The following is a 60948-nucleotide window of genomic DNA, read 5'->3' as shown; positions in this document are numbered from 1 at the left end:
ATAGAGAGAAGGGATGGGGTCAGAGAGCACACAGGGCTGTAAAGGATAGAGAGAAGGGATGGGGTCACAGAGCACACTGGGCTGTAAAGGATAGAGAGAAGGGATGGGGTCAGAGAGCACACAGGGCTGTAAAGGATAGAGAAGGGATGGGGTCAGAGATACACAGGGCTGAAAAGGATAGAGAGATAAGAGAGTATGGGAAAGTCAAAAAATTGTGTTGAATATAGCTATTTTCATAAATCAGAATTACAAACATAAATTTATGTTTAAATACTTTTATTTAATTATAACACACTATTGAATAAGAAATACATTCATCATTAAATAATTGAGAGCAAGTAATATACAGTTCCAGAAATTCAGCCTTTCCAAAGCTCTCTGAATGGTGAGGCTGGCCCTTTAACTCCCAGCACTGTAATGTAGTGTCGACGTGATCCAGTTTGTGATTGAGGGAATCGGCTCAGTCACTGGAACAATGCATGTTCAGAGCAGGTGACTGAGGTTAATTCACCCAACAGGAGGCACAATATATCTGAGCATATTTCAAACGGGAGCGTGCAATGTGGTGACACCTACCCTGGGCTTTGCAGAGTGCATATTGCTTCGTTCCTCTTGTAATCAGCCCTGTGTATCTCTGACCCCATCCCTTCTCTCTATCCTTTACAGCCCCGTGTGCTCTCTGACCCCACCACTTCTGATTGGGCAGATGCAGTATAACGTGGATAAATGCGAGGTTATCCACTTTGGTGGCAAAAACAGGAAGGCAGATTATTATCTGAACGGCATTAGATTGGGAAAAGGGGAAGTGCAATGAGACCTGGGTGTCCTTGTGCACCAGTCGCTGAAGGTAAGCATGCCTCCTGCCCACCAAACCCACCTCCATGTTCACGAGCCTTTGGTTCCACTACAGATACTGTATTGCAAATGATTCCACACCAATCTAATTTAAAACGCCGTGTCTTTGTTCACCCCTGCCTAAGGTTGCTAACTCTGGTTGGATGTTTTCCTGGACGTTTAATCACAGGACCGCATGCTTCCAACCGCCCCACCTGGCCAAACAGCCTTTCGCCCCTGCCCCCCCATCTCCAATATTTATTTAACTAATAAACGAAAGTGATCAAAAGAGAATGAGCAGAACACAATTTTGTTTTACTGCCTCTATTAATTTTCTCCTGGGTTCCTCGCAGCAGTGTCCAGAAGATTAAACTTCCTGGAGGGTTGGCAACCTGGCCCCGGCCCTATCCCTCTCCAAATCCCCTTAAAGAATGTGGTGGTGTGACCTGGCAAGAACTGAAAGAATGAGAGACACACACAGAACGATTTTCAGTAGCTTATTTATTACTCCTAGCTCCTCACACCCCAACCCCCTCTATCCATCGATCACCGTCCCAGTACCAACGATTAAGAGCAGACGGTGTATAGCATCGGAACACAGGAACAGCAGTAGGTCATTCAGCCCCTTGGGCCTGTTCCGCCCAGTATCACCCAGTCAGTCTGTACCTGGAACTGACAACCCTCTGTAAATCTCAACAACCTTGTGGGAATTTTAGACTAACAGACACACAGCACTAAGCCTGAATTTCAGACCGTTTCCATTTCACAAATTGCCAACATTGAAAGCTTTGTGATTGATCCCAGTGACCAGGTTTTCATCCTCGCTCTGCATTGAGTTACTGGGGTGACAGTAGCGGGGGTACGATTGGTCTCGGTGATCCTGGGTTAGGGAGAAATCAGCCCTGGTTCCCAGCCTTTGTCCCTGTCCAGGGAGCCCCCTCCCCCTGAATGTCTCTGACGGTGAACTAGCCTGTCAACATTCACTGCCAAAGGTCATACATAAACATGGCTACTTGGGTAAAGTATGATGCGGTGAACCCGAGTTCAAATCCCTCCATGGAAGTTTGAGAACTTGAATTCAGTTGTTTTTAAATCTGGAAATAAAAAGCTGGTATCAGTAAAAGTGAGCATGAAGCTGTCGGATTGTCGCAAAAAACCCAACTGGCTGACGAATGTCCTTTGGGGAAGGAAAGCTGCCATCCTTACCCGGTCTGGCCCGTGTGTGACTCCAGTCCCACACCAACGTGGTTGACTCTTAACTGCCCTCAGTTGTATCAAACCGGTAGCAGCGGTTCACCACCACCTTCACAGGGCAACTATGGGCACTAAATGCCAGCCTTGCCAGTGACACCCACATCCCAAGAATGAATTTATTAAAAACTACACCAGCAAGGAAATCAATGTCTTCAAGAGGGGAAATAAGGGCAGAAAACTAGCGAAGAAAAACCCTGTTACCCATCCTTCCCATGTTGAACTGTAAGCTACAATGTCAACATCTTATTAACACAGAATGACCTGCTATGACCCAACAGCAAGAATGAATCATCTATATGTTGGCATCTCAGTGTAAGAAGCTTTTGTACTCAGTCTAAACCAGTGTTGGGACACTTTGCTAGTTCCTGAACTATTAGACTGGGGTCACTTCCCAGATTGAGAGAATCCTGGAACCAAAATATTAGGCGAGTGCTCGGAGATATCTCAGGATTCAATGGATGCACCACCCTGCTATTGGACAATCGTGATACTGTCATCCGCCACCGCCAGCGCTGCGTAGATGGGAAGGGCGAGCTTTGTTCTGTAGCAGTGCATTATGGCACAGGTGTCAGGATCATAGAAGAGGATTTCACCGCCTTCATAGTCCACCAGCACACCGATTGACGCTGGGCGCCTCAGCAGATTCAAGGTCTTCAGCTGGCCGTCATGGACGACCGTGTATTCTTCATTGTACCGAGAGAACACCCAGGAGGACGGGTTATATCCGAGCCGGGAATCGTGGCCGGAACCTTTGCGCGCAAGGCAGCCATAAGCCAGTCCCACTTTGTAGGCGCAGCTTCTCTCCACGTCCACTCTCCAGGTGTGAAGGCCGCTCTGGAAAGACTCCAGCCCCAGGGCGTTGGGCCAGTGGTCAAAGCGCTCAGGACAGTCCGGGTACGAGCGGGCTTTCTTGCTGACAAAGGTCAGTCTCTTTTTATTTTCGGAGAGTGTCAGCGATGAGTGCAATGTTTTTTCATCTATGTGCAAGTCTTCGGCACCTGAAACAGGAGATTCTAGTTTTATTTCAACGAACAACGTTCGTCCATTAAAGATTTTTGGGTGGCTTAACTTTTTAGTCTTTTTTTTAAAGCTACATTGTGCTTAAGGTCGTGGGTTCAAATCCCACTCCAGAGACTTGAGCGCATAATCCAGGCTGACACTACACTGCAGTACTGAGGGAGTGCTGCACTGTCGGAGGTGCCATCTTTCGGATGAGACGTTAAACCAAGGCCCAGTCTCAGTTGGATGTAAAAGATCCCATGACACTATTTCGAAGAAGAGCAGGAGAGTTCTCCCCAGTGTCCTGGACAATATTTATCCCTCAACCAACATCACTAAAACAGATTATCTGCTCATTATCACACCGCTGTTTGTGGGATCTTGCTGTGCGCAAATTGGCTGCAGTGTTTCCTACATTACAACAGTGACGCCACTTTTAAAAGTACTTCGTTGGCTGTGAAGCACTTTGGGACGTCCTGACGCCATGAAAGGCGCTATAGTCTTTCTTTCAGAGGTGAAGGTAATAGTGCTGGGGAATGGAACGTTTTACACTTGAGGCCGTGGTGTCAGCATCAGAAGATGCAGAGTGAAGCTTTCTCTCTCCTCGGCCACAAGGATACACCTCCACCACAGAACAGTGCCCCCCTACTGCACCGGTGTCACATTCCGTTCCCACAGCAACCATCGTTAGGCCCATCTCAGTGACGCTGCCAATTAGCACCGGTTTTATGCTGAAGGCCCGTACTCACTGGATTGACTCGTCCCACACACACTTCCCACTGAACCCTTACAGTCAGTAAACAGAGGACACTTCCACCCCATCAGGCTGAGCCTGGGTCTGAACCCCTGCCCCAAAGGTCAAGGACCACTAGCCTAACCCATTGTGCCACCGAGTTCACCAGCTGGGACTTCATTTGCAGAAGAATCACATCAAAAATCACAGACTAAAAAATGACGTGAGTGGAAGTGACTGCCTGAACTCACAGTCCTCAGGGTTAGAAGGTGAGGATGGATGGAAGCTCCTTGCTTATTGCCCCAGGTTGATGACTGTGTCCCGACTGACAAGACAGTTGGTTTAGGTAAAGCCTCCCAGTAACTTTGCCCGATCATTTCAAACAAAACGCATTTTTAAATTGATGGCAACAACGGCAGTTTATTGGCAGCTGTGCTTTCAGCTACCGGGGCCCTAAGCTCTGGAATTCCCTCCCTAAACCTCTCCGCCTCCCTCTCATCCTTTAAGCCGCTCCTTAAAACCTACCTCTTTGACCAGGCTTTTGGTCACCTGTCCTAATATCTCTTTCTGTAGCTCGGTGTCTGATTTCGTTTGATAATGCTCCTGTGAAGCACCTTGGGACATTGTATTACGTTAAAGGTGCTATATAAATGCAAGTTGTTGTTTACATCCCTATCAAGGGATATGGGTCAAAGGCAGGTACATGGAGTTGAGATACAGATCGGCCATGATCTAATTGAATGGTGGAACAGGCTCGAGGGGCTGAATGGCTTGCTCCTGTTCCTATGTTCCGTAAAGTTTACTAAATTTCAGTATATTCCTCATAGCTGCAAGAAGTCTGAGTGGATCATTTATCCAATCAAATGATTTGAACTCAAACCCCAAACGCACTATTTTAGTGAGAATGCTGTATTGCTTACTGCTGATGCGAATGAATCAATCAGGTGTTCAGAGATGCACTCACTGGCCATAAGAACATAAGAAATAGGAGCAGGAGTGGGCCATACGGCCCCTTGAGCCTGCTCCGCCATTTAATGAGATCATGGCTGACCATCGACCTCAACTCCACTTTCCCGCCCGATCTCCATATCCCTTGATTCCCCGAGAGTCCAAAAATCTATCAATCTCAGCCTTGAATATACTCAAAGACTCAGCATTCACAGCCCTCTGGGGCAGAGAATTCCAAAGATTCACAACCCTCTGAGTGAAGAAATTTCTCCGCATCTCAGTCTTAAATGGCCGACCCCTTATCCTGAGACTATGCCCTCTAGTTCTAGACACTCCAGCCAGGGGAAACAACCTCTCATACTGCTGGGTTAAGATAGTCCAGGGCATTGGAAAGGAGTTATCAAGAGTTACGCAGCACATTTAGTGTGCATGTAACATAAGGGACTGGATTTTAAACTTGCCCCCTGTGGGTGCAGCTCATGTTGTAGATCAGCTGCCCAATATAGAAAGCACTTGATTTTTATTGACATCAGAAGAAAGAAAAATCGGGCTGTTGCTGTACTGGCAGCTGATCCGTTAGGTGAGCTTCACGCCCGGGCGGCAAGTTGAAAACCTGCCCCGGACTATCACCCGCCAGGGGCAAAGTGTGAACTCAGCACCACACAAACAGCCAACTGTAGGCAGGGTCGCACAGAGCCAGCTGAGTGTTGAATCAGTGTCACAATCCACTCCTAGAACACTGGCTCCCGACCTCTTCAGAGCCTGTCACCGGGCTGAGGCAGGTGTTTTATTTTCATCAAAAGTACTGCACCATTTTCTCGAGGAAGCTCCATTATACAACAGCCCAGCACAGCACCACAGCCCAGCCCAGCAAAGCCCAGCACCACAGCCCAGCACAGCCCCACAGCACAGCACCACAGCCCAGCACAGCACCACAGCCCAGCCCAGCGCCACAGCCCAGCCCAGCCCAGCGCCACAGCCCAGCACAGCCCCACAGCACAGCACCACAGCCCAGCACAGCCCCACAGCACAGCACCACAGCCCAGCCCAGCACAGCACCACAGCCCAGCGCCACAGCCCAGCACAGCCCACGCTGCTTGTCCAACATCCAGTATTGGATGAGCAGAAATTTCCTCCAACTACATATTAAGACGACCGAAGCCATTGAAAATACCAAGGGCGAGGAGTCGCTCAGTGCGGAGGTTGAGGGAGGAAAGGAATGAGGATATCGGTGGGAGAACCCCAGGATGGAGCTTGGAAGGGCAGTGGGCAATGAGGATATTTAGGGAGAGGGGAGAGGGGTGAAACAAGGTGAGTTGCTCAAAGGAGGAGAAAGCACCAGAGGAGTAGTGGGGGTGCCGAGATAAGGTGCGACTCGGTGATAAAGGCCACGCTGCCACAGCATCCATGATGTTCCATCCATCATAAACCTGGCCAGCGATATCGACTGGGCAGGACAGGTGGTGGGAAGTACAGCCAGCTGGGGAGTCTTCAGTAAAGGGCAAGGGGTCACCACCAGTGAGCCAAATTTCAGTCAATGCCAAGATGTCAATGGAATGATCCACAGTAAGGTCATGGATGGCAAGGGCCTCAGAAAAGATTGCAAGAGACCTTTTATCTTTACATCTTTATTGCCTCTTCTGGGAGATTACATGGCTGTGTTGGGGCAGGGGTGTAGGAAGTGTCTAGTCATGAATGTGAGTGTGGGGCAAGCTTGACGGGCCAGCTGATCTTTACCTGATCTTTCCGTACGTAATACTCCACTGAGAGTTTCGTTCCCTTAACAATTTTCACCCCGTCCCTTCAACAACAACTTGCATTTATATAGCGCCTTTAACATAGTAAAACATTCCAAGGCATTTCACAGGAACGTTATCAGACAAAACTTGACACTGAGCCACATAAAGAGATATCAGGACAGGTGATCAAAAGCTTAGTCAAAGAGGTAGGTTTTAAGGAGCATCTTAAAGGAGGAGAGAGAGGTAGCAAGGCGGAGAGATTTAGGGAGGGAATTCCAGAGCTTAGGGCCTTGGCAACTGAAGTAATGGCCTCCAATGGTGGGGTGGTTATAATGGGAGATGTGCAAGAGACCAGAATTGGTGGAGTGCAGAGATCTCGGCGGGTTGTCGGGCCGGAGGAGGTTACAGAGTAGTCTGTGTAAGACCCTCATTTGCCCCCAGGTTAAGAAACAAGATTCTTGCTGGGGTACTACACCCTCCAGAACTGCGCCCAAGTGCTCGTTATTGTTGAAAGTACACAACAGTGAATTTGGCAGATTATTGAACTGCAGGGAACACCACATCATGCATGGTCCTTTTCTCCCACTCGATGCCCAAGCATGTGAACTCCAGCAGGGGTCAGAAATAGCAATAAACAGCGGGCTGTGAAGGCCAATTGTAACCCATCTGTCACTGGGATCAGCTAAATCAGCACAGGCTGGGATCAAACCTTGGACGCCTCACTGGCTAATCCCACTGATCCATGAGGAGAGTGACGTAATAAAACTCACTACACGCTTGGTTTGAGTATAAAGCAAGGCTTTAATCAACTTGTTTCAGAACATGGAAGTCTAGTTGTACTTCACTAGTTCCTTGTCTTACAAAATGTCCCTGACAAGCTGGGGCCAACGTCCGAGTATTTATACTCCTTGGATGGCGCCACCAGCTGGCCGTCCAGCGTTATTTCATAAGTAGTTTCTTGATGATGAGATTTATAACAGAGAGCACACTGAGGGTTCAAACCAGCCCTTAACATTACATAGGATTTACAGCACAGAAACAGGCCATTCGGCCCAACCAGTCCATGCCGGTGTTTATACTCCACTCGAGCCTCCTCCCGTCTTTCCTCATCTAACTCTATCAGCATAACCCTCTATTCCCTTCTCCCTCCTATGCTCATCTAGCTTCCCCTTAAATGCATCTACACTATTCGCTTCAACCACTCCCTCGGTAAAGAAGTTTCTTCTGAATTCCCTATTTCATTTCTTGGTGACTATCTTATATTATACTTTTGCTCTTTCCCAACAGCACCTATTTTTTTCAAACGGATCGCCTTGCTTCTATTTAAGATACAATACACTAAGTAATTATTGTGGGCGAGTTATTACTGACCTGTGATGCAGATCATGGCCGCAGATGCCCACAGACTACCGAGGAGGTGACTGTCAGCACAGGCAAGGTTGAAGTTCAGCTTGTTCGAGTCCTCGGGCTCAAGAATTCCCTCTGCTTCCTCCGCCCTGGAACAAACAATCACGTTCAGAAGGAAAAAAAAAACAGAAATACACACACATTGTGTCCAATTCTGGGCACCACACTTTAGGAAGGATATCAAGGCCTTGGAGAGGGTGCAGAGGAGATTTATCAGAACAATCTGGAATGAGGGACTTCAGTTATGTGGAGAGACTACAGAAGCTGGGATTGTTCTCCTTAGAGCAGACAAGGTTAAGGGTAAATTTAATAGAGGCATTGAAAATCATGAGGGGTTTTGATAAGACTAAATAAGGAGAAACTGTTTCCACTGACAGGAGGGTCGGTAACCAGAGGACACAGATTTAAGATAATTGGCAAAAGAATCAGAGGGGAGATGAGGAGAATTTTTTTACGCAGCGAGTTATGATGATCTGGAATGCACTGCCTGAAAGGGCGGTGGAAGCAGATTCAATAATAACTTTCAAAAGGGAATTGGATAAATACTGGAAAAGGGAAAATTTGCAGGGCTATGGGGAAAGAGCGGGGAAGTGAGACTAATTGGAGAGCTCTTACAACGTGTCAGCACAGGCATAATGGGCCGAATGGTCTCCATTGTGCTGTACGACTATGATTCTATAACAGTAGACAACAACATAACGGTTTCATCTTATAACCAATGTTTCCGTTAAGCTGCACAGCGGTCTGGAGGTCCCGCGCAGGCCGCTCATCGGCTTTTAAACGGAAAAACCAGATATGCGCAGAAATCTGAATGGGCCGTGCAGCCTGTTAGAGGGGACACGCACCCAAAAAAAAATTACCGCAAGCATTGCTTCTAACCACTCATTGTTCCAATTAAACTCACCTATACGAGTGCAGTCAACGACAGATAGACACATTTATTTTCCTCCCCTGTAATAATGGGAGTTTGGGGGGGAATACTTATAAACTGCGAAAACTTCGCTCACCATCCAAGTTCCATTAACAACAACCTGTATTTATAAAGCGCCTTTAACGTAGTAAAACATCTCAAGGTGCTTCACAGGAGTGTTATAAGACAAAAAAAAAGTCACCGAGCCACATAAGGAGAAATTAGGGCAGATGACCAAAAGATTGGTCAAAGAGGTAGGTTTTAAGGAGCGTCTTAAAGGAGGTAAGAGAGAGGCGGAGCGGTTTAGGGAGGGGATTCCAGAGCTTAGGGCCCAGGCAGCTGAAGGCACGGCCGCCAATGGTGGAGCGATTAAAATCGGGGATGTTCAAGAGGGCAGAATTAGAGTAGCGCAGATATCTCGAGGGGGGGGGGGGGGCGGAGGTTGTGGAGCTGAAGGAGATTACAGAGATAGGGAGGGGCAAGGCCATGGAGGGATTTGAAAACAAGGATGAGAATTCTGAAATCGAGGCGCTGCTTAACCAGGAGCCAGTGTAGGTCAGCGAGCACAGGGGTGATGGGTGAACGGAACTTGGTGCGAGTTAGGACACGGGCAGCCGAGTTTTGGATGACCTCAAGTTTATGTAGGGTGGAATGTGGGAGGGAGGCCGGCCAGGAGTGCGTTGGAATAGTCAAGTCTAGAGGTAACAAAGGCATCAGTACCGTGAAGCTATCGTGCATGAGTTTGTGCCCACGATAATCTTCACCATTAACATAGGACTGAAATCTGCTGAAACCCAGATACAAAGATCCATTGGTGGAGGAGAGGTAGGGCAGGGGTCGCCCAACCCCCCACTGTCCAGGAGTCTCCACGAATTGAAGATTAATCTCCAGGACACAGCTGCGAGCAAAACCCAGGAGAAAAATCACAGGGGCGTTAAAAAACAATGGGCGTTTTCTTCATTTTCTTGGAACACTGTTGTTTCTTAGTTGTAGTAACAGGGGATGGGGGTAAAAAGGCTGTTTGACCGGGTGAGACGATTGGGAGTTGGGAGGTCATGTGATGAAACCTCCAGAACTATGTTCAATCCTGGGGGGGGCGGGGGGGGGGGGGGATCACGGTTTAACCTGGGGGCAAATGGGGGTCTTACACCACTCGTAGAGGGACTGCAACAGATCATACTATGGGTGGCCTAGTGTTACAAAGCTACAGGCAGTGGTCTTGGGGTGGGAGGGGAGGGCAAAAGGTTTAAACACAGGTCCACAGGCTTGTTGAAAACTGTAGCAAGTGGAATGATTTATATTTTGGGGAGGTATCTCCGAGATGCAGGTCACAGACCCTCTCATTCATAATGGCCCGTATTTTCCGATCCCCACGGGTGTGTACAAGCTGTGTACCCATCCGTAGGGGCCTCGCAAGTGCCGGTTTCAAGCATGCGAAGTGCATGCGCTGAAAACCGGCACTTCCGATCAGTCGAGAAACTTCCTGACAGATCGGACGCCTGCCCTGGAGAAGGGCCTCCGCGGCTGGAGAGTTCCGCTTTCTGCAGAACCTCCGCCTGCTGAAAACACTTAAAAATCTTACGCCTGGTAAAAGCGTAAGGCCTGCTTTTACCAGCATAAGAGTTTAAAAAAGTAAAAAAAACATTTTTTCACTCATTTATAATTTTAAAATACTTTAAAAAAGGTAAGTTTATTTTTAGCCCGGTAAAAAAATTTAATTATTTTTTCAAAAAATTAAACTTTTGTTTAAAATATTAAATTTAATAATGTAATTTTAACTAACTTTAAAAACGTGATTTAAAAAAAAAATTATTTAATGTTTGTGTGTTTTTTGAATGATCCCCATTCATACTTTTGATGGGTCTATCCGGAGAGACCTGTCAAATATATGTAGGAGGATTCCCTTCTCCCATTGGTTCCCCATGGCCCACATGATCCCAGGGACGCTTGCGAACCGCCTGCGCCCCTGGGATACCCGGGCCTCTGCGCACGCGCACACCAGGAGAGGCCCAGGAGCGGAAGTGTCGGGACCTACGGAGCCAGCAGGTAAGTTCCTAGATTTTTTCCAGATTGGAAGCATCCGCCCACAGGAAGCATCCGATCGGAAAATCCGGGCCATTATTTACATATAATTTTGGAAATGAAATGATTTCATCGTGGCAGGACCTTCAGCGGGTCAATGGGTTCAGTGGTACAGATACTATTCAAGTCAATTTAGTAGCTCCGTCGCTCTCCTTGCAGGAGCGGGCTGAGGATGGAGCAGTTGGGGCTCTATGCCCAAAGGGTCAGGAATTCCCAAACAAGATTCAAATCAAATCAAATCAACTTTTATTGTCATTGTTAGTGCACAAGTGCAGTACAACGAAATGTAGGCTTGCGGCTCCCGAAAGTGTACAATTTGGATTAGGACACTTAAACATTTCAACATACATTTGTACATATATATTAGCATAAATATGACCATAATAAAGTGCATCGGCAGATGTGCAGGCTTTAGTGTTTATTTGTGGAGTTCAGTAGGATGACAGCCCTGGGAAAGAAGCTGTTCCTAAATCTGGTCGTACGGGTGCGAATGCATCTGTAGCGTCTTCCAGATGGTAGGAGGGCGAACAGACTGTGGCTGGGGTGGGTAGGGTCTTTGATGATGGACCGTGCCCTCCGTAGGCAGCGTTTCTGATATATATGTTCTATGGTCGGTAGCCGGGTGCCGGTAATGCGTTGGGCAGTTTTGACTACCCGCTGCAGGGCTTTCCGGTCATGGGAGCTACAGCTGCCGTACCATACCGTGATACAGTTTGTCAGGATGCTCTCTATAGTGCAGCGGTAGAAGTTAGAGAGGATCAGGGGTGACAGATTACATCCCTTCAGCCTCCTCAAGAAATATAGGCGCTGCTGGGCCTTCTTCACCAGAGAGGAGGTGTTGAGGGACCAGGAGAGGTCTTCCGTGATGTGGACTCCGAGGAACTTAAAGCTGGCCACCCTTTCCACCTCCGCCCCATTGATGTGGATGGGGGTGTGACTTCCGCCTTTGGACTTCCTGAAGTCCACGATTATTTCCTTTGTTTTCTTGGTGTTAAGGGCCAGGTTGTTGTCGGCGCACCACTTCACGAGATGCTGGACCTCCTCCCTGTAGGCTGACTCATCGTTGTTGGTGATCTGGCCTACTACCGTGGTGTCATCTGCAAACTTGATGATGGTGTTGGAACCATTAACAGCCACACAGTCGTGGGTGAAGAGGGAGTAGAGGAGGGGGCTCAGCACACATCCTTGTGGGGCCCCCGTGTTCAGGGTCAGGGGGGGGCGGAGGTGTGGTTACCTAATTTGACAGACTGGGGTCTGTTTGTTAGGAAGTCCAGGGTCCAGTTGCAGAGGGAAGTGTTCAGGCCAAGAGTTTGGAGTTTGGTGGCCAGCTTGTTGGGGACGATAGTGTTGAATGCTGAGCTGTAGTCTATAAACAACATTCTGATGTAGGTCTCCTTACCATCTAGGTGATTCAGTGCCGAGTGTAGAGCAGTTGTGATTGCATCCTCCGTTGATCTGTTTGCCCGATAGGCAAACTGGTGTTGGTCAAGGGAGGCAGGAACACTGGCTTTGATGTGGGCTAAGACCAGTCTCTCAAAACACTTCATTATGATGGGTGTGAGTGCGACAGGTCGATAGTCGTTCAGACACGTCACAGCTGCTTGTTTAGGCACAGGAGTGATGGTGGCGGTCTTGAAGCATGTAGGGACTACTGCCTGGGCCAATGACAGGTTGAAGATGGCGGTGAAGACATCAGCCAGCTGATCAGCACATTCCTTGAGTACCCGTCCAGGGATGCTATCCGGTCCAGTAGCCTTTCGTGTGTTCACTCTGCGTAGAGCGCCCCTTACGTCGGAGGTCGACAGAGTGAGCACCTGGTCTTCCGGGGGTGGCAAGGCTTTGGTAGCCGGCTCCTTGTTGTCCCTGTCGAAGCGAGCGTAGAAGTTGTTAAGCTCCTCCGGAAGGGAGGCGTCGCTGACCAGGGGACTGGTGTTTTTGCCCTTGTAGTCAGTGATGGACTGGATGCCTTGCCACATGCGCCGGGGGTCCGAGTTGTTGCGGAAGTGATCCTCTATCCGCAGTGTCTGTTTCCATTTGGCAGTCCTGGTACCCTTTTTTAGGTTGGTCCTAGCTGCTCTGTAAACCGCCGCGTCGCCAGATTTAAATGCTGCGTCAACAGGTGATGAGGCAAGCCCGGTCTTCACCTTCATTCTGCCAGCGCAATTCACACCCCATCTAGAGCCATCCTTTGTTCCTTAACCTGTCCCATTACCACCTCCTCTCGCCTTGAATATCTCTTAATGTCTCTCAATGTCTCTTAATCTCTCCGGCTTTCTATCCTATCACTGACCTTCCCTTTTGTTCTTTCATCCCCTCCCCCTTTTCCCAGCCCCTAAACCTGCTTTCCATTTCCTGCTTTTTTCCAGTTCTGACGAAAGGTCATCGGAAAGTCTTTCTTTCCCTTCCATTCTCCAAGGAAAGGTCTTTACCATGCTGACCTTTCCTTGGAGAATGGAAGGGAAAGAAAGACTTGCGCCTTTCACGACCTCAGGACATCCCAAATCGCTTTACAGCCAATTAAGTACTTTTTCTTTAAGTGTAGTCACTGTTGTAATGTAAGAAACAGGAGAATAAGATCCCTGGTGGTAAATACAATGCAATAATCTCTTCAGAGGGGTAGGTGACATTGTAAACTGCAGGAGAAAAGCTTGACTGGATAAGGACGTGTTTAGTGACACCGCCCACCCGGTGTAATTAACAAGGTTCGTACTGGCCCCGCCAGGAAGTAATCACCCAACACTTTGTCTGGAATGTGTAATTTGAACCAGTCAGGCTGGAGACTCACAGCACTTCACTGAAGTTCTCTACATGGCTAAGTTCAATGTGTAATTTGATCCAGTCATTGTCAAGCAGGAATAAAAACAAAAAACGCTGGAAATACTCAGCAGGTCAGGCAGCAGATAGAATTGTTCTGACGAAAGATCATCGACCTGAAACGTTAATTCTGTTTCTCTCTCCACAGTTGCTGCCTGACCTGCTGAGTCTTTCCAGCATTTTCTGGTTTTCTTTCCGATTTCCCACATCCGCAGTATTTTGCTATTGTCAGGCTGGATGCAGGGTTCAGACAAGGCACAGCGCTCACACTCATCAGTTCAGACAAGGCACAGCGCTCACACTCGAGAGATCAGACAAGGCACAGCGCTCACACTTGTGAGTTCAGACAAGGCACAGCGCTCACACTCGAGAGATCAGACAAGGCACAGCGCTCACACTCGTGAGTTCAGACAAGGCACAGCACTCACACTCGAGAGATCAGACAAGGCACAGCGCTCACACTCGTGAGTTCAGACAAGGCACAGCGCTCACACTCGAGAGATCAGACAAGGCACAGCGCTCACACTCGAGAGATCAGACAAGGCACAGCGCTCACACTCGCGAGTTCAGACAAGGCACAGCGCTCACACTCGTGAGTTCAGACAAGGCACAGCGCTCACACTCGTCAGTTCAGACAAGGCACAGCGCTCACACTCGTCAGTTCAGACAAGGCACAGCGCTCACACTCGTGAGTTCAGACAAGGCACAGCGCTCACACTCGTGAGTTCAGGCAAGGCACAGCGCTCACACTCGTGAGTTCAGACAAGGCACAGCGCTCACACTCGTGAGTTCAGACAAGGCACAGCGCTCACACTCGTCAGTTCAGACAAGGCACAGCGCTCACACTCGAGAGATCAGACAAGGCACAGCGCTCACACTCGTGAGTTCAGACAAGGCACAGCGCTCACACTCGAGAGATCAGACAAGGCACAGCGCTCACACTCGTGAGTTCAGGCAAGGCACAGCGCTCACACTCGAGAGATCAGACAAGGCACAGCGCTCACACTCGAGAGATCAGACAAGGCACAGCGCTCACACTCGAGAGATCAGACAAGGCACAGCGCTCACACTCGTGAGTTCAGACAAGGCACAGTGCTCACACTCGTGAGTTCAGACAAGGCACAGCACTCACACTCGAGAGATCAGACAAGGCACAGCGCTCACACTCGTGAGTTCAGACAAGGCACAGCGCTCACACTCGAGAGATCAGACAAGGCACAGCGCTCACACTCGAGAGATCAGACAAGGCACAGCGCTCACACTCGCGAGTTCAGACAAGGCACAGCGCTCACACTCGTGAGTTCAGACAAGGCACAGCGCTCACACTCGTCAGTTCAGACAAGGCACAGCGCTCACACTCGTCAGTTCAGACAAGGCACAGCGCTCACACTCGTGAGTTCAGACAAGGCACAGCGCTCACACTCGTGAGTTCAGGCAAGGCACAGCGCTCACACTCGTGAGTTCAGACAAGGCACAGCGCTCACACTCGTGAGTTCAGACAAGGCACAGCGCTCACACTCGTGAGTTCAGGCAAGGCACAGCGCTCACACTCGTGAGTTCGGACAAGGCACAGCGCTCACACTCGTGAGTTCCGACAAGGCACAGCGCTCACACTCGTGAGTTCGGACAAGGCACAGCGCTCACACTCGTGAGTTCGGACAAGGCACAGCGCTCACACTCGTGAGTACAGACAAGGCACAGCGCTCACACTCGTGAGTTCAGACAAGGCACAGCGCTCACACTCGTGAGTTCGGACAAGGCACAGCGCTCACACTCGTGAGTTCAGACAAGGCACAGCGCTCACACTCGTGAGTTCGGACAAGGCACAGCGCTCACACTCGTGAGTTCGGACAAGGCACAGCGCTCACACTCAGGTCCAGATGACATTGTAAACTGCAGGAGTAAAGCTCCAATGGGTTATGCCAAGCTCTGTGTTAGTAGCCAGTGCACGCTTTGTATTATTGACTGGACGTACCTTTCAAATATTTCCTTCTGGCGTTTCTGCAGAGAAAGAAAATGAGTTTGGTTAAATAGTAAATGGAAGCAATTCATAAATGGGACTGGACAGTAATTGAAAACTGTCGCTCACCACAAGTGCGCTGTCATTCATTTTGGTCAGCGTGTCCACCAGGTAGTTTTTAATGTCTGTTAGCTTCTGCTGGGACTCCGTCCAGTAGGTTTTCTGGGTCAGGATGCTCTGTTGGATCCGCTCTTCCTCGTCGTGGACCACCTCCAACAGACGCTGCTCCTCATTCTCGCACATTTCGCGTATGAAGTTCAGGCGTTGGATGATCAGTTCCCTGGCACCACTGGCATTAGCCTGTTTGCAGGAATGTGGAGAGAAGCCGTCAGTAAGGATGAGCTGCAATCAATGGCATTATTCGGAGCAGCGAAAACCTCAATCACTGAAGTCATCCCAATCAGCAAAAGCAGCATCATTACAACAACTTGTTTTTATATAGCGCCTTTAACATAGTAAAACGTTCCAAGGTGCTTCACAGGAGCATTTTCAAACAAAATTTGACACCAAGTCACATAAGGAGCTATTAAGACAGGTGACCTAAAGCTTGGTCAAAGACACAGGGGAAGAAATTCAGTGGGCTGCGCCACCCGTTAGCGCCTTAAGAGGGCGCTAAGTGGGTCGCAAGCCACTGGCCATGCCTCCCGCTAAATTCAGCGGGACGCTAGTGGTGGCACTAGCCGTTAGCGCTGCGCCGCGACCGCGATATTTGGAAGCGCCCCCTGATTTACCTCCGGACGCTATGTGCGACTGGTTCAGGGAGGCCTAGCTGCGGCGGTGAAGGCGCAAATTGAAGGAGAGGTGCGGGTGGCCATTTTTGTTGCTGGCCGCCTGCCAGCACCTCTCTGCGCTGCCGTCCCCGGCCTCCTGGACCTCCCACCCCCACCGCGGAGCGCCGGCTGCGTTCCAAGAGCCCGGCACTTCTCCTCGGTGCCGGGCTCTTTTGCCGGCACTCGCGATCCTCGGGGGCCCAGCTGGGCCCCAGATCGCGCTGAACAAGGCCCCTCCCCTTTAAGTAGGGGAGGAAGGCCTGCAGTACCGCAGCGCGACTTGCCGCAGCGTGTGGCGCTGTGGCACGTTGCGCCACGATCTTCAGTCGCAGCGCCCCAAGAGGGATGCGGGGCACCTCCAGTAGCGCCGCGCTTCCCTTTGGGGGCGCTACCACTGAATTTCCGGCGGGCGGCCGCGAATGCTTCCGGGGCGCTACTTTTAGCACCCTGGCAAGGCTGGCGCCCCAAACAGGGCGATACTGAATTTCTAGGCCACAGATTTTAAGGAGCATCTTAAAGGAGGAAAGAGGAGGGGAGATTTAGGGAAGGAATTCCAGAGCTTAGGGCCTAGGCAGCTGAACCCATGGCTGCCAATGGTGGGGTGAAGTAAATAGAGGATGCACAAGAGGCCAGAATTGGAAAAGCGCAGAATTCTCAGAGGGGTTGTAAGGCTGGAGATAGGGAGGGGGCAAGTCCATGGAGGGATTTGAACACAAGGATGAGAATTTTAAAACTGAGGCATTTGGGGATCGAGAGCCAATGTAGGAAGCAATTAAAGTCATTGTAATCAGCAATAACGTTAATCAGTGTCAAGCAGTCAATGATAGCCACAATCAGCAATAAGAACAATATCACTGCTGTGCTAAAGTATGGTGTGGGATCTCCTAGTGGATAAAGGCACTAGTCAGTGCTCTCCTAAATGGCCATACAAACAAGAAAAAGCCAGGTTTGATTTCTGCATTAGCTTAATTGAGCCTGGGCAGCAATTGATGTGCTACAATTGGCTTCAGTGTCAGCTGTGGCTCAGTGGGTAGCACTCGTGCCTCTGAGTCAGAAGGTTGTGGGTTCAAGTCCCACTCCAGGGACTTGAGCACAAAAATCTAGGCTGACTCTCCAGTGCAGTGCTGAGGGAGCGCTGCACTGTTGGAGGTGCCGTCTTTCGGATGAGGCTTTAAACCGAGGCCCCGTCTGTCCTTTCAGGTGGATGTAAAAGCAGAGCAGGGGAGTTCTCCCCAGTGTCCTGGCCAATATTTATCCTTCAATCAGTATAACAAAAACAGATTATCTGGTCATTATCACATTGCTGTATGTGGGAGCTTGCTGTGTGCAAATTGGCTGCTGCGTTTCCCACATTACAACAGTAACTACTTCATTGACTGTAATGCACTTTGGGACGTCCTGAGGTTGTGAAAGGTGCTATAGAAATGCAAGTCTTTCTTTTCTTTCAGCACCCATTGCTGGAGCGCCTTTTACAACCGCAAGACGTCCCAAAACACTTTACAGCCATTAAAGTCCTTTCGAAGTGCAGTAACTACTGTAATGTAGCAAGCTCCCACAAACAGAATTGAGGTAATGACCAGATCATCTCTGTTTTTGATCAAGGTAAGTTGTGAGGAATGGGGAGTGGGGTGGGGAGTGGGGGTGTGGGGGGTGTGGGTGGGGGGGTGTGAGTGGGGGTGGGGGGAGGCCGGGGGCGTCACAATCACGGAGGGTGGGGGTCCCGGGGCAACAGCGGCCTGGATATTTTTTGTGAACTCTCCTGCTCCTCCGGGGCGTCTCTAGAATAATTGGACACTTAGCTTTGGCAGGGCCTCTTCGGCACCGTCGCCCGTGGAACCGGTTGGAGCCGGTGCTTCGCTCGAACTCTGTAAGGGAGAGCACGAGGGAGCAAGGTCAGCTACACCAAGGGCACCTCAGGAAACTTGGTGGGACAGAGGCAAGAACAAGAGGCAGGAAAGAAATCATCGAGGATGAGAGGGTTGCCCGATGAGGAGAGACTGAGTAGACTAGGCCTATACTCTCTGGAGTTTAGAATGAGAGGTGATCTCATTGAAACGTATAAAATTCTTAGAAGACTTGACAGGGTAGATGCAGGGAGGATGTTTCCCCTGGCTGGAGAGTCTAGAACCAGGGGTCACAGTCTCAGGATAAGGGGTCGGCCATTTAGTACTGACATGAGGAGAAATTTCTTCACTCAGAGGGTTGTGAATCTTTGGAATTCTCTACCCCAGAGGGCTGTGGATGCTGAATCGTTGAGTATATTCAAGGCTGAGACTGATGGATTTTTGAATTCTAGGGGAATCAAGGGATATTGGGATTGGGCGGGAAGGTGGAGTTGAGGTCGAAGATCAGCCATGATCTTATTGAATGTTGGAGCAGACTCGAGGGGCCGTATGGCCTACTCCTGCTCCTCTTATGTTCTTAAAAGACATTTTTGCTGAATGGTCTCAAAGTGATCAAGCATTTCTTAAATTGAAAATAAAAACAATCAGCAAGTCAAGTAAAGAATCATAGCATTAACGGGGCAATGTTAACCTAACCCGCCATCGTAAAACTGACGGGATCGTGTGCAACACTGGTTTTACACCCTGCCCAATATTGCTCTCCGCTGGAGTCACTGGAGAGTAATGTCGAACGGGGTGTAAATCCAGCATTCCACCCGATCCCGTGGGTTTCCTGCCCGCTGAGTTAGGTTAAAATTAACCCCTACAGCACAGGAGGAGGCCATTTGGTCCATCGTGCCTGTGCCGGCTCTTTGAAAGAGCTCTCCAATTAGTCCCACTCAACCCTGCTCATTCCCCAGAGCCCTGCAAATTCTTCCTTTTCAAGTATATATCCAATTCCCTATGAAAGCCTATCTGTAAAAATCGCTTCCAAAGATTACATAGAATTTACAGCACAGAAACAGGCCACTCAGCCAAACTGGTCTGTGCTGGTGTTTATGCTCCACACGAGCCTCCTCCCATCCCTCTCATCTAACCCTATCACCATATCCTTCTACTCCTTTCGCCCTCATATTATCTAGCTTTCTCTTAAATGCATCTATGCTACTTGCCTTGCCTAACTACTGCTTGTGGTAGCGAGTTCCACATTCTAACCACTCTCTGGGTAAAGAAGTTTCTCCTCAATTCCTTATTGGATTTAATCGTGACTGCCTTGTATATATGGCCCCTAGTTTTGGGACTCAATCGCAAGTGGTTTTATCCATAATCTCTTTGTCCTATTGTCCCATTGAGATATGCCACCCAGAAGCCTCATTCTCAGAGATACTTGGCAGGACAGGATAAAGTTCATTGCAGACATTTCACAGCCGCACTACTGGCATGAAAGAAGACCGCAGTTCATCTCCTGCAGTACGAGGGAGGGCGTTGCCCACAACAAGAGGCTGAGGGGTGGTTTTGTTAGACAAGCTCACTGACCTTCAGACTGTGGTTTTTGCTGTTAAGAGTCTCTGCCATGAAACGCTCCACCGAAGCTAATCTCAGCTGTAATTTCTCACAAACATCAACCAGTTTATTCTGAGGAGAAAAAAAGGAAAGATCCAGTTACCTTTCAACTCAGTCAGCACATTATACTGAAAGGGACTTCAAACCGCGGTGCATAGCAACACTAGGAGGAGGAAGTACGTCTTATTACAGCAAAGTTATTTGTAACTTGTGGGATCGCAAAATGTGCAGGGGTTTGTTCAACAGTATCTGCAAAGTGATACATTCCCCGTTAACACAGGTTTAAACTACCCAATATATAACTATATTAACTATTTATATAACTATAATGACACGGTGTCAGCTGTGGCTCAGTGGGCAGCACTCTCGCCTGAGTCACAAGGTTGTGGGTTGTGGGTTCAGGTCCCACTCCAAAGACTTGAGCAAAAAAATCTAGGCTGACACTCCAGTGCAGTGCTGATGGAGTGCTGCACTGTTGAAGGTGCTGTCTTGTGGATGAGACAATAAACCGAGGCCCTGTCTGCTCTCTCAGGTAGATGTAAAAGATCCCATGGCACTATTTCGAAGAAGAGCAGGGGAGTTATCCCCGGTGTCCTGACCAATATTTATCCCTCAACCAACATAACAAAAACAGATTATCTGGTCATTATCACAGTGCTGTTTGTGGGAGCTTGCTGTGCACAAATTGGCTGCTGTGTTTCCTACATTACAACAGTGACCACACTTCAAAAGAACTTAATTGGCTGTAAAGTGCTTTGAGACGTCCTGAGGTCATGAAAGGCGCTATAGAAATGCAAGTTCTTTCTTTTTATACATCAATCAAGTGGCATTATGTAGATTTGTGCCTGAGGTACTCAGGACTGTAACAGAACCACCACAGACAACCACCTAATTCTCTCTTCAGGGCAGACAAGCTCTCTCGGCAGATTATCCAAATGGGGACTGTGAGGAGGGGGTCGGACAGGCTGCCCCTCTAAACGGAAGCCTTTGGCATGGTCCAGGCTGGCAAACTCTGTGTGGGCAGAGGGTTGTGCAGGAGCCCAGCAGAGTATCTCAAGGGAGAGAAGGGGTCCCGGAGTGTAAGGGGGGCCCAGCAAACTCGCCCGACTCAGCCCTTGCCTCAGCTCATCTGCTGCTGGAACCCTCATCCATGCCTTTGTTACCTCTAGGTTTGACTATTCCAACGCACTCCTGGCTGGCCTCCCACATTCTACCCTACGTAAACTTGAGGTCACCCAAAACTCGACTGCCCGTGTCCTAATTTACACCAAGTCCCCATCACCCCTGTGCTCGCTGACCTACATAGGCTCCTGGTTAAGTAACACCTCAAGTTTAAAAAACATCAACCTTGTTTTCAAATCCGTCTATGGCCTCGCCCCTCCCTATCTCTGTAATCTCTTCCAGCACCACAACCCTCTAGATATCTGCACTCCTCTAATTATGGCCTCTTATTTTAATCGCTCCACCAATGGCGGCCGTGCTTTCAGCTGCCTAGATCCAAAACTTTGGAATTCTCTCCCTAAAAATCGCCGCCTCTCTACCTCTTCTCCTTTAAGACGCTCCTTAAAACCTACCTTTTTGATCAAACTTTTGGTCATCTGTCCTAATATCTCCTTATGAGGCTCGATAACACTCCTGTAAAGCGCCTTGGGATGTTCTACTATGTTAAAGGTGCTATATAAATGGAAGCTGTTGTTGTTGTGTATGAGACAGCTTTATTCACAATGCTGGAGCTAACAGCGTTCCTGATTATCATCAGGCCTTCAATACACTTTCTCTATAGAATTATATTCTTATCATACCCCCGGCTCGAAAAGTACTAAGAAAACAATGGGAGCAAGGACAGACTCGAATTTACATCATGCGTTCTCATATCTGGCAAAGTGCTTCTCATACAATCAACCACTTGGAATGCACACTTTTAACATGGTGATGGATTTCCATAATGAACAAAACCAAAATGTCATTCTGTATGGAGTTGGATAATCTCAGATGGAGCTGTGGTGGGGGCACCAGAATTGGTGTCAATGCCTTGAGATAATGGCCCTGAAATTAGGATCGGGAGCTTGCCGCGCGTGCAAGCCCCCGATGTTCACTTACCCAGCGCGCTGACATTTTAATCCTGGCCCGCATTGCATTTCCTCTCACTGGTCCTGCCGCACTGTGCGTGCGTGACCCAGCGGCGTACTTAGTGCGATGAGCCGGCTGGGATCACGTGAGCACAGGGCAACCAATGGGAGGTTGCAAAAGTTCATTCATGAGTTTGACAGTAAGAGCTGTCAAACTCATGAAAACTCCTGGCCCCAAAACACTACTTAAACCTGAAAGAAAATTTAAAAAAACATTGCACTACTTAAATGAACCATAAAGGACTCTGAAAAACTATTTTAAACAATAATTTTAAAATTTGAAAAAAAATTTAATATAAAAAAATCGGGGCTAAAACTAAACTTACCTTACTGTAAATTCTTTAAAAATAACAAACCTGTGGAAAAAAAAATTCTCAATTGTATTAATAGACCACTTACCTGTAAAACTAAGTACTTACGTGTGGTTTTTCAATGCGTAAATACCGGAGGCCTTTACACACGCGCAACTCTCTAAAAATAGAGGAAATCCAAGTCGCACGCACTGCCCGATACCGCGCACGCGTTCAGCCTCTTAACCCCTTGGGTCAGAGGACAGGAAATGCCGGTTTTCAGCGCATGCGCTGTGCATGCTGAAAACCAGCAATTCCTCCGGGCACACGCGTGAGTACCCCGTCCTTACTCACGCGTTGTGCCCGGAATTACTGGGCCATTAAGCAGGGGGGTGGGGAGGCGAGTCAGGCTGCAATACCTCCATGGCTGATTGCTCCGTCAGCACAAACTGTCTATGTTCATGGATGGGCACAAGCCACGGACAGAGAACCAGAGGGTACCTGGCCTCAGTGAACAATATATCTCACCACAAGTCAGCGTCTTCAGAAAACAAGGGGAGGACATTGGGCAGGGATACAAAGGGGAGCAGTAGAGAAAAGGCAGCAAGTTGGTGACACTAGACAGGCAGGGCGCGAGACAGGGCGCGGAATGGCAAGAGTTAATGATTAAAATTAAAATAACAGAAAGATATTCCAGAGAGCGAGAAATAAAAAGAGAGAAATTTAAAGACAAGCAGTCCAAATAAAGAGAAGTTAGTTAAATGTTTTATATATAACCATATTCTTACTATTTTTTTTGGTACATTCATTAGCACATGAATGTTTTGTATGCAAATATAGTTTAAGGGGTTAGATCTGGAATTTGTGCGATCGTGTAGAACCGGTGATAGTCACTGGGCAGCCTGTTTTACATCTCCCGCTTTTTATTTCCATTGAAGTCAATATAGAGATGGTAAACAGGCTATCGACTCGCTATCAAACGTTTTACACTATGGCACAAAGTCAAGATCTACCCCAATAGGTTTGCCAATATAGTGACTCCACTTCAAAGTGGTTCCTTGTTTGAGAAGCACTTTGCCAGATATGAGAACGCACTTTGTAAATTCAGGTCTGTCCCTGCTTCCATTGTTAGCTCAGTACTTTTTGAGCCAGGGGTGTGATAAGAAAATGATTCCATAGAGAAAATTTACGGAAACAACCTGATTATAATCAGGAACGCTATTGGTCCCAGCGCTGAGAATAATGTTGCCTCATTCACATTGGATGTGGGTGGGAGAGGGGAGGGAGGGTTTGACTAAATCAATCTGCAGTTTCCTCTTCTCAGGTACTGTCACAGGATGGATCCCAACTGAATGGACGTGCTGGAACTCACTGAACTAACACACATCAACAAGTTAATGTGGTAATGTTTCTCACTGGTCACATGGTTTAAACTTGAGCACACTTCGCCAATGAGATCTGGTCCACATGACTCCTGGTATCTGAAAAGTCAGCACATAGCTCACAATCTCTGTCAGCAATTCCAAAGTCAAACCGACCAACTCACCGTCAAACCAACTCACCGTGACCATGGAAGCTAGTCTTAAATTGAAGCTCCCATTCTCCCGAGTACAGATGTGGTAACTTTATCCCCTCACCTTACCCTTCGCAAGCTGTGAATAGCACTGTGCAGAGTTTACAGATTTCCTCTTGATTATGGAGAGATGGGAGTAGGGTTAGCTGTTCATTGTCCGTGTGTGGACTGTAACTGCTGTTGAAACACACATTCCGCAAATCTATTCGGCCACAGCAAGCGGTTCAAGACATTCTCGATGTTTTCCTCAGTGGCTCACCATGAGACTCAGTATCTCATGGAGACTGCAGTGTGGGGTCAATGCCTGGTTTTGTTTTGTCGTACAGTACATAATGGGCACAGATCTTGCTAGAGTGGGGCATTTTGCAGCATGCCCCGTTAGTTAGACTTTTTACTGCACTCTTCAACTCAAAATATTTTGGCGCCGTAACTTGCTGGAAGTGCGAGCTGATAACCTGGGAATCTGGGACCTCAGTGAACGATGGGACCAACAGTCTATCTCCTTAAACGATGAGATTTAAGGATTGAGAAACAAACAGAGGAACGACTGAGAAGGAGGTGAATTAGAGTCAAATCAGGTATAGAGAGGGAAAGAAAGAATGGTTTAAGAGAGGGAGAGAAAAGAGACAGAAAGGAAACATAAGAAAAAAATTAAAACATTTAGGGCTCAAATTGGACTCCTTTGCGCCTCCCGTTAGCGTCTCCGGGGGCGCTAATGGGGCACAAATGGGTTTGTGACCGGGCGCGGCGATATCAACGCCTCCCGCTAAATTTGGCGGGAGTTTTGCGGCGGTGGTAAGATGTTGCGCCCGGAGATCATGACATCATTGCCGTGCACAGCGCCCCGGATGAAAAATTCCCTCTCGCCCCCCTGCTTGTGCGCCTGCCGTTAAGAACGAAAGGTAGAGGAGGCGGCTTTCAGTCGGATGTCCCCTGGAGGTGCGCTATTTAAAGGCGCCCACATCCAGTTTAGTTTTCAGCGGACAACAATGCTGCATTGTTAATTTCACATCGGCAAAGAGGCCTTTTGACCGATTTGCACGTTTTGCATTTCAACGAGTGTTCTGGCACATAAAGGTTATTGAGTTTCATTGAGGGGAGATTTGAAAGTGCAATATTTGGATCCTTTCATGAGGGCTGTTCTGGCACTGGATCTCGCCCTCCAGCGTCAACGTCAGAGGCAACTGAGGCACAGAGAAAGAGTGTAAAATGTGGCCAGAGGTAGGAGGGCCAACAGGGCTCTCAACAGGAGGCCTTACCCACCCAGGGTATTCCGGCAGCCGTTCTGCTACATGAATTTCACTGAGGACCAGTGTATTAGAAGGCTACGCTTCAGCAAGGATGTGGTCACAGAGCTCTGCCACCTCCTGCAGCCAGACTCGAACCTCAGATCAGGACCACCACGGCTCTCTTAGTGGCAGTCAAGGTCACCATCGCCCTGAATTTCTTCACCAGCGGTTCATTCCAGTGTGCGACAGGCAACATCTCCATCATCTCCCAGTTTGCCGCCCATTGCTCCATCCGCCAGCTCACAGGTGCTCTGTACAGAAGGAGAAGGGACTACATTTCCTTCCCCATCACCAGAGAGAAGCAGGATGAATGTGCATGTAGCTTTGCTGGGATAGCGGGCTTCCCTGTGGTGCAGGGCGCCATTGACTGCACCCACGTCGCTTTGCGGGCACCTCATAACAATCCTGAGGTATTCCGTAACCACAAAGGCTACCACTCACTTAATGTGCAGTTGGTGTGCGACCACACACAGCGAATCCTGACTGTCAATGCCCGCTATCCTGGCAGCAGCCACGATGCCTTCATCCTGCGCCAGACCGGTGTGCCGGCTCTGTCCCAGCCACCACATTAAGCTCGCGGCTGGCTGCTGGGAGACAAGGGCTATCCGCTCTCCACCTGGCTCATGACTCCCCTCCGCAACCCCAACACTCCTGCCCAGCACTCATATAATGAGAGCCATGCTGCCACTAGGAACATCATCGAGCAGATCATCAGGGTGCACAAGCAATGGTTCTGCTGCCTTGACCGCTCGGGAGGAGCCCTCCAGTACTCGGCTGAGCAGGTGTCACTTTTCGTCATCGTCTGCTGCATGCTGCATAACTTATGAGGGCCCAGCCCTTGCCACCAGGCATAGCCACACCACCTCAGGAGGAGGAAGAGGAAGATGAGGAGGAGGAGGAAGAACAGCAGCAACGGAGGAGGCAGCCACTCAATCGGCGTTCTGCAAGATCGGTCCGTGACTGCCTCATCAGACTTCGTTTCCAGTGACTTCGAGTCCTCGCTCCGGTTGCTGAGCATGTCACCATCATTCCATCACTTTGTGATTCTATACCGCACCCCAGAACCGAAATGAGACACAGCACCAAATCTGCAACATTCCAGTAATAAATTTATCAAAAACCATTAACCACATATATACAACAATATTGACTAATCACCCTTGTGCAAACCCTTGCCTCCCCTCTTTACAGTCCCCTTTCCTGCTCTAGTGCTCCTACGTAGTGTCTCCCCAGTGGCTGCAGCAGGGCTGGTGGAAGGATGCTGAGTGTCCTTGCGGGAGGCTTCAGATGGCCTTGCAGGACACCCTCAACCAGCTCTGGACCTGGAAGGCCCGGCTGTAGACTGCACCACCTCAGGCTGGCCGGCGGCAGTCTGGGCTGGCTGGATAACAGGCGACAAGTGCAATGGCAGAGTGGCATGGTGGGATCAGGAATGCTGTCATCCTGAGAGAGGACAGCAGCTTCCTTCTCCACTGACCCACTCCCACTCCCCCGGGGCAGCACATCAGCATCACTACCAATCTGCTGGAGCACAGATTGCTGGCCTGCTGCGACACCGTGAGATCCCCGGTGGACTGAGGTGGACCCAGCAATGATGTCAGCAGTAAGAGCTTTCGTGGCATCAAGCTGAGACTGCATGAGAGCAGTCTGAGACTCGATGGCAGCAACCATTGACTGGCAGCAACCATTGACTGCATTACAATACTAAGACATTGCGTCACTTCTGCTTGTGCTGCAATGGAAGCTGCCACATCGCCCATGACACGCGGCATGAGGTCTGGATCCGCGCGGTCTCTCTGGGAGTCCGCCACCCTTTGCAGACTGGAAATGATGGGCTCCACGGTGTGCGCAGAGCTCTGTGCAATGTTGGAGGCGGACTCCTCCACGCTCCTTACCATTGCCGAGAGTCTCTCGGGCACCCTTGCCATTGCACCTATCATCTTGGTGTGAATGCCCATCGCCCTTCTTGTGAATGCCTCCCCATCGAGGTCCTCATCTGAGTCCTGTGCAGCAGAACTCACACGCGAACTTGCCCTCTGGGGAGCTGCCTCCTGAGCTACCCTTTCCCCCTGGCCTTGCTGCAGCCCGCTCGTCCCCGGTGCATTACCCAGTGCAGACCCCTCCACTAAACCTGCCTCTAAAGATCGTGTAGTGCCAGTATTTGAGGTGGTGCCTGCGGGTGAGAGATGCAGTGACGCGGTGCTTTACTCCTCTTCCTCGTCTCCTTCCTCACTCTCAGTGGGGGGCTCAGAGAGAGGCTGGTCATCTGGTTGCTGATTACAGGAAACTCATTGGTATCCGGCACCGACGGGACCGGCGTGTTGCCGGTTGATTAAAAATTCCGGATGACGGAGAGGGTTATCTACTGAGGCTATTTTTAACAAACAAAAATTTAAAAAATCAAGAAATGTGCAGTATACAGTAATTGGGTACTCACCTACAGAATGCTGTGTTAAATGGATGGTGGAAGATGCTTGATTAAGTACAGTACTGCCACTTGAGGGTAATCCATAACTCTTTAATCGGAAGAGACTACCGCCAGCGCGGGAAGAGTCAGACTCCTGTTATTGAGCTGTTTGGACTTCCGACAGCGCCAAGAAGACGAGTAGTGGCAGTTTGGAGAACTACCCCCCCCGACTAACTCGGCCACCGCGGGAAACTCGGACTCGGCAACATTGCCGGTTATTGAGGTGTTGTTTTCGGAGTGAGAATTTTGCTGGTTAATAGAGAATTCCAGATATTTAGGTGCCGTTTAAACGAGAGTTTCCTGTATCTAAAAGCATAAAGGCACAAGACTCGTGTTAAGGTGAGGGCAGGAGGGCAAGGAATGGAAAAGCAATTCAGACATTCTCAGGATGTGGAGAGTGAGAAAGGTTTGTGGTGTGAGGGGGAAGTGGGATGAGAGGAGAGGAGCTGAAGATACCGTTTTTGCCCCCAGCGGGGTCGATGTCGCCGACGGCCACGGCGCCCACCACCTGCTGCCCAATGAGTCGCAGCACTCGCTCCTCCAGGTCTGAGAGCTGCTGGAGCTGCGCATCACCCCCGCCTGGTCTCTGCTGCTCCCTCCTATTGTGGGCCATCTTGGCCTACAAGAGAAACAAATGTGTGTGAGTCAGATTCCAGCTATGTGTTTGGGAGATATGCCTGCCGTCGTTGAATAGCTGTGATTGTAGGCAAGGCGTGAGATGTGGATGTAGTTTGAGTAGGTGAAGATGTTTGGTGGGGATATGGTTTTTTGCGCAGTGTGCACAGACTGAGGTTCAGATGCTGGTATGTAGGCGCTGTTGAAGCATGGACTCACCTTGACCACCCGACTGAGGTCACTGAATTTCTTGCGGCACTGTGTCAGGCTGCGTTCGCCCACACTACTGGCCGAGACCCCCTGGGCCACTTCCCTCCACATTGCCCTGAGCACCTGAGGCGATGGCCTCTTTCCGGTGTCCGGGAACAGCATTGCCCTCCTTCGCTCCATTCCAGCCACCAATGCCATGTCTGTGAACCGACGAGCTCTTTCCCTGGGAGTGGGAACAGCCATAGCCATCACTTGCTCGCAGGTCGCCTCGAAGCCAGCAATGCTGAAAATGAGCATCTGCACAATGATGCAACCTCCCCTTTAAGAGCTGGAAGGAACCAGTGTGAAGGATCATTGCTGAATGCACTGCACCTGAAATTCATTAGCGCTCTGCTGGTACCGCCCCTGTAGCACCCCACTGAGGTCATTAGCGCTTGATTTAGCTCCCCACTTCCTTCCTGGGGCGCTAACACCCAATTTAGAAGTTCAGAATCCTTAGCGCCTGGCACTAAATTTTCAAAATTTCAAAAGTTAGCGCCCCAAACGGGGCGATACCCAATTTCACCCCCTTAAAATTTGACATTTTTAAAATCGCTAAGAACAATTTATTGCCTGGAGGAATGAGACTTAAAGTTTGAATTGTTCACTTTCTGGGCCAGAGAGGTTGGTTGGCCGTCATTAACAATTATCACCTTGTTAAAAGGGTAAGAACATAAGAACATAAGAAATAGGAGCAGGAGTAGGCCAATCGGCCCCTCGAGCCTGCTCTGCCATTCAATAAGATCATGGCTGATCTGATCCTAACCGCCAATCCACTATCACAGAACCATCTCCTGAATCTAACAGAATTAGACACACGAAATAGGAGCAGGATCAGGCTACACGGCCCCTGGGCCCGCTCCGCTACCCACAGGGCCATGACCGATCCGAACCTAGACTCATGTCCAAATTCCTGCCCGCTCCCCATAACCCTTTATTCCCTTTACTTCTAGGAAACTGTCTATTTCTGTTTTAAATTTATGTAATGATGTAGCTTCTACAGCTTTTTGGGGCAGCATATTCCATGGACCTACCACCCTCTGAGTGAAGTAGTTCCTCCTCATCTCAGTTTTGAAAGAGCAGCCCCTTATTCTAAGACTATGCCCCCTAGTTCTAGTTTCACCCATCATCGGGAACATCTTCCCCGCATCCACCCGATCCAACCCCTTCACAATCTTATAGGTTTCAATAAGATCGCCTCTCATTCTTCTGAACTCCAATGAGTAGAGTCCCAATCTACTCAACCTCTCCTCATATGTCCATCCCCTCATCCCCAGGATTAACCGAGTGAACCTTCTTTGTACTGACTCGAGAGCAAGTATGTCCTTTCTTAAGTATGGACACCAAAACTGTACGCAGTATTCCAAGTGCGGTCTCACCAATACCTTGTACAACTGAAGCAATACCTCCCTATTTTTATATTCTATCCCCCTAGCAATGAAAGCCAACATTCCATTGGCCTTCTTAATCACTTGCTGCACCTGCATACTAACCTTTTGAGTTTCGTGCACCAGGACCCCCAGATCCCTTTGTACTTCAGTACTTTCCAGTTTCTTGCCATTAAGATAATAACTTGCTCTACGATTTTTCCTGCCAAAGTGCATAACCTCACACTTTCCAGTATTGTATTCCATCTGCCAAATCTCTGCCCACTTACTTAGCCTGTCGATGTCCCCTTGCAGGTTTTTTATGTCCTCCTCACTCACTACTTTCCCTCCCATCTTAGTATCATCTGCAAACTTTGATATGTTACACTCGGTCCCCTCCTCCAAATCGTTAATATAGATTGTAAAGAGTTGGGGACCCAACACTGACCCCTGCGGAACACCACTAGTTACTGATTGCCAGTCAGAGAATGAACCATTTATCCCAACTCTCTGCCTTCTGTTAGATAGCCAATCCTCTATCCATGCCAGAATATTACCCCCAATCCCGTGATTTTTTATCTTAAGCAATAATCTTTTGTGTGGCACCTTGTCAAATGCCTTTTGGAAGTCTAAATACACTACGTCCACTGGTTCCCCTTTATCCACCCTATACGTTACTTCCTCAAAGAACTCCAGCAAATTTGTCAAACATGACTTCCCCTTCATAAAACCATGCTGACTTTGTCCTATTAAATTATGATTATCCAAATGTCCTGTTACTGTCTCCTTAATAATGGACTCCAAAATTTTACCTACCACAGATGTTAGGCTAACCGGTCTATAGTTTCCAGCCTTCTGTCTACTGCCCTTTTTAAATAAGGGTGTTACATTAGCAGTTTTCCAGTCTGCCGGGACCTTTGCCGAGTCCAGGGAGTTTTGGAAAATTATTACCAATGCATCCACAATCCCTACCGCCACTTCCCTCAAGACCCTAGGATGTAAGCCATCAGGTCCAGGTGATTTATCCGCCTTGAGTCCCATTATTTTACCGAGTACCACTTCCTTAGTGATTTTGATCGTGTTTAGCTCCTCCCCCCCTTTAGCCCTCTGTTTGTCCAGTGTTGGGATATTCTTAGTGTCTTCTACTGTAAAGACTGATGTAAAATATTCATTCAGTGTTTTTGCCATCTCCATATTTCCCACCATTAATTTCCCAGTCTCATCCTCTAAGGGACCAACATTTACTTTAGCCACCCTTTTTCTTTTTATATAACTATAAAAACTCTTACTATCTGTTTTTATATTTTTTGCTAATTTACTTTCATAATCTATCTTCCCTTTCTTAATCAATCTTTTTGTTATTTTTTGCTGTCTTTTAAAGTTTTCCCAATCCTCTATCCTCCCACTAGATTTGGCTACCTTATATGCCCTTGTTTTTAGTCGAATACTATCCTTAATTTCTTTACTTAGCCACGGATGGCTGTCTTTTCTTTTACACCCTTTTCTTCTCAGTGGAATATATTTTTTTTGGAAGTTGTAAAATAACTCCTGAAATGTACACCACTGATCATTACTTACACTGTTAATTACCAGACTTAACTTTCTGTGGCGAGTTTACTGGACAATTAATGCACAAATGCAGCAAGTTCTTAAAAATAATGGTGAGGCTAAGGGCTAGATGTAGTTTGTGTGAGGCAAATGGCGGAGTGGCGTAAATCAACCAGCAAGTTCTGGGGATTTGCAACTCACAGCGTCACTCCTAATCCCCTGAATTTGGAACAATTTGAACATTAATAACGGCATGTGTCGTTAACACGCCAATACTTTTCCAGCAAGTTCTGGCTCAGTATATTGAAAGTCCAGTGTATCGTGCACTGTCACACTTTCTGTTACACCCTGTACGGATTCTCTATAGCAGGAGTTCTCAACTGGGGGTCCGTCATAAGTAACCTGCAGCATTTAAAAAAAAATCAGATTTAAAACAAAAAGAAAAATACACCCCATAGCATAAAGGTGGGACCGAGCTGAGTAAACTGGGAACTCCGGCCCCGACTCGGACCTCCATTGCCCCGCTCCCGAGCATCTGTGCGGTAACAGCGGCAGCTGCCGCTGAACCCAGGCCGCTCGTCGCTGAGCGCAGATCCCCCCGGCTCATGCTCTCCGTCGTCCGCTCTCCTCTCGCCAGATCCCGCTGTATATGTCGTCCCCCCCCACACCACCCCCCCCAAGCCACCCCCACCACCCCCCCACACCCTCACCACCCACCCCACCCCCACACCCCTACCCCCTCACCACCCACCCCCTACTTGTCCTAACGCCACGCTGCGTTGGTTGTTCCCCCTCCCCCGGGCTAATTGGGGCAGTTTGCTCTTCGACTTTCACCCCTGGCTCCCTGAATCCTCTCACTGCCATAGCGGCAACTGTAACCCATTTAGTGCAAGCATCCTGCGACTACTGAAACCAGCCAATGGCGGCTCTACGCTCGCGCGTACGTCCGTTCCATTTCAGATTTGATTTTTTTTGGTCCCATTTCTGTTACTCGCGTGGTCGCAATTGTCAGTCAAATGAAGAGGGGGCGAGGAAATAGGCGGCAGATGCAAGGAGCTGCTGGGGTCAAACAGTGAGTTGCTGTCTTCCTGGAGGAAGAAGAGCGGAATATGCCAACATTAGGAAACTATTAGGATTGACACTTCTACCAGAAAAACTGAAACAGTTTGCAAACTCATTTAAATATTCTGCACGGTTTAATTTTTCCCATTTTCTCTCCTGCTGTATTCCAAGTGTTGATTCACACTGTTGTATAGTTACAAGGCTGCTGTTTGGTGCCTCACCTCATTCATCCTTCACCTGCGAGCCTACACCTTGAGTGTTAGCAGTCTTGCTCTACTAAGGAGGGCATCGCAGGCAGACCTGATTGTTCACACCCAATGTTGGCCTCCAGCTAGGGTTTCAACCTTTCGGGAGTGTCCTGGAGTCGCCTGGAATAAAACATTAATCTGGGCACCGCTGCGAGCAATTTGGGAGAAAAATCATAGGGCCTTAAAAAAAATGGTGTCTTTTCATCTTCATTGTAGACTTTTGTTTATTAGTTATAAAATATTAGGGATTGGGGGGGGGGGGGGGGGGGAGGGGAAGGCTGTTTGACTGACAATCGAGCAGAGAACCGGGACCGGTTAACGTGCCGGGAACAGTCGGCGAGGGAGTCGGGGGTTGCGGGGGAAAGAGGGAGACTGGGGGTCAAGTGATCGGGGCTCAAGTGGAGGGAAAGCGGGAGTGGGATGGGCGGGTGTGGGGGACCTGTAATGTATGTACCTTTAAGGGGGAGAACTACTTTTTACAGCTCCTGTATCCTGTAGTACCGGCAGTGACTACACCTGTATATAAACCCTGAGTAGTGATCTGTACAGTCAGTTGCAGTTTGAACCCTCATTCAGTAAACACCTGTTGATCGTTCCCTGCAGTCTTTTGTCTGATTATTGAAGGACACAACATTAAGATACACGGATCCAACATTGGCGACGTCGCAGATTCGAACCTACCTGCAACTCTGCATCACCTCCCAGGGATTCGCTCCTGGAGAACAGTGGAAGGAGGTCGAGTCCAGAAGCACGGGCGTCGACCACGGGCAACCGCCCAGTCAGCCAGCGGAGATTTGAGCATCGCAGGGGAGGCTGTCGAGAGCCAGGCTTGGCTCTCCAGTCACGGTGGTCCAGCGAAACGGGCTGGCAACAGGTACTGCGCAGACCCTTCCCGGACAGCGGCGGCTAGAGCCGACCGAGCGGCACAGAAAAAGGCCGAGCAGCGTCGACGGGGGAGAGAGAGAGAGGGCAGGGCGCACAGGGCGCAGCCGGTGTTCAGGACCGAGCGGCGTCAACGGGGGAGAGAGGCGAGAGAGAGCAGAGCGCAGCCGGTGTTCAAGGGCCGAGCAGCGTCAACGGGGGAGAGAGGCACGCAGGAAAACGCGAGGCGCTATCATTGCCACGAGGACCGCAGAGAGCGGCATTGGCAGCAGCGCACAAAACCCACAGGGCGTCGCCATTTGCCACGAGGACCGCCGAGAGCGGCGTTGGCAGCAGTGCGGGAGACGCCATTTTAAGCTGCAGCGGGGAAGAAAGGAAAGCATGGGAGACGCCATTTTAAGCCGCAGCGGGGAAGAAAGGAAAGTGCGGGAGACGCCATTTTAAGCCAGTCTAACCACACCCAAAAATGCCGAAGAGTGGCAGTATCACAGCGTTCGACAATGAAGTCGAAGATTGGACGACATATGTCGAACGCATAGAAGTATACTGCAAGGCGAATGAAGTGCCAGATGACAAGAAAGTGCTGGTATTGTTGAATTCAATGGGTGCAAAAATGTATGGCTTACTACGAAACCTAATAACCCCAGAGAAGCCAGTAGAAAAGGATTTTGAAAACATAGTGTCAATCCTACAGGACCACTTAAACCCCACACCGCTGCTGATAGCAGAAAGATTTAAGTTTCACAAAAGGAACCAGCATAAAGATGAAAGTAAAGCTGAGTATTTAACGGAACTGCGCAAGCTATCGAAACACTGCCAGTTTGGAACGGGACTAGCAGATACTTTAAGGGACAAGTTTGTGTGTGGGCTTCAAAGTGAAGGAACCCAGAAACGGCTTCTATCAGAAAAGGATCTTACGCTGGACAAGGCTTTCAGCATTGCAGTATCACACGAAGCAGCCGCACGGGGCGCTGCAGAGATTCAACGGAGACCGCAAGAATATGGCACAAATGAAATGTCATACAGAACAGTGAAGTGCTATCGCTGCGGCAGAACAACACACGACCATAATGATTGCTGGTTCAAGGACAAAGTGTGCAGACAGTGTGGAAAAGTAGGACACATAGCAAGAGTCTGCAGGTCGGGAAAGAAAACCAGCAGCAAGAAATCTCCACAGGAGAAGTACAAGAAGGTACATAAGGTGACGGAGAGTAGTTCAGACAAACAGAAGAGTGATACAGACTCCGGAAGCAAGGAGCTGGGTTGTCTGAAACTACATAATGTGATCAAAACGGAGGATCACCAAACTATCTGGGGCACGCTCAAGATAGCAGGAGTCCAAGTGAAAATGGAATTGGACACAGGATCAGCCCTAACAGTCATAAACCGAAGGGACTACAAGCGGCTATTCTCACATATACCCTTAAGAGATACAAAGATTGTCTTGAAGACGTACACGGGGCAAAAAGTCTACCCCAAAGGAAAAATAAGGGTGAACGTTATATATAACGGCAAGGAAACACCAAAAATGGACCACCACTACTAGGACGTGAATGGATCCGGAAGATACAGCTAGATTGGCATTCCATACAAGCACTGACTGTAGATGCCAAAAAGGATGACGACGTCACACCTGGACGACTGTCAAAAATGCTAACTGATGCACAAGAAGTGTTCCAGCAGGGACTCGGAACACTAAAAGGCATAACAGCGACGATCAAAATAGAGGAAAATGCAAGCCCAAAGTTTTTTAAGGCCAGACCTTATGCGATCCGCCCAGCCGTCGAAGCAGAGCTGGAGGGTTTGGAACGTTCAGGAGTACTGTCCAAAGTGGACTGGAGCGAGTGGGCTACACCCATCATTCCTGTAATGAAGAGGTCGTTGAGTAATACGCCTGGGGAACCAAAGAAGGTTCGCATCTGTGGGGACTTTAAGGTGACAGTGAGCCCAGTCCTTCACACTGTACAATATCCGCTTCCGCGGATTGAAGATATTTTCGCCTCGCTATCTGGAGGGAAACGCTTCACTAAGATTGATCTGGCCCAGGCGTACCTGCAAATGGAGGTAAAAGAAGCCTCGAAACAGTACCTCACGATCAACACTCATAAAGGTCTCTACCAATACAACCGGCTGGTGTTCGGGGTAGCATCAGCTCCGGCTATTTGGCAAAGGGCAATGGAACAAGTCCTGCAAGGGATTCCAGGGACCCAGTGTTATTTGGACGACATCCTGGTCATGGGCGAAAATGACAGTGATCACCTCGCCAACCTGGAGCAGGTGCTCACTAGATTGAAGGAATATGGGCTCAGAGCTAATCGCCACAAATGCGAGTTTTTCCAGAAGCAGATCTCGTATTGTGGCCACGTTATTGATAAAGAGGGGTTACATAAGTCCCCTGAAAAGATTGAGGCAGTAGTCAAGGCTCCAGCACCAGAAAATGTGTCACAACTGAGGTCGTTCCTCGGGCTGGTGAACTACTACCATAAGTTCTTGCTGAATTTGTCTACCGTACTACACCCACTGAACACCCTACTGCAAACGGGAGAACCATGGAAGTGGAATGACGAATGTAAACGAGCTTTCCAGAAGAGCAAAGCATTGATCACATCAAAAGAGGTGTTGGCTCATTTCAACCCAGCACTACCAATTCGTTTGGCGTGTGATGCATCACCCTATGGCATTGGAGCGGTGCTGTCGCACAAATTCCCGGACGGCTCGGAGAGGCCAGTAGCCTTTGCGTCTCGGTCACTAACCTCAGCCGAGCGTAACTACGCCCAGATTGACAGGGAGGCCCTCAGCCTAGTGTGGGGAGTGAAAAAGTTCAATCACTATCTGCACGGGCAGAAGTTCACCTTGCTGACTGACCACCAACCACTTGTCTCCATCTTTAATCCAAAGAAGGGCGTTCCGGTGATGACTGCGCAACGGCTACAAAGATGGTCCCTTTTTCTAGGGGCGCACCAATATGAAATCGAGTATAAGGGCACGAAATAGCATGGAAACGCTGATGGGCTATCACGCCTGCCACTGCCTACTGCGGAGGAAGCACCAGCAGTGGATCCTGTCGAAATATTTCATTCGACTATAATTGAATGCTTGCCAGTAACTAACGCTGGTATAGAGAAGGAGACCCGAAATGACCCGACACTGTCTCGGGTATATGATTTGATGGTGAAGGGATGGCCAGCACATGGCGACTCACTGTTGCCAGCATTCTCATCCAGAAGAGAACAGCTGTCAGTATGCCAGGGGACCTTGATGTGTGGATCCCGAGTGGTAATTCCACCCAAGTTAAGGGAGAGTACTCAATGAGCTTCATGAAGGTCATCTGGGAGGGGTGAAAATGAAAAGCCTTGCTAGGGCATGTGTGGTGGCCGGGGATCGATCAGCAAATCGAGGACCTGACAAAGAGCTGCTCAGGATGCCAGAAGGTCTAAAATGCACCACCACATGCCCCTCTACACCCATGGGAGTGGCCCTCATCTCCATGGCAACGGGTGCATGTTGATTTTGCTGGTCCATTCATGGACTCAATGTTTTTAATAGCCGTGGATGCGCACTCGAAATGGCCTGAGGTGATCAAAATGTCCTCCACCACCACGGAGAAAACTATTGCAGTCCTACGGACCATTTTTGCCAGGAACGGCGTGCCAGAGCAGATTTGCTCTGATAACGGACCACAGTTTGTGTCCGAAGAGTTTCGAAGATTTATGAAAAGGAATGGGGTAAGGCATTACACATCCGCCCCGTATCATCCAGCCACAAATGGATTGGCTGAGAGGTTCGTACAAACCTTTAAAAAAGCAGTAAAGGCCATGTGCGATGACGACATTCCACTGCAGCATAAGGTGGACAATTTCCTGTTAGCCTACAGAAATGCGACACATGCAGTCACCAACCAGGCCCCAGCCATGATGTTCTTTAACCGAAGGTTGAGATCTCGTCTGGATTTGCTCAGACCAAATGTACGAAGAGATGTTGAGAATAAGCAATTCTAGCACATCAATGAGAAGCCGACAAGGAGCTTCAATGTAGGGCAACCAGTCTTGGCCCGCGACTACCGAACAGAGAAATGGCAACCAGGAACGATATGCACACGGCAGGGGCCACTAATGTACACAGTGGATGTTGGGGAGAACATTGTGAGACGCCATGCTGACCAGATCCTAGAGTCACAGGAACGAGTCAACCCCATGTCTCGGCCATACGTACCTGGTGAGGAACCCGACGCATCTACCTCAGAAACAATAGCATTGGAAGCTGATGAATCAACTGATGACAGGGTGTTAGAATCGCCTCCGCACCAAGAGCGAGACACTTGGGAAAGGCGTTATCTAGAAAGAATCAGGAACTCCCCAAAGACTGAATTTATAAATAGACTATTTTCAGTTAATGTTGCATGTTAAAAGTGTTAATTGTAATTAGTTTGATATTTAATTGTTAAATGAGTGTTATGGTACTGTTAATCTAAAAGGGGAGGAATTGTAATGTATGTACCTTTAAGGGGGAGAACTACTTTTTACAGCTCCTGTATCCTGTAGTACCGGCAGTGACCACACCTGTATATAAACCCTGAGTAGGGATCTGTACAGTCAGTTGCAGTTTGAACCCTCATTCAGTAAACACCTGTTGATTGTTCCAACAGGACCAGTATTGTCTGCAGTGCCGGGACAGCAGCAGTAACATGGTGAGTGGGAGCAGTGCTGAGAGAATTTTGATCTTGTGTTGTGTTAAAGGGAGTCTGTGGAACTTTTGTAACATGGGAGGGGGGGGGCCTCAGAACCAAAAAGGTTGAGAACGCCTGCTCTACGGCACATCTCAGACACATTTAATCATAGTCAAATTTATTTTAGCGCAGTCAAATTTATCCCACCAACCTGACTGGCTCTTTCTTCCCATGTGATTGACTCCCCGGCCTGAATTACCCTTTCCCAACAGCTGCAACAGGCCACAGATAGGCAAATTAGAACAAGCTAAAAACACTGGAACTGCACCGGGCTAGGGGTAAATGTAGGAAAGTGTAAATTAGTAAAACGCGAATTCTCATATCTGGCACTCAAATCGCTTACTTACAGATGCCCCAAACAGTCTTAAAATATTACAGGCTAATTAGTACCTTCCCCGACGGATTCACCTCCCATCGAAATCAATGGGCGATCAGCTCTGCCCATTCACTGACCAAGCGGTGATAGAACTGCACCAGGAGTGTCAGCCTGGATTTTGTGCTCAAGGCTCCGAAGTGGGGCTTGAACCCACGACCTCTGAGTGAGGGGGGAGAGTGCGACCCACTGAACCACGGCGCCATTTCTTTGACTGCGTGTGTTCAGCATGGTGGAAGATTAATCTCTTCAGGAGTCGTTGGCCCACTGTCTCAGATCTTCATCAGCTCAATGTTCAAACAGCCAGGTTACGTAAGAATCTTTAAGAGTTTCCCATGTCGTAGGTGCGTTCCTGTAGCTCTGTGTAACTTGACTTTGTATTGCCTGATCAATGAGCTGATGCCCTTCAGGGACGGGAACCCGCCACCACTACCCGGTCTGCTCTAGATTTGTCTCCAGTCTCTGACTATGTGGTTGATTGTTAATGCTCTGTGAAGTCGTTATTAAAAAAAAATCACGACAGAAGGCCCAACGCCACCTTAGGAACAGGAGAAGGCCATTCAGCCCCTCGAGCCTGCTCCGCCATTCCATTAGATCATGACAGGTTTGCAACTCAACTCTATTTACAGTAGCTGCCTTTGCTCCATATCCCTTGATACCCTTACCAAATAAAAATCTATCAATCTCAGCCTTTAAAGCTCCTTCTCAAGCCAGCTAGGGATGGGCAATAAATGTAGCCTTGCCAGTGTCACCCACCTTCCGAGAACAAAAAATAATGGAACTGTTATTTGATGGGTTTGTGACTGACACCCGAGCTCGGGTACAGCAGCCAGTGGTTACGGTACTGGACTATACAACCCAGAGGTCAGGAGTTCCAATCCCACCATGGCAAGTTAGGAAAGTGAATTCATTAAGCTGGGTAATTAGACTGGCACCAGGAATAATAACAGGAAACTTTGGTTTATCCGGAGGTTATATGTCCGGAATACTCGATCTAACGGCAAAAATCAGGAGCCGTTTTCTATAAGTTTTTTTAGTTCTTGTTGCTTTTTTTTTCCCAGTCAGGCACTGCAAGGTCTGTAGCTATAGCAACAGCTTCAGCAAGAGAGGCTTGCAGCTGCAGCCGACTGGTTTGAAGCACAGGGTTTGTTGATTCACACGGAGCTTTTCAGTTCCGTATGTTTCAACATTAACGCTGGTATGTCCGGCACTTTTGATGGTACGGCACCAGCTCGGTCCCGTCAGTGCCGGATATCAGAAAGTTTCCTGAACCATGATTCACAGGATCTTACAGCACAGAAGGAGGCCATTCGGCCCATCGTGCCCCTGCCGGCTCTTTGAACGAGCTATCCAATTAGCTCCCCTGCTCTTTCCCTACAGCCCTGCAATTTTCTGTCCTTTTCAAGTATTTATCCAATTGTCTTTTGAAAGTTCCTATTGAATCTGCTTCCACCGCCCTTTCAGGCAGCGTGTTCCAGATCATAACTCGCTGCGTAAAAAAGATTCTCCTCATCTCCCCTCTGGTTCTTTTGCCAATTATCTTAAATCTGTGTCCTCTGGCTACCGACCCTCCTGCCGGTGAAAACAGCACAATTTACTCGATCAAAACCCCTCATAATTTTGAACGCTTCAAACACTTGCAAAAATTTGGAAAGCTTGAAAGATTGTTGTAAGGCAAGAAAGAAAGAATTCGCATTTCTACAGCACCTTTCGTGACCTCAGCACGACCCAAAGCCAATGAAGTACTTTTTTGAAGTGTAGTCACTGTTGTCATGTATGAAACACAGCAACCAATTTGAGCACAGCAAGCTCCCACAAACAGCAATGAGATAAATGGCCAGATAATCTGTTTTAGTGATGGGATAAATATTGGCCAGGACAGGGAAAACCCTACTGCCCCTAGCTGGTTGACATTTAATGCCCCTTGAAGTCACCAAACAAGCCACTCAGACGTAAACAATTGCTAGTAGTTCAAGGCGAAGGCCCACCACCTCTATATAAATGCAAGTTCTTTCTTTCTTCCTTCCTTTAGTGCAGAAAATATATTATTCAGGAATATATTAACTGCCCATCCATCACTGATAATGCAGGCACAAACATCAACAATCCTGAGCCACTTCAGGCCATGCCTGGAATGATTTGGATGGGCGCACTGTTCAGGAAAGGGGCACTGACGCCCTCCGCCCTGTGCGTCACACAATATCGTCATCGTGCAGAGAGACCCGAGGCCAGACTGACCGGAGGAGAAGATGGCACTTGATCAGGTACAAGAAGAGGGAGAGGAATACAAGATCACCAAGCGGGGCCCTGCAGGTTATCGGGCAGGCTCCAAACCAGTCAGATTGGATCGGAATCGTATGTTACAGCATGGACTCCTCACCGGATTGGGGGAGCCCATTCGCCCAGTGCCCCTCCCCCGCTTGTGGAGATGGGGAAGCCAATCGTGCGAATGGGACGTAAACTGTCTCTGAAACATTGACAGCAATTTGTACAAGCACTGCAACGAGTAATCAGTGCTTGCCCATGTGAAGCTCTGCCAAGTCCTACCAATCACTCATATTGATCGGCAATGCAGTCTATTTGGATGCATCAGCTTTAGAATTGGGGACGCAGCTGCACTGATGGCTCAATGACTTTATCCAGTGAGTAGCTGAGACATTCAGGCCACGATGCTTTTGGGGCCAGTCCCCATTCTGTGCCGACAAGGCCGCACTAGGATATTTTTTTCCCCTCCCTAAGCTGGGCAACTACAATTGTACTCAGTGCCCCTGCAAAAGAGAAGCAGAAATCAGGCAGGGTTCTCGCTGATCATTGCTATCTGATGACCTGCACCGGAAGTGCTCCTGTGTGGGTATCAGATCAGGCTCAGCTGCAATCCCTCCACAGTGAAACAGTCCACAACCCTCACTGTCCAGGCTCACACTGGGGCGAGAGGCCAGAGATATCTGAGAAACCATATCCCAGCAAAGGCCTGACTGTATCCCGGCAAAGACCTGACTGTATCCCAGCAAAGACCCGACTGTATCCCAGCAAAGACCCGACTGTGTCCCAGCAAAGACCTGATTGTATCCCAGCAAAGACCTGATTGTATCCCAGCAAAGGCCCGACTGTATCCCAGCAAAGGCCCGACTGTATCCCAGCAAAGGCCCGACTGTATCCCAGCAAAGGCCCGACTGTATCCCAGCAAAGACCCGACTGTATCCTAGCAAAGACCCGACTGTATCCCAGCAAGAAACTGACTATCTCAGCAAGGAATCCACTGTATCCCAGCAAGGAGCTGACAGTAACCCAGCAAGAAACTGACTATCATAGCAAAGACCCGACTGTACCTTGCAAGAAACTGACTGTATCCCAGCAAAGACCCGATTGTATCCCTGCAAGAAACTGACCGTATCCCAGCAAAGACCCGATTGTATCCCTGCAAGAAACTGACCGTATCCCAGCAAAGAGTTGACTGTATCCCTGCAAGAAACTGACTATCCCAGCAAGGAATCCACTGTTTCCCAGCAAAAAGGGAAGGAAAGCAAAAAAAATTAGGAGGGAACCGAAATGAGCAAATTTCCACATGTTCAATGGGATTCCTATCAGTCTCCAGAAGCACTAGAGAAGGTGCAAAAGGTATTTACAAGGATGATCCCAGAACTGAGAGGTTATAACTATTATGGGTCTCTTTTCTCGTGAAAAGAGAAGACTGAGGGGGGACCTAATTGGGGTTTTTAAGATTATGAAAGCTTTTGATAGGGTAGAGAAGATGTTTCCATTTGTCGGGTAGACCAAAACCAGGTCATAAATATGATAGTCACCAAGAAATCCAACAGGGAATTCAGGAGAAACTTCTTTACCTAGAGAGTGGTGAGAATGTGGAACTCGCTACCACAGGGAGTGGTTGAAACGATTAGCATAGATGCATTTATGTGGAAGCTAGATAAACACATGAGGAAGAAAGGAATAGAGAATATGCAGATGAGGTGAGATGAAATAGAGTTGGGGGGGAGGCGTAGACCAGTTGGGCCGAATGGCCCGTTTCTGTGCAGTAAATGATTTGTCTCACTGCTGACAGCTCTCCACAGTTCAGGGCTCTGAACTGGCTCCCAACTGATCCTGGCACTGGGGCGAAGGGTGCCTGCAGCCTGATCCGGATCCCACGCCCGGAGTCAGGCTCCACAGCGACCAAATCCCATAATAGCCCCGATCAATGCGAAACTCACCATTTCATACTGAGGACTCAATACATCCAATACATTTTCATATCACACCATGAGAACATTCTCATCCCAGTGCTGATGCCCCAAGCCGCTCCCAAGATAGGTTGAGCCCAATCCGCATCCTGCCACTGGCTCCCTTTACCTTAAGCCCCCTGCCTGATGCCCTGGGTGGGTATCATTACCCTGATGGCCCCCTCAGCCCTCCATTACCCTGATGCTTCTCCTCACCCCCACCCCCCGGCCGTCAGATGCCCCCTGTACCTGATGCCCTCTCGACCTGATGCCCCCTGTACCTGATGCCCCTGTACCTGAAGCCCCTGTACATGATGCCCCCTGATCCTGATGCCCCTGTACCTGGTGCCCTCTGTTCCTGGTGCCCCTGATCCTGATGCCCCTGTACCTGGTGCCCTCTGTTCCTGGTGCCCTGCACCTGATGACCCCTGCACCTGATGCCCTCTGATCCTGATGCACCTGCCCCTGATTCCCCTGTCCCTGATGCCCTCTGATCCTGATGCCCCGTCTCTGATGCTCTGTACCTGATACCCCGTCCCTGATGCCCCCTGCACCTGATGCCCTCTGATCCTGATGCCCCTGTACCTGATGCCCTCTGTCCCTGTTGCCCTGTACCCGATGCACCTATCCCTGATGCCCCTGTCCCTGATGCCCCTGTACCTGATGCCCCTGCACCTGATGTCCTCTGATCCTGATGCCCTCTGATCCTGATGCCCCGGTCCTGATGCCCCTGTACCTGATGCCCCTGTTCCTGATGCCCTCTAATCCTGATGCCTATTCCCTGATGCCCTGTACCCGATGCACCTGTCCCCTGCACCTGATGTCCCTGTTCTTGATGCCCCTGTACCTGATGCCCTATCCCAGATGCCCCTGCACCTGATGCCCTCTGATCCTGATGCCCCCCGTCCCTGATGCCCCCTGATGCCCCTGTCCTTGATGCCCTCTGTCCCTGATGCCCTCTGTCCCTGATGCCCCCTGTCCCTGATGCCCCCGTCCCTGATGTCCCCGTCCCTGATGCCCTCTGTCCCTGATGCCCCTTCTCCCGGCTCTCACTCACCCTCATGAGCTCCGCCGCCTGCCCGATGGCGGTGCCCTGGTGCTCACTGCAGGGTCCCGGGATCGCACAGCGGGCGCACACCGCCTTGCCCTCGGTGAAGCAGAACCAGTCCGGCCGGCCTCGGTGAATGGGACATTCGCCGCAATCGGGCGCCTGGGAAGCGGCGAGCTGCTCGCACCCAGCCCGCTGACAGGTGCAAGGTGGCCGGCTCGCCTCCTCCTCCTCCCCGCAACCCGAGCACCTCGGGCAGGCTGGGGGTCCCGGGGGGCGGGCGGGCTGCCCCGGCCCCGGGTCCCCGGTCTCCGGCTGGGACATGGCCACAGAGTGGGAGAGGAACGGCCGGTTACAGGTGAACGCGGAAATACAGAGCGATACAAAGGTCACTGGGGAAAGGAGAGGAGCTGAAACCGACACTGCAGGAAACACAGGAGGAGGCGGAGGAGAGGCAGCCGCGAGCATTGACCAGACTCACCTTTCATAACTTCATATATTTATAAACATTAACAAGTAGCACCGTCTAGAATTGATATTTGTAAACTCCAGGACTCCGAGGGGGGAGGGGTGCAAAATAGTGGGGAAACTGTTACAGGGACTCTGCAAGGAACAATGTTTCTCAACCTTAGACTGAGCAGGGAGAGACTCCCGTCAAACGTGAGCATGTCATGTCCAAATAAAGTACTGATTTGTCCTGCTACAAAGAAAGACTTGTATTTATATAGCGCCTTTTACGACCACCGGACGTCCCAAAGCGCTGTACAGCCAATGAAGTACTTTTGAAGTGTAGTCACTGTTGTAATGTGGGACGTCCTCGAGCCTTCACAAACAATTAAGTGCACAGTGTAAGTTTTCTACATCATTGTATGTTGTTTGCAAACAACCAGGGGTATCCTAAACATCCTTTCATAAAGACACTGCTCCTTTAATCTCATTGCAACAGGCACATTTTCATCAATCTATATCATGAAATGTTTTGCATCTGGAGCATCTTTCAGCTGCCTGTCAGGTCTGGGAAAGGTTCTGGGACATGGACAGGGTTTGGGAAAGGGTCTGGGACACGGATAGGGTTTGGGAAAGGGTCTGAGGCATGGACAGGGTCTGGGACATGAACAGGGTTTGGGAAAGGGTCTGGGACATGGACAGGGTTTGGGAAAGGGTCTGGGATATGGATAGTGTTTGGGAAAGGGTCTGAGACATGGACAGGGTCTGAGATATGGACGAGATATGGAGAAAGGGTCTGGGACATGGATAGGGTTTGGGGAAAGGGTCTGAGTCATGGACAGGGTCTGAGATATGGACAGGGTGTGAGAAAGGGTCTGGGACATGGACAGGGTCTGAGACATGGACAGGGTGTGAGATATGGGCAGGGTCTGAGACATGGACAGGGTCTGAGACATGGACAGGGTGTGAGAAAGGGTCTGGGACATGGACAGGGTCTGAGACATGGACAGGGTGTGAGACATGGACAGGGTGTGAGATATGGACAGGGTCTGAGACATGGACAGGGTGTGGGAAAGGGTCTGGGACATGGACAGGGTGTGGGAAAGGGTCTGGGACATGGACAGGGTGTGGGGAAAGGGTCTGGGACATGGACAGGGTGTGGGAAAGGGTCTGGGACATGGACAGGGTGTGGGAAAGGGTCTGGGACATGGACAGGGTGTGGGGAAAGGGTCCAATGTATTGATGGAGTGACCAGCGAGACACATTGGGAGCAAATCGCAACAATGTCCCCAATTTCCTGATATGAAGCAAGGCTCTCCGGCGGGAGTGCACATTCCTAGTATGAGCCTTGTATCTCTTAATCAACTTCTAATTAAGGGATTAGCATTTGGTTTCAGATCAGCATTAGCAGCAGCTTGGGAGTGCTTTAGCTGTCTGAACTCTGACCCACGGATGGTGCTTTTCGAAGCAAACCCAGGTTAAAGGTAAAGGGTCGGGGGAAACCTTTGAAAGAGTAATTTTATCCACCCATTCCTTTCAAAATCATCCCTGTATTCTTTCTTTGTCCTGAAAACTCAGTAAATCTGTCATTTTAATTACATTTTCACGTTAAAAAAAAATCAGGTTTATCTCTATTTTATTTTGCTGGCTGTCGATAATTGATCTGTGCTTTGGATTTGCAAAGAGAAAAATTCCATTACATTATTTGATTGGACTCTCCCATTACAAAATCGGGACATGCATTTCAATTCACTGAATCGTAGGAGGCAATTCTGCTTATCACACCAGCGCTGGTGCTGTCTTTTTAATGGGAGATCTTCTCAAATCCCATTTCCCTGTCTTTTCCCCACATTCTTTTATGTTTATTTTCAACTAAAAGTTGCATGCAGTTGTCACTTTCACAGCCACAGGTAGGACTGTCCAAGCAGATGGGCATGGCTGGAGGTCTTCATATAGTAGTTGGCACAGCATCCATACTGCCTATTTGAAAAGAACTTGCATTTCTATAGTGCCTTTCACGACCTCAGGACGTCACAAAGCGCCATTTTTGAAGTATTGTTAATCTTAATTCTCCGCTCCACTCCTACTCTGACCTCTCCGTCTCGGCCTCCTACACTGTTCCAATGAAGCTCAATGGACGCTCGAGGAACAGCACTTCATCTTTCGATTAGGCACTTTGCAGCCTTCTGGATTCAACAATTTCAGATCATAACCACTGCTCCCATTTGTTCGGACAGCAGGTGCTGGTAATGATTCTGCTGTCGTCATGTACACCTCCTCGAGACCCATCTCTTGTTTCTTTCATTGTCCCATTACCACCCCCTTTCGCCTTGCGCCATCACCCCTTTTGTCATTTAATCTCTCCTGCCTTCCATCCTATTACAGACCTTCCCTTTTCTTCTTTCCTCCCCTCCCCCCTTTCCCTGCCCCTACATTTGCTTAAAACCTGTTACATCCCTAACTTTTTCCAGTTCTGACGAAAGGTCATCGACCTGAAACGTTAACTCTGTTTCTCTCCCTACAGATGCTGCCGGACCTGCTGAGTATTTCCAGCATTTTCTGTTTTTATTTCAAATTTCCAGCATCCACAGTATTTTGCTTTTGTAATACTTTTGAAGTGTAGTCACTGTTGTAATGTATGAAACGCGGCGGCCAATTTGCGTACAGCAAGGTCCCACAAACAGCAATGTGATAATGACCAGAGAAATCTGTTTTAGTGATGTTGGGTGAGCAATAAATATTGGCCAGGGGAGAACTTCGCTGCTCTTCTTCGAAATAGTAACATGGGATCTTTTACATCCACCCGAGAGGGCAGATGGGGCCTCATTTTAACATCTCATCCAAAAGACGGCATCTCCGACAGTGCAGCACTCCCTCAGCACTGCATTGGAGTGTCAGCCTAGATTATGCGCTCAAACATAACATAGAAACATAGAAGATAGGAGCAGGAGTAGGCCATTCGGCCCCTCGAGCCTGCTCCGCCATTCAATGAGATCATGGCTGATCATCCAATTTCAGTGCCCTGTCCCTGCTTTCTCCCCATATCCCTTGATCCCTTTAGCCTCAAGAAATATATCCAACTCCTTCTTGAATATATTTAATGAGTTGGCGTCAACTGCCTTCTGTGGTAGAGAATTCCACAGGTTCACCACTCTCTGGGTGAAGAAATTCCTCCTCATCTCTGTCCTAAATGGCAGTGTATGAGAGAGGGAGTGAGAGCAAAGCTGATTGGTAGCAGATTGAGGGATGAGGCAGTGAGATAGGCAGTAAGTGAGAGCTAAGCCTCAAACGTATTATTAGATTAAAAAAATACTGCCAGACTTTGTCAGATCACAAGTCGTAAATCACATTGGGTCATGTCCTTTTGTACATTTTAGAACTAAGAGTCCATGGAAGTATATCCAGTATTTGCAGAGAGTACCCGTGCTAGAAAATTGGAAAACTGATGCTCAGCACTGCCCCATCAAGCATTCCCAGATCAGGCACAGCAGGATCAGAAGAATGATCCAATCTCCTCAGGCAAATCCACAATAGCCTTGAATAGAAATTGTCAACGCCTTGTTTGCTTTAAGCTTCATAAACATTTCTGCTTTGCTTCACCTTGTGATACTGTGGGTTTCTAGTTTGTTTTCTCCCTGCTTCTCCTCCGTCAACTCAGGAATCTATCCTCCACTTTCAATGATAACAAGAGTAACAAAATGATTAGTAATTCTGCCATTTCCCTGTCCTGTGACACCACCTTCCTACTGCCACTAGTAAACGATCCAACATCCCTCGCTCCTGACATACTTAAAGAACACTGTTGCTGCCCTTTATATTTTTTGCCACATTTTTTGCTTATGTTTCTTGCTCATGCCTCTTATCAGTTTCTTGGTGTGACAGCTCAAATTGTGATTTTAATGATGTATTCTGCCAGTATAATTTATTTGCTCAGTTGCTCAGATTAGTACATTCCTTTTAAATATGCTTATTTATTCATTCTGCCAACAATGTAGAAGCACTTAAAGCCATTTTTTCTTACTTTAAAATTAATTTATGATCATTATTATTTATTTGATTTGTTAATCCGTCATTGAGGTAAATGACTGTTGATTTTTTTTTTCAAATGTGAATATTCCAAAATCCATTTACTAGAATCAGAAAATGGTACAGCGACAGAAACAGGACATTCCACCATCAGGCCTGCACCCGTGTTGGAGGAACACAGCTCTGTAAACTTGCCCAAAGAGTTGCCTTCGAGATTTGTAAGGGAAGTGCCTGTAAAGTGCATGAGGATGTCCCTACAATATGGACTTCAGCTGGGAAGCGAATAGTTAATTCAGGCTTCCAAACATTGAATACAGGCTTTTAAACAAGTAAGTCATAAAGTGCTTCCCTGGTTTAGGTCAGGGAAGCACTTAGTGAGTCGTTAACAGGGTCACAACCTCCCATATTTGTGTGGGTTCCTTTGTTAAGAGGTTGTAAAAGTGGAGCGGGGTTGTAAAAGTGGAGCTGACAGAGGCTGGAGATCCATGCATCAGTACTGACTTGTTGGGGATGACTGACATAAAAAGCAGTGAGCCCTTCTAATGCATGGATCACTCAGAGGCAGAGCTTTTCATTGTATTTGGTAGATGACACTGTCTTTCTTAGTCTCTCTTTTAATCAGAGGATGACTTTTATCTCCTATGTTCGTCTCCTGTAAGATTTTTTACACAGCAGGTGTAAAAGGTATCCTGATCAGTACAGGGTACCTTTAAGAAGAGAGTGCCAGGGGTTAGAAGCTAGTTTGAGGCTACACCAGCCCAGTACAGGCAGAGTTAAGAGTGTCACTTAATTGGGAGTAGTCTGAGATTGAGAATGACGAGAGAGAACCAGCTCAGATATTGTCACTCAATGTAAGGTGGGTTCAGTCGCTACTGAAGATCCAAGTGAAACAGATAATCCCACCACGAAGGGGTTCATCAACTCAACATTCAAGGAGGTAACGCCCGTGTCCGAGGGAAGGAAGGAGATTGACCCATGCACACCGCTTGCGAGGATAAGGTTGTGTAAGCTCTGAGCATTCTTAATCAAACAAGCAGACTTGAGCTATTAAATAGACTGGCTATTCGAAGATGTTAACTTACATTGCAACAGGAGTAGGTCATTCAACTTGTCAGCTATCTAAGGAATTACTCTTAAGTAACCTCACCAATTTAAAACCTCACCAATTTAAAGCCTCAGACTCTGGTTACTGCCATAGTTAATATTCAGCATCTGTTAGCACTGATGTACAGTAATACATCAAAACATTAAAATGTTACTTAATAAAACATTTAGCAAAGGCTACACTGAATTGCCTGTGCTACATTTTTAGTTAAGTAACTCTGTCCATGACTGATTTGCTTCTCAATGACTAGGTAACTCTGATTATACTTATGTATGTCTATTAAATAAAGCATTTGTGTGCCTAACTTTAACTTTAAATTGTGATGTGTAACCAATAAATAGTGTTTGCTGCAAGACTTGTGGTCTGGCTTCTTCCTTGATGATTTGGCAAGCGTTACCCACTCACTCAGCAGCTTGAGAGTGACCTAATTGAGGGTTAGTAAATTAAATTCATTTTGATCCGAGCTGGTTAGTGCAAGACGATTCGGTGAGCTGAGCCATTCATCCCGAGACCTACGCTGGGAGGTACAATGGTTACTTAGTAAGGAGGAGAGGATTAAGGACTTGGCTGGGTCCTTGGCATATATTTGTCAGGATACCAAAACCCAGCTTTCTTACAGCGTCTTTCTCCACATCAGGCACCGAGTCTCAACCTAGTTTCTGGCAAAATGGATTTTTGCCTGTACTTGATATTTTTAAGCTTTAATGGCCCAGAAATTCGGGTCGGGGGCTTCCCGCGGGTGCAAGCCCCCGACCTGCACTTACTTACTGCGCCGGGCGTTGAGCTGTGGGCCCGCGTGGGATTCCGATCCTGGGCCTCCTCCAGCTGCCGGCGCGCAGTGCTTGCGTATCCCAGGGGCGCAGTTAGTTCGAAGCGTCCCCTGGGATTACGTGGGTCATGGAGAGCCAATGGTAGCAGAGAATGCTTCATTCATAAGTTTGACAGGAAGAGCTGTCAAACCTATAAATACTATAAGCCCCAAAACATCACTAAATCTTCAAATAATTTTTTTTTTAAATCACATTTTTAAAATAAATTATAAATTACATGAAATAACTATTTTAAACAATAATTTAAATTTTTGAATAAAATAATTTTATTTTCTAACGGGGCTAAAAATAAACTTACCTTTCTTTAAAGTATTTAAAAATAATAAACCTGTGGAAAATATGTTTTAATTTTAATTAATTCACCACTTACCTTGTAAAAAGCAGGCCTTGTGCCTGCTTTTTAAAAGTGTAACTCCTGGAGACTTACCCTCCCGGGAAAACCTGCAAAAAAAACGTAAGTTCGATGCGCACGCGCTGCCTCTCCTGCGCACGCGTTCCACCTCTGAACCCCTTCTTTCAAGGGGAACATAAGTTCCAGTTTCCCGCACATGCGCAGTGCATGCAGGAAACCAGCACTTCCATTGGGCTTACGGGTGAGTACCCCGTGCGTACTCAGCTGTGGAGACCCTAATTTCTGGGCCAATATTTCTACATTAGATTGAGCATATAATAGGGTTGCCAACCCTCCAAGATTGTCCTGGCATCTCTAGGAATTAAAGATTAATCTCCAGACCACTGTTGTGAGCAAAACCCAGAAGAAAAATCATTGGAGCATTAAATAAAATTGCAGGTTTTTTTTCCATTTTCGTTGAACACTTTCGTTTATTAGTTAAAAAGATATAGAATTTGAGGGTAGAAAAGACTATTTGGTAGTCAAGAATCGTCCAGTTGAGTCATGGAGAGTCTGTTCACTTTCCAGCTGTGGCTCAGTGGGCAGCACTCTCGCCTCTCGAGTCAGAAAGTTGTGGGTTCAAGGTCCACTCCAGAGTCTTGAGCACAAAATCTGGGCTGACACTCCAGTGCTGCACTGAGGGAGTGCTGCACTGTCTTTTGGATGAGACGTTAAACCGAGGCCCTGTCTGCTCTCTCAGGTAAAAGATCCCATGGCACTATTTTGAAGAAGAGCAGGGGAGTTATCCCCGGTGTCCTGGCCAATCAATACCCCTCAGTCAACATAACAAAAACAGATTATCTGGTCATTATCACATTGCTGTTTGTGGGAGCTTGCTGCACGCAATTGGCTGCCGTGTTTCTTACATTACAACAGTGACTACACTTCAAAAGTATTTCATTGGCTGTAAAGCGCTTTGGGACATCCTGAGGTCGTGAAAGGCGCTATAGAAATGCAAGTCTTTCTTTCACTTGGCATGGGAAGACGGTGTACCCTGAGGATGGACGTGTTGGGCGCCCAATTGTGGGAGCGGGGCAGGGAATGCGGGAATTCGTGAAATGAAATCTCCAGGAGTACATCAAACTAGGTTTGGCAACCCTAGCATATAAGCAGTTAACTCCCAAGGATGCACACAGCACTTTTCTTGACAGTAAGCCAGCAGCCTAGAACCAGTCTGGTTACAATGGTGATTTGAATTATTCAATAATTACTCCGAGGGAGGGTTGATATGTAAAATCACGAACACAGTGAAAAATGACTCCTTGCAAAACCTGATGGTCCAGGGTGTCATTCTATTCTCCTCGCACGGTACCAGGCAGACGTGGGAGCCGCCTGATCCCACATCAAAGCATACGGGCTTTTACCTCAGGGGAGTCACTTTGATTGACAGCTCAGTAGGCCGAGCCCTATCTCTCAGACTGAAGGCGAGGGATGGGCAGTCCACAGAGCGGAGGAACAGAGAAATCTAGGGGGACAGGGGGCATAAAGGAGGGGGAACGGGTAAACAATGGGGTTTACGCATAGGAGAATTGAATATAAAAGCAAAGAAATTACAGTAACTTTATCCAAAATGTTGGTTAGGCCACAGATGGAGCACTGCAAGCAGTTTTGAGCCATGAAAAAAGTATAGTTAAGATTAGCGTTAGAATTATAATGTGAATCAGAGACTCAATAATTGAGATTAAGGGAGTATCTAATACAGGTTTTCAGGTTGCATAGCTTGTTTGTCCAGTAGGGAATTGGGGTCAAGTGGCAATGTATTGAATTGCTGAGGAAACAAGGAGAATGACTGGGATGTGGGTGGGGCATCTGTATTCAGAACAACAACAACAACTTATATTTATATAGTGCCTTTAATGTAGTAAAATGTCCCAAAGGCACTTCACAAGAGCGTTATGAAACAAAATCTGTCACTGAGCCACATAAGGAGATATTAGGGCAGGTGACCAAAAGCTTGGTCAAAGAGGTAGGTTTTAAGGAGAGTCTTAAAGAAGGAAAGAGAGGTAGAGAGGCGGAGAGGTTTAGGGAGGGAATTCCAGAGCTTAGGGCCTTGGCAGCTGAAGGCACGACCACTGATGGTTGAGCAATTATAATCAGGGATGCTCAAGAGGCCAGAATTAGAGGAGTGCAGATATCTCGGAGGGTTGTGGGGCTGGAGAAGATTACAGAGATGGGGAGGAGCGAGGCCATAGAGGGATTTGAAAACAAGGATGAGAATTTTAAAATCGAGGTGTTGCTTAACCGTGAGCCAATGTAGGTCAGCGAGCACAGGAGTTACGGGTGAATGGGACTTGATTCGAGTTAGGACATGAGCAGCAGAGCTCACGGAGGGTAGAAAGTGGGAGGCCGACCAGGAGTGCGTTGGAATAGTCAAGTCTAGAGGTAACTAGGGCATGGATGAGGGTTTCAGCAGTGGATGCGCTGAGGCAGGGGCGGAGACGGGCGATGTTCCGGAGGTGGAAACAGGCGGTCTTAGCAATGGTGCGGATTTGTGGTCGGAAGCTCATTTCAGGGTCAAATATGACACCAAGACTACGAACAGTTAATAAACATAAATGCGTTCATAAATATAAACTGCATAAACATGTAATGATAGACAGTGCTGTGGTCCTTGTTTATGTACCAGAAATGAGGGTTCTAGACGCAGCAGTCAAATACTTGCATGTTTATTAAGAGTTACAGGAATATACTCACAGACAACACTCCGGATCACACGGTGATGCCTTGCTGCAGAAGATCACTGTGACAGTCATTGAACTCAACTTTCCTGATCTCTTCCTTCTGTTTCATCTTCTAACTTTCTTACAATGGTCTCGCTTTTTAAGCTCAGCTAAAAAGCCATTACTTCACCTCCTCCACGATCTTCACTTTTGCACGGGTCCCACTGCTAAATTCGTGAGGCCCATATTTCTGGCCCCTTGAATATGTAAATTAGGGGCTGAACACCCATTGAAGCCCCCTTTCTAAATTTCTTGCCGCCAACGATAGGTAAGTGGGAAATTTTGTTTTAACGTTCCTGCGTAGTCGGAGGAGCAGGAGTGCCCTCCAGCTCCACAGGACTGGCGATCGGTTTCCCCCCCCACTCCTCGCACCACCCACCCCTCCTGGGACTTACCCGAGGGCCGCTACCAGAGAGGCAGGTGGCCCGAAATTGATGTCTCCGCTCAGGCGACCAGCACCGCCAGCTCGCGCTGAGTTTCCGAATTTCTATCAACCCTCGGGCCTCTTGGTTCGGGCACTCGCAGATCCGAGTCTGGGCACAAAATCTACCCCACTGTCCCTGTCTATCTCAAATAACCTATCCAATGGGACTGACGCCAATCCCTTCATCATTTTAAAAACTTCAATCATGCCTCCAATAACCCTGTGTTTCTCCAGCCCTAACTCTTGGTCCCTATCCTGATGTAGCATTTTGGTTTTTACAATATTGCCTGAGCAGAACTTTCTCCCCTCCCACCTTTGCCTCCTCCACCTCCGGCATTAAGTGCGAGGAGCTCATGGACTTTTTTTTCACCATCATTCAGCTGCCTCTTCCTTTCCTTCCCCTAGCCCATCGGGACAAACTTCCCCAAATGTTCCCCGCTTCCCTAGCCCTGAACTCACGTCTTTCTCTAGATTCTATCCCATCTCCTGCAATGCTCTCTCCGTCCTCATCTTTTCCATGAGACCCACCTCCTGCTCCCTCGATCCTATTCCAACCAAACTTTCCTTCCTGGGCCCCATGTTTGCTGATGTTAATAGTTCTCTCTCCTCAGGTACTGTCCCCCCCCCTCCTTCAAATCTGCTGTAATCACCCCTCTCCTCAAAAAAACACCCTTCACTCTCTGTGCTTGCGATCTACCACCCCATGTCCAACTTCCCTTTCCTCTCCAAAGTCCTTGAACATGTAATCGCTTCCCAAATCCGTGCCCATCTTGCCCGCAATTCCATGTTTGAATCACTCCAATCAGTTTTCCGGGCCACAGTACTGAAACGGCCCTTGGCAAAGTTACAAATGACATTCTTTGTGACTGTGACCATGATAAACTATCCCTCCTCATCCCGCTCGACCCATCTGCAGCCTTCGACACAGTTCAGCGCACCACCCTCCACCAACGCCTCTCCACCATTGTCCAGCTGGGTGGGACTGCACTCGCCTGGTTCCATTTTCATCTATGAAATCGTAGCCAGAGAATCACCTGCAATGGCTTCTCTTCCCGCTCCCATACCGTTACTTCAGGAGTCCCCAAGGATGTATCCTTGGCCCCCTCCTATTTTTCATCTACATGCTGCCCCGCGGCGATATCATCCAAAAATACATCAGGTTCCACATATATGCTGACGACACTAGGCTTTATCTCACCACCACCTCTTTGGAGCCCTCCTCTGTCTCTGATTTGTCAGACTGCTTGTCTGACATCCAATATTGGATGAGCAGAAATTTCCTTCAATTAAGTATTGGGAAGGCCAAAGCCATTGTCTTTGGTCCCCGCCACAAACTCCGTTCCCTGGCCACCGTTTCCATCCCTCTCCCTGGCAATTGCCTTAACCTGAGCCAGAACGTTCGTAACCTTGATGTTGTGTTTGATTCCGAGATGAGCTTCTGAGACATATCCACTCTCTCACCAAGACCGCCTACTTCCACCTCCGTAACTTCGCTTGACTCCAAACCTGCCTCAGCTCATTGATGCGCTATCAATTACTCAAAAGACTGAGGTTAAGCGAGTAACTAACAGGCTTTTATTAACAAGAGAATGAAGGTGTGCCTCGAGTGGTCGACCAGTCCAGAATACAGAGGGACTGTGGAGCAGTCACCTTTATACCTGGACTCGTGGGAGGAGTCAGCCGAGGCATGTACAGACATGTACACAGTGGAATACAAACACTCATACAGGCAGGTATAACAGTGGTTTACCACATTCACCCCTTGTTTAAAAATGAGTCCGGCGGGGTGAAGTGTATTAAAAGTTTGTGTATTGGAGTCTCTCCGGAGGTCTTGTCTGCCACTGTGATCGACGTGGCGACGGCAGGGGTAGTGAAGCTTCCGGCGTCGAGTCCCGCGTAGGCTGGGGCACTGGTGTGTAGTCCTCGTGGGTGTCGAGCAGGTCGCGGGGCCCAGGCGTGCCGTCTGCTGGGGTTGGATATTGGATCGTGGGGGGTGGTGGTAGTGGGTAGTGGGTTACTGGGGCCCCCGAGGGTGCGAGGTCTCGTATGGAGACTGTGTCCTCCCGCCCGTCCGGGTACGCAATGTAAGCGTACTGGGGGTTGGCGTGGAGGAGGTCGACCCTCTCGACCAGGGGGTCCGTTTTATGGGTCCTCACGTGTCTTCTCAGTAGGACCGGCCCTGGGGACGTCAGCCATGGCGGTAGCGATGTCCCCGATGTGGACTTCCTTGGGAAGACAAACATTTTCTCATGAGGGGTGGAGTTAGTGGCAGTGCAGAGCAGTGACCGAATAGAGTGGAGCGCATCGGGGAGCACATCCTGGCAGCGGGAGGTCGGAAGGCCCCTAGACTTTAAGGCTAGCAGGGCGGCCTTCCAAACTGTCGCATTCTCTCTTTCCACCTGCCCGTTCCCCCGGGGGTTGTAACTGGTGGTCCTGCTTGTGGCAATACCCCTAGCGAGCAGGTACTGGCGGAGTTCGTCGCTCATAAACTCATAAACGATGAGCCCCGGTCGCTATGGATATAGCTGGGGAAACCGAACAGGGTGAAGAGGTCGTTTAGACATTTAATGACCGTGGCACTGGTCATGTCCGGGCAGGGGATGGCGAACGGGAAACGGGAGTACTCATCAATAATGTTGAGGAAGTACACATTACGGTCGGAGGAGGGGAGAGGCCCTTTAAAATCAACGCTCAGGCGCTCGAAGGGGCGAGTGGCTTTTATCAGGTGAGCCCTGTCTGGTCTATAAAAGTGCGGTTTGCACTCAGTGCAGACTTGGCAGTTCCTGGTCATGGTCCTGACCTCCTCAATGGAGTAAGGCAGGTTGCGGGCCTTGATGAAGTGGAAGAACCTGGTGACCCCCGGGTGGCAGAGGTCATTGTGGAGGGCCCGCAGTCTATCGATCTGCGCGCTGGCGCAGGTGCCACGCGATAGAGCATCCGGGGGTTCATTGAGCTTCCCGGGCCGGTACAAGATGTCGTAATTGTAGGTGGAAAGTTCGATTCTCCACCTCAAGATCTTGTCGTTTTTGATTTTGCCCCTCTGCTTGTTGTTAAACATAAAAGCAACTGAACGCTGGTCAGTGAGCAGGGTAAATCGTTTTCCGGCCAGGTAGTGCCTCCAGTGACGCACAGCCTCCACAATAGCCTGGGCCTCCTTCTCAACAGCGGAGTGTCTGGTCTCCGGGCCCTGGAGGGTTCGTGAAAAGGCCACGGGTCTCCCTGCCTGATTGAGGGTAGCGGCCAGGGCAAAGTCGGACGCGTCGCTTTCCACCTGGAAGGGGATGGATTCGTCCACTGCGTGCATGGTGGCTTTGGCAATGTCTTCCTTGATACGGTGGAAGGCTAAGCGGGCCTCTGCCGTCAAGGGAAAAGAGGTGGACTTGATCAGCGGACGGGCCTTGTCCGCATAGTAGGGGACCCACTGGGCGTAATAGGAGAAAAACCCTAGGCACCTCTTCAGGGCCTTGAGGCAGTGGGAGTTCCATAAGGGGACGCATCCGGTCGGGGTCGGGACCGATGACTCCGTGTTCCACAACACAGCCAAGGATGGCGAGGCGGGTTGTGTGGAATATGCACTTCTCCTTGTTATACGTCAGGTTCAGGAGTTGGGCGGTGCAGAGGAATTTTTCGAGGTTTGCGTCATGGTCCTGCAAGTCATGGCCGCAGATGGTCACATTGTCCAGGTATGGGAAAGTGGCCTGCAACGCATTTTGATCGACCATCCGGTCCATCTCCCTTTGGAAGACGGAGACCCCGTTGGTGACGCCAAAGAGAACCCTAAGGAAGTGATAGTGGCGGCCGTTTGCCTCAAAGGCAGTATACTGGCGGTCCTCAGGGCGGATAGGGAGCTGGTGGTACGCTGATTTCAGGTCAATGGTCGAGAAGACGCGGTACTGCGCGATCTGGTTGACCATATCAGCTATGCGGGGGAGTGGGTAAGCGTCCAGCAGGGTGTAGCGATTTATTGTCTGGCTGTAGTCGATGACCAGGCGCTGCTTCTCGCTGGTCTTAACGACCACAACCTGGGCTCGCCAGGGGCTGGTGCTGCCCTCAATAATCCCCTCCTTCAGGAGCCGCTCCACTTCGGTTTTAATGAAAACCCTGTCCCCGGCACTGTATCGCCTGCTCTTTGTGGCGATGGGCTTACAGTCGGGGGTGAGGTTAGCAAACAGTGGGGGGGGGGGGTGACTCTGAGTGTGGAGAGGTTGCACCTGGTGCACGGCGGGCAATTTGGAAGCTGCTGGCTGCGGACTGTGAGTGGGGGGAGGGGTCCACCGTACGCCATCGTAACACTTTTAAGGTGGCACTGGAAATCTAACCCCAGTAGGACGGCAGCGCAGAGGTGGGGCAGGACCAGAAGTTTAAAATTATCGTACACAGTCCCGTCTACTAAGAGTGTCACCACGCAGTAGCCGCCAATGTCCGCCGACTCGGACTCGGAGGCCATAGAAATCCGCTGGTGCGCAGGCAGGACTGGGAGAGAGCAACGCCGCACCGTGTCGGGATGGATGAAGCTCTCCGTGCTCCCAAAGTCAAAAAGGCAGATTGTTTCGTGACCATTTACCTTAATGTCCATTGTGGACCGGGCCAGTTGGTGCGGTCTCGCTTGGTCCAGCGTAACGGAGGCCAGCGTAGGGGTCGGTGTGTCGTTGCGGGTATCAGATGAGGCGGTGTTGGGGGCCAAGATGGCGGCTGGCGTCCAAGATGGCGGCGTCCATGATCCCCATGTGGCTGGAGGCGTCCAAAATGGCTGCTGTTCCGGTGGTTCGCACATGGCTGGGGAGGCCCAAGATGGCGGCCCGCACGGCCCACACGTGGCGCTGCTGGGGTTCGGGGTGGCTTTGGCCCTGCAGACGCTGGCGTAGTGTCCCTTCTTCCCGCAGCCCGAGCAGATCGCATTTTTCGCCGGGCAGCGCGCTCTGGGGTGTTTGGCCTGGCCACAGAAGTAGCATTTCTGGCCTTGGGACACTGCTGCGGTAGTTGGGCCATTGCTGGGATGTGGCTGGGGTGGCACGGCACTATGAGACGGTCCTACCGTGTCCCAGGCTGTCGTTCCCCGCGGCGTCCACGGTGCAGAGGAGTAGGCATCCATGCCCCGGTAGGCTGCGTCCAATGATAGTGCGAGTTCAGAGGCCTTGTTGAGGTCGAGGTCACTCTGCTCCAACAGTCGCTGTCGGGTGTAATTGGACCTGTGGCCCGCCACAAAAGCGTCCCGGATAAGTTCCTCTGTGTACACGGCGGCCTTTACATCCTTACAACCACAGGCCCGGCCAAGCACAGACAGTGCCTGAAGGTATTCCTCGGTCGATTCCCCAGGTTGTTGTTTACGACTCCCCAGGAGGTGCCTGGCGTACACCTCGTTCACTGGGCGCGTGTACTGGTCCTTGAGGAGCTTGAGAGCAGCCGTGTACGAGGTCGCGTCCTGGATGACTGAGTACGCTCGGTGGTTCACTTTGGAGATCAGGACATCCAGTTTGTCCTCATCCAATTTGACCATTGCAGCGGAGGCGATCAGGAATTTTTCAAAGCACTTAAGCCAGTGAGCAAACTTGGTGGATGCGTCCGCCTCCCGATGGTCTAAGTCCAGGCATGCTGGTGTGAGGATCTTCTCCATTATAAAAAATCTTGTTAATAAAATTGATGCGCTATCAATTACTCAAAAGACTGAGGTTAAGCGAGTAACTAACAGGCTTTTATTAACAAGAGAATGAAGGTGTGCCTCGAGTGGTCGACCAGTCCAGAATACAGAGGGACTGTGGAGCAGTCACCTTTATACCTGGACTCGTGAGAGGAGTCAGCCGAGGCATGTACAGACATGTACACAGTGGAATACAAACACTCATACAGGCAGGTATAACAGTGGTTTACCACACTCATCTGCTGCTGAAACCCTCATCCCTGCCTTTGTCACCTCTAGACTTGATATTCCAACGCACTCCTGGCCGGCCTCCCATCTTCCACCCGACATAAACTTGTGCTCATCCAAAACTCTACTGCCCGTATCTTAACTCGCTCCAAATCTCGTTCACCTATCACCCCAGTGCTCACTGACCTTCACTGGCCCCCGGTCCGACAATGCTTCAATTTTAAAATTCTCATCCTTGTTTTCAAATCCCTCCATGGCCTCGCCCCTCCCTATCTCTGTAGCCTCTTCCAGCCCTACAAGCAATCAAGATCTCTGCGCTCATCCACATCCCCGATTTTAACTGCCCCACCATAGGCGGCCGTGCCTTCAGCTGTCTTGGCCCTAAGCTCTGGAATTCCTTCCCTAAACCTCTCCGTCTCTCTCTCCTCTCTTAAGATGCTCTTTAAAACCTACCTCTTTGATCAAGCTTTTGGTCACCTGTCCTGATACCGCCTTCTGTGGCTCAGTTTCAAAAATGTTTTTTATTGATATCGCTCTTATTAAGCGCCTTGGGATGTTTTACTACGTTAAGTGCGCTACATAAATTTGAATTGTTGTTGTTCTCAATTTATAATATCCTTATAATATTAAATTCTGCATTTTTGTCCAGTGTCAGCAGAGTTTGTGTTTGTTGTTATTTTCATGGAATGAAATGGTGTCTCATTGAATTAGAGTACTTTTCAGTTTGACTTCTGTCAAGACAGGAGAACACATACGACGACACGTGCAAGATTACAGTAGTTGGTCTCCGCAACTAGGGTTTTATGTAACGATCCCTGGATCAGGTTGTCGTCTAACTAGATATTAGGCAGAAAAAAGTGCACTCCGGATATTATGACACGTGAGGTCCACTTACAGGATACACGCACCAAGCCCCGTTCACCCCTCACCCCTGTGCTCACTGCCCGTGTCCTAACTCACACCAAGCCCCGTTCACCCCTCACCCCTGTGCTCACTGTCCGTGTCCTAACTCACACCAAGCCCCGTTCACCCCGCACCCCTGTGCTCACTGTCCGTGTCCTAACTCACACCAAGCCCCGTTCACCCCTCACCCCTGTGCT

At 49.0% G+C, this 60948-nt stretch overlaps 1 protein-coding gene across 1 annotated transcript; it reads right to left on the bottom strand.

The window, feature by feature from the left end:
* Positions 1–259: 259 nt before the first annotated feature.
* LOC147101881 (B box and SPRY domain-containing protein-like) lies at positions 260–44461 on the bottom strand. Its single transcript, XM_085965897.1, has 6 exons — positions 44049–44461; positions 19930–20028; positions 15810–16040; positions 15696–15721; positions 7879–8003; positions 260–3086 (listed from the first exon to the last, which is right to left on the bottom strand). The coding sequence occupies exons 1-6, from the start codon at positions 44361–44363 to the stop codon at positions 2560–2562; spliced, it is 1323 nt and encodes a 440-aa protein (XP_085822023.1). The 5' UTR covers positions 44364–44461; the 3' UTR covers positions 260–2559.
* Between the last annotated feature and the right edge of the window lie 16487 nt (positions 44462–60948).

Source organism: Somniosus microcephalus, chromosome 23, assembly GCF_052327205.1.
Source record: "Somniosus microcephalus isolate GS21.2 chromosome 23, FLI_Smic_1.0, whole genome shotgun sequence".
Taxonomy (NCBI): Eukaryota; Metazoa; Chordata; class Chondrichthyes; order Squaliformes; family Somniosidae; genus Somniosus; species Somniosus microcephalus.
This window is presented reverse-complemented; position numbering and strand designations above follow the sequence as displayed.

Coding starts and splice junctions, on each gene's coding strand:
- LOC147101881 (XM_085965897.1), bottom strand. CDS start 44,363: ATGTCCCAGCCGGAGACCGGGGACCCGGGGCCGGGGCAGCCCGCCCGC. Junction 20,029..44,048: donor AGGCGGCGGAGCTCATGAGG/GTGAGTGAGAGC, acceptor TTTTCTCCTCAG/AATAAACTGGTTGATGTTTG. Junction 15,722..15,809: donor TGAATGACAGCGCACTTGTG/GTGAGCGACAGT, acceptor CTTTCTCTGCAG/AAACGCCAGAAGGAAATATT.